Source organism: Pan troglodytes, chromosome 11 (genome assembly GCF_028858775.2).
Source record: "Pan troglodytes isolate AG18354 chromosome 11, NHGRI_mPanTro3-v2.0_pri, whole genome shotgun sequence".
Classification (NCBI taxonomy): Eukaryota; Metazoa; Chordata; class Mammalia; order Primates; family Hominidae; genus Pan; species Pan troglodytes.
In genome coordinates, this window is record NC_072409.2 from 47,816,452 (window position 1) to 47,888,540 (window position 72,089).

General features: G+C 40.3%; 1 protein-coding gene across 2 annotated transcripts; it reads left to right on the plus strand.

The window, feature by feature from the left end:
* The first annotated feature begins 15,724 nt into the window (after positions 1-15,724).
* On the plus strand, positions 15,725-48,948 carry DIRAS2 (DIRAS family GTPase 2). Of its 2 annotated transcripts, XM_003951472.5 has the most exons (3): positions 15,725-16,080; positions 32,634-32,751; positions 44,921-48,948. In XM_003951472.5, the coding sequence occupies exon 3, from the start codon at positions 44,957-44,959 to the stop codon at positions 45,554-45,556; it is 600 nt and encodes a 199-aa protein (XP_003951521.1). In that variant the 5' UTR covers positions 15,725-16,080; positions 32,634-32,751; positions 44,921-44,956; the 3' UTR covers positions 45,557-48,948. The 2 variants fall into 2 exon arrangements, with proteins under 2 accessions (XP_003951521.1, XP_001142598.1); XM_001142598.5 differs by lacking the exon at positions 32,634-32,751 and having other exon boundaries at positions 15,727-16,080.
* Positions 48,949-72,089: the final 23,141 nt, after the last annotated feature.

The following is a 72,089-nucleotide window of genomic DNA, read 5'->3' on the forward strand; positions in this document are numbered from 1 at the left end:
TACATATTTGTCTCAAGAGCAAATATAAAATATGCCCTAGGATAGACCATGTGTTAGGTCACAAAACAAGCCTTATTAATTAAAAAAATTGTAAATATACAAAGCATCTTTTCTGATAAAAATGGAATGAAACTGTAAAACAATAATAGAAGTAAAACTGAAAAATCCATGAATTTGTAAGAACTACACACTCTTAAATTGTATCAAAGAAATCAAAAGGTACATTAGAGGGGATTAGGGAAGAAAATGGTAGATAGAAGACAGGACTAATATGCAGCTTCCATTTGGACAGACAGACAGCATGTGGAGACTCACATTGTAAACTTTTGCTCCAAGAACCATCATGGGAACATACCAGGAAGGCTGTAAGAATTCACAGATCCTTTGAAAGAAGCAGCTTGCTGCTGCAAACTCTGTGAGATAGCCAAAAAACTTCGAATTCCCTAAGTGTGAGAGGGGGAAATGTCTGCCTCTGAACAATATCCATCCTGTGGAATCTGACAATCCAGATTACAGGAGAATGATTTAACCTTACCTAGAGCTGAAACAGAGTTCAGGCATTCAAGACCAGCCTGGCCAACGTGGTGAAACCCTGTCTCTACTAAAAATACAAAATTAGCTGTGCGTGGTGGCGTGTGCCTGTAATCCCAGCTACTCGGGAGGCTGAGGCAGGATAGTCACTTGAACCCAGGATGGGGAGGTTGCAGTGAGCCAAGATCACACCATTGCACTCCAGCCTGGGCTTTAAAAAGAGCAAAATGCCATATAAAAACAAAAACAAAAACAAACACAAACAAAACAAAACAAAACTCATAGGAGAAAACATAGAAATAAATCCTTGTAATCTTGAATTAGGCAATGATCTCTTAGGTACACCACCAAAACAGGCAACAAAAATGTAGATAAATTGAATTTCATAAAAATGAAAACCTTTTGTTTCTCAAAGGCCAGTATCAACAGAGTAAAAAGACAACACACAGAATGAGAAAACATTTGCAAATCATGCATTTGATAAAGGATAAAAGATGATAACCAGATTATACAAAGAAATCCTACAACTCAATGACAAGAAAATTGTTTATAAATGGGCAAAGAACTTCAACAGACACTTCTACAAGTAAGATATATAAATGGCCATTAAGCACATGAAAAGATGTTTGACATCACTAATAATTAGGGAAATACAAACCAAAACAGCAATGAGATATCACATTTGTTAGGATGGCTAATATAAAAAACAAAACAGAAAATAATAAGAGATGTCAATGATGTAGAGAACTGTTGGTAGGAATGTCAAACGGTGCAGCTACTGTGGAAAATAATATGGCAGTTCCTCAAAAAATCAAACAGAATTTCCATATAATCCAGCAATTCCACTTTCGAATATCTACCCAGAATTGAAAGCAGGGAATTAAAAAAGATACTCATACACCAATGTTCATAAAAGCATGCCTATGAACACAATAGCTAAATGTGGAAACAACCCAAATGTTCATTGACAGGTAACTGGGTAAGGGAATGGGTTGTATACATATGATGGAGTGTTACTCAGATGTAAATAATTTTTTTTTTTTTTGAGATGGAGTGTCACTCTGTTACCCAGGCTGGAGTGCAGTGGTGCAATCTCAGCTTACTGCAACCTCCACCTCCCTGGTTCATGCAATTCCCCTGCCTCAGCCTCCCAAGTAGCTGGGATTACATGCTCACGCCACCATGCCTGGCTAATTTTTTTTGTATTTTTAGTAGAGATAGGATTTCACCATGTTGGCCGGACTGGTCTCAAATTCCTGACCTCAGGCAATCTGCCCGCCTCAGCCTCCCGAAGTGCTGGAATTACAGGCGTGAGCCACCGCGTCCAGACAAATAATTCTTACTCATACTATAATACGGATAAACCTTAAAAATGCCTAGCTAATTTTTTATATTTTTTTGTAGAGGTGGAGTCTCCTTATGTTGCCCAGGCTGGTCTTAAACTCCTGGACTCAAGAAATCGGCCTGCTTCTGCTTCACAAAGTGCTAGGATTACAGTAATTAGATTTTTTTTTTAAGAAGATTCCTTAATGTTAAAAAATTATACAGTAGAGAGTGAACATCTAGAGTAACCAAATCCTTCTAACTAGTTTTAATTGTACCAGGATCTATCCAGCAAGGCATGAACTTGAGAATACATTTGTGCTCTCCCATCTCTGGCCATCAAACCTTGGACAGTCTACTTCCTTAAGTATCAATTCTGTCTGACTTCTGTGTTCTGTCGCTGCCTCAGTTCAGCCCTTCATCTCTCCCTTCTGCGATTCCTGATGTCTCACCTACTTGTCTCTCTGTCTCTAGTCTCTTCCCTTCCTAATCCACTTCAGAGTTCCAGCAAGCCCAGAAAACAATCAGTCCAAATTAGATCAAGTTGCCAGCAGCCTTCCGAAAAGAGATCTTTGAAAAAAATATATATTTCCATAGCAAGAACGAATAAAAAATGGATAAGCTATGTTAAAGAAATGTTTCCTTTCACAAAGAGAGAGATGGGAAAAAAGGGCCAACGTAATTAGAATATCTGGGTGGGGTGGAAGCAGGGGTGGAGAGACAGTATTAACAAGGTCATGGTGCAAAACAGAGACAAATTATACCAAATGCAAGAAAACATCAAATGGCACTCTCCTCAATTTCTAGTCTCCCTTTGCTTTGGGTCCAAATTCACCTTGATGTCCCTCGGACTGTGGGAAGCATATGTTTTCTCTTCTGCTCCTCCCCACTGAGAGTTTTACAGGGCCAGGTCCCTAGCGGGACACAGCTGGCAGGAGTTCCAAGCAGCCTGTGGTTGGGCAGGCAAGTCTCTAAACTCAAGAGTTCAGTAGTATAACAGTAAGCTCACTTGTCTGAAGATATGAGACATATTTGGTAATACCAGCCTTAAATGATGATAGTGCTATTTTGTTGTCTGCTTCACTTCTGTATATGCTTTTAAAAGAATTGTAAAATACACATAAAATTCACTACTTTAACTATGTTTAAATGTACAGTTCAGTGGCATTAAGTACATTAATATTGTTGCACAGCTATTGCCACCATTAGTTTCTAGAACTCGTCATCTTGCAAAACTGATACTCTGTCTCCATCAACCTATAACTTTTTGCTCCCCCTTCGCCCAACCCCTGGCGACCACAATTCTATTTTCTGTCTTTATGAATTTGACTATTCTAGACACTTCATGCAAGTGGAATCACACAGTATTTGTGTGTTGGCTTTTGTGATTGGCTTGTTTCACTTACCTTAATGTTCTCAAGGCTCATCCATGTTGTAGCATGTGGCAGAATTTCCTCTTTTTGGAAAGATTAGTAATAGTTCATTATATATGTATACTACATTTTGTTTATCCATTTGTCTGTCAATGGACATTTGAATTTTTTTCCACATTTTGGCTATTGTGAATAATGCTGCTATGGACATTGGTGTACAAATATATCAAATATATGCTCAAGTTGCTGCTTTCAATTTTTTTAGTATATATCCAGAAGTGGAACTGCAAGATCATATGACAAATCTACATTGAAGTTTTTGAGGAACCATCATACTGTTTTCCAGAGTGGCTGCATCATTTTGCATTTCCAGCAACAGCTCCCCACATCCTCACTAATAATTGTTATTTTCTGTTTACTTTCTTTTTCTTTTCCTTTTTTTTTTTTTTTGAGACAGAGTCTTGCTCTGTCACCCAGGCTGAAGTGCAGTGGTGCAATCTTGGCTCACTGCAACCTCCGCCTCCCAGGTTCAAGCTATTCTTCTGCCTCAGCCTCCCGACTAGCTAGGATTACAGGCACCCGCCACCACGCCCAGCGAGTTTTTGTATTTTTAGTAGAGACGGGGTTTCGCCATGTTGGCTAGCCTGGTCTTGAACTCCTGACCTCAAGTGATCTGCCTGCCTCGGCTTCCCAAAGTGCTGGGATTACAGGCATGAGCCACTGCGCCCGGCCCCTTTGTTTTTGTTTGTTTGTTTGTTTTTAAATTAGCCATCCTAATTTATTAATCCTAATTTAAATATATAACAATTAATCATTTAAATTAATTTAAATGATTTTCATTTCATTTTGATTTGCTTTTCCTTAATGATGAGTGATGTAGAGCATCTTTTCATGTGCTTATTGGCCACTTATATATCTTCCTTGGAGAAATGTCTATTCAAGTTCTTGCACATTTCTCCATCATTTGTTGTTATTGTTCAGGTGTAGAAGTTCTTTAGATTTTGGATATTAACCCCTTATCAGATGTATGATTTGCAAATATTCTCTCCCATTCTGTGTGTTGCCTTTTTACTCTGTTGATTGTGTCCTGATGCATGGAGGTTTTAGTTCTAATGCAATCCATTTATCTATTTTTCATTTTGTTGCCTGTTCTGTTGATGTCATATATTTTGGTGTCATTGCTAAATTTAATGTCATAACACTTTTCCCTAATTTTTTCAAATATTTCTTCTGTGACTTTCTCTCTTTCTTCTTCTGGTATTCCCATTATGCATAGAGTATTCTTTCTGTGTCGTCCTACTGTCCTTGGCTATTCAGTTTTGTTTATTTCAGGCTTTGTTTTCTTCACTTTTCAGTTTGGAAGCTTCTATCATCATATCTTCAAGTTCTGGTATTCTGTCCTCAACTGTGTCCTGTCTACTAATGAGCTCATGAATAGTACCCTTTGTTTCTGCTACAGTTTTTTTTTTTTAAATCTAGTATTGTTTTTTTTTTAGTTATGCCTTAGGATTTTCATTTCTCTGCTTATATTGCCTATCTGTTTTTGCATGTTGTCTACTTTGCCCATTAGAACCATTAGCATATTAATTATAGTTGTTTTAAGTTCCCTGTCTAATAGTTCCAACTGAGAAGAATTGGCTCTTATGTATTTGTTAAGTTTTTGCTTACTGATCAAATCTCCTCAGTAGTCATAGGTATATACAGATTTCCTATTTCTTCATGTTTTTGTCTTATTAGGCTGTGTTTCTAGGAATTCATTAATTTATCTTGGTTATCTGATTTCTTGGCATACAGTTGTCTATAGTACATTTTTATAATCCTTTGTATTTCTATAATATTAATAGTAATGTCTTTTCTTTCATTTCTGAATTTAGTAATATGAGTCTTCTCATTTTTAAAATTTATCAGTGTAGTTAAAGGTTTGTCAATTTTGTTTACCTTTTCAGAAAGTCAGCTCTTAGTTTTGTTAACTTTCTATTGTTTCTCTCTTCTCTATTTGGTTGATCTCTTCTCTAATTTTTATTACTCCCTTCATTCTGCTAGCTTTGGGTTTAGTGTGTTCTTCTTTTTCTAGTTCTTTAAGGCATGATATAGTTTGGCTTTGTCCCCACCCAAATCTCATCTTGAATTGTAGCTACCATAATTCCCACCTGTTGTGGGAGGGACCTGGTGGAGGTAATTGAATCATGGGGCGGGTGCTGTTCTTATGATAGTGAATAAGTCTCATGAGATCTGATGGTTTTATAAAGGGGACTTCCCCTACAAACGCTCTCTTGCTGCCACCAGGTAAGATGTGACTTTGCTCCTCATTTGCCTTCAGCCATGATTGTGAGGCCTCCTCAGCCATGTGGAACTGTGAGTCAGTTAAACCTCTTTTCTTTATAAATTACCCAGTTTGGGGCATGTCTTTATTAGCAGTGTGAGAACACACTAATACAAGGCATAAAGTTTAGGTTGTTAATTTGAGATCTTTCTTCGCTTTTGCTATAAGCATTTACAGCTATACATTTCTCTTAGCACTGTTTTTATTGCATCTCATAACTTTTGAGATGTTGTGATTTTATTTTCATTTATGTTAGCTATTTTATAATCTCTTGTGATTTTTTCTCTGATCCACTGGTTTTTATTTTGGGGGTTTTCCAGTTTTCCTTCTGCCATTGATTTGTAGTTTCATTCCTTTGTGAATATAAAAGATACTTTTATGGATTTCAATCAACCTTTTAAAAAAATATTGAAACTCATTTTGTGACCTAATGTATAATCTAGTGAGAAATTTACATGTATACTTTAAATTCTGCTCATGTTGGGTGGAGTGCTATGTATATGTTTGCTAGTTCCAATAGTTTTACAGTGTGTTCACTCTCTGCTTTTTTATTAATCTTTAATTTAGTTGTTCTATTTTTTATTTAAAATGGAATATTGAAGTAGTCTCCTACTATTATTGTAGAGTTGTCTATTTTTCCGTTAATGTTAATATTTGCTTTTTATATTTTGGAGCTCTGATGTTTGGTGCATATATTTTTATAATTGTTATATTTTCTTAATAAATTGAATTTTATCACTGTATCATATATTTATCTCTTATAACAGTCTTTGACTTGAAGTCTATTTTTCTAATTTTAGTATAGCCACCTCTGCTCTCTTGGTTACTATTTTCATGGAACATCTTTTTTCATTATTTCACTTTCAACTTGTGCATGTCCTTAGGCCAGAAGTGAATATTTTGTAGATAGCATATAGTTGTGTCTTATTTTTCTACATATTCTGCCAATCTATGCTTTTTGATTGGAGAGTTTAAAGTAGTTATTGATAATATAAAACTTACTATTACCACTTTATTTTTTTCTATATGTATGATAGGTTTTTGGGGGGCCCTCATTTTCTTCCTACTGCCCTCCTTTGTTTTCAGTTGATTTTTTGTAGCAGCATATTTTGATTTTTTTTCTCATTTTCTTTTGTGCATATTTTACAGATATTTTCTTTGTGCTTACCAGGGGATTACATATAACATCCTAAAGTTATAAAAATCTATTTCAAACTTGTAACAACTTAATTTCAATTGTGTACGACAAAAGAAGTCCTCTAGTCATTTACAGCTCTGCCCTCACTTTATATTATTAAATGTACTGAATTACATCTTTATGTATTTTGTATCCATTATATACAGTACTCATTAATATAGATTTGTAATTATTTTATGCTTTTGTCTTTTAAATTTTATAATAGTAAGGGGAGTCAAGAACTCCCTTACTTAAAAAAATTATTATTACAATTATTAAAACAATTAATTTTGTCTTTTAAATTAATAGTAAGGGGAGTCAAGAACCAAAATTACAATAATATTATTAATTTTTTTCCTTAGGTATTTAACTTTACCAAAGATTTCTAAATTTTTGTGTGGCTTCAAGTTACTGTCTCACATCCTTTGATTTCAACTTGAAGAATTTCCTTTAGGATTTCTTTTCAGGTAGGTCTAGTGATAATAGACTCATTCAATTTTTGTTTACCTTGGAATGTCTTAATTTCTCCCTCATTTTTGAAAGAGAGTTTTGGGAGATACAAAGTTTTTGTTGACAGTTGTTTTATGTTTAGGACTTTAAATACATCATCCTATTGCCTCCTGGCCTGCAAAGTTTCTGCTGAGAACTCTGCTGATAATCTTATTGGGGATCCATTGTACATGATGTGTTGCTTTTCTCTCACTACTTTCAACATTCTTTGTCTTCAACTTTCAACAGTTTAATTATAATGTGTATCAGTTAAGTCTCTTTGGATTTAGTCTACTTGGAGCTCATTGCCATTCTTGCATTTATATATCCATGTCTTTCTTCAAATTTGGGAAGTTAGGTCATTTTTTTTTTTTTTTGCTCCTTTTTTTCTTCTGAAGTTCCTTTAATGTATATATTGGTCTGCTTGATGGTGCTTCATTAATCCCTTAGGTTCTTTTCGCTTTTCTTTATTTGTTTTTCTTTTTGCTCCTGAGACTTGATATCTTAAAATGATCTGTCTTCAAGTTTGCTGAATCTTTTCTCTACTTGTTAAAATCTGCTGTTGAAGCCTTCTGGTAAATTTTTTAATTCAGTAATTGTATTTTTTAGCTCCCAAATTTTGATTTGGTTCTGTTTAATAATCTCTTTACTGACATTCTAATTTCATTCATATATCATTTTTTTTCTGATTTCCTTTAGTTCTTTGTCCAGGTTTTCTTTGGCTCTTTGAGCATATATAGAACAGTCTTTGTCTAGTAAGTTTTTGTCTAGTAAGTTTGAAGCCAGTGTTTCTTTAGAATCTGTTTTTATAGATTTATTTTGTTCCTCTGAATGGACCATATTTTCCTGTTTCATTGTATCCTTTGTGAATTTTTGTTGAAAATTGGGCATTTAAATAAAAACAGCCACACTGCAGACTTTGCAGACTGCCTCTGTGCAGGATAGATCCTTATTAATCAGCTTGGCATGGCGATGTAAGGTGTTCTGTGGCTCTTCTGGGGATGCATCTTCCCTAGGACTGTGTATGTACCGTTTTCCCAGTACCCCTATATACATGACTATTTTTACATGTCCTAATTTTCCTAGGGGTTTCACCCCTTCTTCTTCCCTGGCCTTAGTTGTCATATTGTGGTCCTCTGCCTGTAATATCTTCCTTCCAGATATCTATGGGCCTGAAGTTCCCCTGTAGTTTTCAGGCATTCCAACACACATCGCTGCTTTCAATATCCCCTGACCTACTATCCAAACTTCCATTATTCTTGTGTGATTGCTGAGTCAGGAAAGACAGAAACCCCTTCCTTGGACGGTCCCCAGACAAGCTAGAACACTGCAAACAAGTTCTATTCTTTTACTTCTTTCCGAAGAAAGATCCCAGGAATTGAGTGGCTTCCTTTGGCACTCTGCTAGGGAGGGAATGGGGCAAGGTGAGCACAAACACATTGCCATTTTCTACTATTTAGAGTTTGCTTTTTCTTGATTGGGCATTCACTTGGTTGCTACAGATCCTTGACTGGTTTCTAGAACTTTCACTGAGCTGTTCTCTCAGTCTGTTATTGCTTGATATTTCTACATGGAACAAGAAACTGGAGTTCCTAGTTTGCCATCTTGCTCAAGTATTTTGATTCCTGTATATTAGTGTGTATATTCTTTATTGCTTTAGAATCTAGGTAGTGAGGGAGGTAGCAGTTATGTACATCCTCCCTCAATTTTTTTTTTCAACCTGACATGCTGAAGAAATGATGAGAGAGACTCATGGTGTCTAACTTCATATAGCTTATAGAATAAAGGGGAAGACAAAAATAAGCATATAAATGATGAATATACAAAAATAAAGATATCATAACCTAGACTATAAAGGAAGCAGAAACTAGGGACTGCATGATCGAAAGTGTCCTGGGCAGTCCAGGCTGCTATAACAGAATACTATAGACTGTGGATTAAACAACAGAAATTTAAACCTCACATTTCTGGAAGCATGAAACTCCAAGATCAATGTGCCATGAGATCTGGTGTCTGGTGAGGGCTCTCTTCTAGGTTTGCACATAGCCACCTTCCTGCTGTGTCCTCATGTGGTTGAGAGAGAGTGTGCTGGTGTCTCTCCTCATATGAGGCTCTCCCATCATTGTCTAATTCCCTTCCAAAGTCCCTATCTCTAAATACTATCATATTGGGCAATTAGGCTTCAAATATATGAATTCGGGGGAGGGTTACAAATATTTAGTTCATATCAGGAAGTATATTAGTTTGCTAGGGCATCTGTAACAAAGTACCAAAACTGGATGGTTTAAAAAAGGTAGAGGTATTGTCTCACAGTTCTAGAAGGTTGAAGTCCAAAACCAAGGTTTCAGCCTTGTTCCTTTTAAAGCCTTGGGGAAAAATCCTTCCTCACTTCTCCCAGCTCCTGGTGTTTGCTGGCAATCTTTGGCATTCTTTGGCTTGTAGATGCATTGCTACAGCCTTTACCTCCATTGTCACATGATGGTTTTCTCTCTGTGTGTCTCTTTGTCTCTTCTCATAAGAACATCAGTCATGTGTTCTATAAGGTGCGTTCCCTGTAGCGGCACATCCTACTCCAGTATAACCTCTTCTTAACCTATTCTATCTGTAACAGCCCTGTTTCCAAATAATGTCACATTTTGGGTTACTGGGGGTTAGTATTTTATATATCTTTTTTTGGAGGACACAATTCAATCCAAAGCAGAAGGTGATGCAACTTTAAACAAGGTGATCAAAGAATGCCTCTCTGTGGACAAGATTTTTAGGGGTATATTGGAGGCAAGGAATCCAGTGAAACAGCCATGGCCATAACAGCACACAGAGCCAAGTAATGGTATGTGCAGCAGCCCCAGTAGGAGGAGGGGGCAGGGTGAATTTTGAGAATTGAAAGAAAGCCAGGCTCGTTGGCACCTGTGAGTAGGGGAGATGACCTGAGATAAAACTGGAGATGTAGCAAGCAACTGGATCATGAGAGCTTTATAAACCAGATGAAGGTTTGGGCTTGATTCTCAAAGCTCTAGAATGTCCTGCTCTGCTCATCCTGGCTGCTACGGGAACAGACTGGAGATCACATAGGTCGGGGAGACCACTTAGGAAACTGATACTTACCTGGTAATTCCTTCAATCTTTTTGATTTTTCAGAGGGGACAAATGAGTGAGAGAGACAGAAAATGTTTTTGCTACCTCTTATAAAAATGGAGAAGATCTAACAGTGAGAAGTGAGGGTGTGGAAGAGACAGACACTTAGAAAGAAGAGATCCTGAGCACAGGGGAGACATAGGCCTGCTGAAGAGGAGGCATAGCTATGTGACTGGACTGGAATTAGGATGCTTGAAACCCATATTCTATTGTGATGCCAGGGAGCAGGATATGACTATTGGTGGGACAGCGGGACTGTGGTGCAGGAAATGTCAATGAGGAAAAGGAGAACCATGACAATAGAGGCCAGACATGGGGCGAATCTTTCAGGCAGCCAGGTAGAGAGGAAGACCACCAGGCCAAAAGGATGGCAGATGCTGACAGGATGAAGGGAAGAGAATGACATCATCCAAAAAGATGCAAGATTTTGCAGCTGAGAGGGGAAGATATGGCCCAGAAAAGATCATGTATCCAGAGGAAGGAGAACTTCTGCTTGAGATGTGACCAGAAGCAGGGACCTGGAGAACAGTCCTTCCCCAAAGAAGTTTAAATTTCCAAGGAATTTGATGAATAGGACATAGGCATTCCAGAGGATATAGTGGAAGGTCTGGGGAGGAGGGAAGGAGAGGAGTGAGATGGGTTGGATCCAGGAATGCACAGAGCAATGTTAGTGCACAGAGTTACATTTTATGCATATAATCATCTGTTCGTGCTCACTAATATTTTGAGTAGGCCAAGAAAACTAGGTCAACCTCATATAAGGCAGGGATGAGAAACTCTCTGAGATTACAGAGAACAGATGTCAGCTTTAGCATCTGTGTAGCTTGGGTAAGCTGAAAAGATTAAGAACACATAGAAAGCATGGTGCCTCATTCTTAATGGGGCACACATGGTATCAAAGGAAGGAAGGAAGAAGAATGGTGAAACCTTGTCAAACTTAAGAGCACCTAGTACAGTTGGATGGTACAGCCTGAAGGGATGATTAAAAATAGAGAATCAGGATTGAAACCAATGGAATAACACTAGCTTTATCTGCTGCAAAGAAGACCTACCTCTGAGATTCTTTATTTGCAACAAAATGACACCATCCTCTAAAAGTCACTCTTGGGGACTCCGGGGGATGCCATAGGGCACCACCTTATCCATCACGCAGGACTGAAGCTTTTATTGCACCAGTGGCAATACAATAGAAATACACATTTCAGTCCCACTCCGGACCTACTGATTCAGAAACTCTGAAGGTGCAGCTCAGCACTCTGCTTTTTAGCAAACAATCCAGGTGATTCTGATGCACAGAAGAGTTTGAAACTCATTGCACTAAAATTAGTTGATAAATATATCACACATCTATAATTTTGGAATATCACTGCTGAAGGCTCTCAGGTAACTCCCTTCCTTGACATTACCTTCTACCAAAGACAGCCAACTTGCCCAAGATTACATTCCTAAGGAGTGAGGAGAGACAGCACACAAAAAATGACTGATCCAGAGTGGCTTTCTTGCCTCAATGTGGACTATCTTTGAAGGGCCACCCCAACTTCAGAGCTCTTATGTTTGGACCAGTAAACTCATGGACAAGAATGAAAGGAAAATTTTATTTTCTTCTTCCGTTTTGGGGGGAAGCCTTTATGTGCTTCCTTTCTCCACAATCTGCAGAGCATTTTGCACTTCAGGGCTGTGACCTTAGTTTCCAGGATTTGGCTCCTCCAGAGATTAGGATGGAGTGACCCTGTTGAGGAGGGCAGGGTGACTGGGGCTTGAAGTACAGAGAGACCTAGGCCAGTCCTGGAGGTGGACATCCTGGCTGGTGCCAAGACTGCTGGGAAATGGAGTGTCCTCTGGGCAGCAGAAGAGTGTGCCCCACCCTTGTATGGTAGAACTTTAGAAGGGACAGCTGGGAAGAAACCAATGTTGTGATGTCAGGAAAATCTGCTGAGTCTTCACTACCAGAAACATCACAGCGGATGGGGTGCACTGTTCCCTTGAGCACATTCTACCAGCATGGTAACTTTTCAAGAATTTTACAGGAGATATGTTGATAGGGCATTTGCTAAACGTATAATTAAAAAAAATTGTAGTGCAATGAGTTTCAAACTCTGCTGTGCACCAGAATCACCTGGAATGTTTGCTAAAAAGCAGATAGCTGGGCTCCACCTTCAGAGTTTCTGAATCAATAGGTCCAGGGTGGAGCTGACATGTGTATTTATAACAACTTACCAGAATTGCTGATACTTCTGGTCCCCAGAACCACTGTCTTAGGGAGAACAGGATAAAAGTAAGACAAAGAAACCAGGGAGAACATAGTCCAAAGGTGTGTATTTTCATTCACTGCATGCTTGCTTGCTCAGCACCTGATCAGTGCATCTGCTGCCTTCTCCCTTAGTTTGTGTCCCCGGTGTCAGAATTTGGCTCTTCCTCTTTGTTGGCAGTGTCTGGCACTCTGTGGACCAAGGTCATAAATGGAGCTATGAGGCATCACACAGACCATGCTGGCCTGGTAGGGGAGCAGAGCTGATGTGTACCTTGAGGGATGTGCAGTTTGTATAACATTCAAGGTGACCAGCAGAGGGTGAGAGTGGCCTGGGGCTCAGCAGGTGCATCCCTCACCCAGCTGGGTATCCAGAGTGTCTGCACCTGTCCAGGAAGTTCTTTGCACAAAGGGTCTTCTGCCCCTCAAGCCACGCACTGTCTGAGCAGAGGGAAGGGTTGTGTCCACCAAGAGAGGGGACATCTTCTCATTTGCACAAGGGCCAAGTGTAAGCTTGCAGAGTCCTAAGCTGTGAGAGCAAAGCAGGAACTCAGCTGAAGAGGCTCTTTTTACAGCCACCTAAAGACTCTGGGGAAAGTGCACCGTGAGACTGTGGAGAAGGATGGGGCTTCCCCAAAAGGAGTGACACTGGATTGATTTACTTTACAAAATGGAGGGCTGTTATGTTTCTTCCACCTGAGGATTGAATAGCCCACCACCATTTGCTGCTGGTCTCTGCATGACCTGAGTGGCATAGCTCATCTGGATTCCTGCTCTAAGCAGCATCAGCATTACCAGGGACCCCACCCCGGACCTACAGAATCAGAAAACCAGGCCATGGCCCAGCTGGAAGTGTTTTAACAAGCCCCCTCCTCCAAGGTGATTCTGATATATTGAAGCATTTGAGGTACTCTGGCTTGGAGCTTCTCCACTTCTAACAAACTTGGGAATCTCTTGGAGATTTTATTAAAGTCAGAATCTGAGATTGAAGTTCTGGAGTGGGGATTGAAAGTCTGTATTCTTAATAAGTTGCTTGGTAATGTGGATGCTGCAGATCCACGAATTCACGTTGAGTAACAAAGGTTTATATTAGATTAATGGTTCTTGACCTTAACCTCTGTTTTACTCTTGGCTGTTATTAAAAAACAAACAAACATAGACTGGGTAGCCTATAAAAAACCAAAATTTATAGCTTACAGTTCTGGAGGCTGGAAAGTCCAAGATCAAGGCAGATTTGGTGTCTAATGAGCGTCTGCTTCCTGGTTCATAGACGATGGCTTAGCTCTCTGGGCCCTCTTTTATAAGGGCACTAATCCCATTCATGAGAGCTCTGTGCAGAGGTCCCACCTCTTCAAGTTGGTAACTAGAATGTCAGCATATGAATTTTTGGGTGACACGAACAGCAACGTCGCATAAACACGTTGAAATATATGGATGTTTGCGTCCCATCCACGGAGGTCCTGTGCCAGTTGTGGCATGAGCTGGACTGGAAATTGGACCTTGTTTTAAAATGTATTTATAGCTCCCCTGCTGATTCTAATGTGCAGGCAGATATCAGGAGCCCCTAGCCTAGAAGCAAATGGGTCAGGCTCTTAGAAGGATGTATGTTAAGGGGAAGTTAAAGGAGGAATTTGGGAGCAATCTGCTCCTTCTGGCTGATGAAAGTCTAGGGATTGTGGGGAGTGCCAAAGGGGCCAGAGACATCATAGTAAGTGAGTTGCTCCTTGTTTAAATGAGGTCTTTGGGCCTCTGCTTCACATTCTCAGAACAAATAATGATGGCATGCGGCAAAAGGCAGGCTTCTTCTGCATTGTGGGATATTCAGCATAGAACTGGCTCTCTTTATCAGCTCCTGATTTGCTCTCCCTGCTTCCATGCTAGCACTGGATTTTTGCTTATTTAATCTTTTTACCCTCCTTTGTTTAGTTCTTAAATTCCATTTTGTCATTTAACCTGATAACCTACATTTTGGTTGTCATGGAAAACAACATCCTGACTTGTAAAATTGGAAGGTTGTTTCAGGACCCAGAAACTGCATCAGGCAGTGCTCAGAATCCACTGTCATCACATTTGGAGCCTCCTCTGGGATGGGTTTCTGAGTGGCCATATATTCCTTTGTAATGAAGAGGAGACTGTGGAGGACAGGGTGACCACTCTGCTTTTAGACATCATTAGTGTAGGGGCAGGTTTGTTGAAGTAGCCTTAAATGACTTTAGTAAAAAGAGTGTATTTTTATTTTTATATTCCAATGGCTGTAGGATCAAGGCCAGAATTAGGATGAACTGGGGAATAAAATAAGTTTTCTTGACTGTAAGTTGTAAAATGCGTAGTTTTTAAGTATGATTTTAAAAATGCATATTTCCTGTGAATAGCAGGGCAGAATTTTACTTTGGAAATGAACTTCAAAGGTTAACATGTTTTAGTTATTTAGAAAGTGAAGACGGGATTAAAACGGATAAATAGGATTCTACAACAAAAATCAAATGTAAAGCCAACTACAGAATATTAATTTTGCTCAAGTCTTTTAGCATATTTGGTATTACAAAAGAATGAGTAATATAACCAAGAGAAGAAATCTTCCTTCAGTCTGTAGTTTAAATTTAACATGGATCAGTGTTATACTCAAGCACTTTTAAAAATGCCTGCACAGAATTGTTAGCCATTAATCTTTTTTCTTGCTGATTCACCTGTTTTTTAATCAACGCATCTTTGACAAAATTGTTTATCAATGTCAGAAAATAAACGTGGTCATTTGCTTGAAATGCTAATGTGAAACCACTCAGTGAAAAAGCAATTCTAATCCAAGCTTGCCAATGGCGGTGTTGTCATAGGATCCTATTAAATTAGAATATATTAATCTACGCTGTGTGGTTGGCTATGGTATGGGGCAGGGCATTTCTTCTGCCTTTAAATGAGTCGGTTTTTAAAAGTTAAAATCTGGAAATGGAAAAAAAAGTCTATATGGTTAGTAGCGATTATAGTTGGCAATGCGAACAAAAGAATCTGGTTCCCTTTCAATGGAATTATTTTAATTCATTAAATTATCAGAAAATTCCAGTCCTCGCCATCTATTCCAAGAGCATGCAGTAGGTGGCACCTAAAAGCTCTTTGGAGGCGAGCAGGCGCCATTTAAGCAGGAGCAGCAGCCTCTGCAGCAGTTGGCACATCTGAGAAGGCAGAGATTGAAGAGAGTAGGAGGAGCGTGCAGCGGCGGTGACAGTGCCAGGCCGGCGCGGCTCAGGCCAGCGCAGGTGCAGGGGCTGCGAGCGGGTGGAGCGCGAGGGCGCTGGGCGCAGGGAGCACGGCCGGCGGGCGGTGCAGGGCGCACGGCGGGCGAGCAGCTGACAGCATCGTCACGGCGGCGGGAGGGAGTGCGCTGCGCCTGCCTCCGGGAGGAGCCGCATCCACACACCCTGCGCTGCCCTGTCCTGCGCGAGTGGAGCTCTGAAGAAGCTCTGAGCGGAGTTGTGTTCTTCCCCAGGTAACCGATTTCCCCCTTCTGCCGTGGCTTCGCTGCGTCCGCATTGGGGCACGGGCGGCTTTGGCATGATTGTTTGCCAGCCCCTGGAAAGGGATTACCGCTCTCAGGGAGGGCGAGTCAGCGTGTACTGGAGTTGGTAAGAGGGGAAGAAATCTGCATTTCTGTATCCTTGTTAGGGAGGGTGAGCATCATGCTGCCCTTGTCTAAAACATGTTCTTTTTAAAAAATCTGTATCTTACGTATTATTAGGGATTCCTTCCAAAACAGGATTTACCGTTTTGGAAAATTCTACTGTGCAGGTGTTTCTGTTAATGTTGGAAGTTTAATGGATTTAGGAAAAGAGTAAGAAGATGTGGTCTAAAGTGAGAAAAAAGCCAAGCACGCTAGAGACTGCCGTTTGGTTCGGCATGCTTTCATCCTCGACTGCTTCACTTCATGCGCTTGGCTGAGACCTGTCTAAATCTTTTGTTTGTCTTCTTAAAGAATGTGTTTCATGATATCTACATGTGCTCCTTTCCGCTTCCTTGTTGTAAGAGCAGAAGATGGGCAAGGGGCTGCATCCAGTCCTTAGTTGTAAGACTGTGGTTTCCCATCAGATGACAATGACTGCTGACAGCACCCAGGCTCGCCTGAAAAGCAGTGCTGGCTTCTGGCGGTGTGGGAACCTGCCTCTCTCCTTCTCTCTTGAAAAATGCTGTTTTTCCTCTTTAAAACTCCAATTCACATTCTATGTGGGTTTGGGAGACTTTTAAACTAGAAGCTCTGTGAATCATCTGTTACATCCATTGAATGCTGGAATACAACATTGTGGTGGAATTCAGTTTCTTCCTACTGTGCAGAGACACAGCTTGCCTTCCCTAGGAATTTATTTTACATATTTGCCCTTGTTATCTTTTAAATGGATCCCTTCAGATGTGAGAAGCTAGTCCAGCATATCAGAACTTTTCTGCTTCAAACTAAAAATTTTCAAAAATATTATTTTTGAGGAAGATTTTCTAGGTAACGCTAAAAGTCTGGAGCATTTTACATTTCAAATCAGTCACAATGCGCTCCATTTCCAGTGACATTTGGATTTGAGGAGGTGGAGGGGGAGGGAGAGAAAAGGGGAGGATAAAATTAGAATAAATTTAACAAATTTGTAGGGGAATCATACTTTTTTTTCTTCTTGGTTGTTGCCTGAAATTGAAAATTGTCCACAATTTTATCTATCTCTGGAAATGCAGGAGGCTTTGTGGGCTGGGGACAGGAAGACACATAGTTCATTTTATAGAAATAAAAGATACAGTGGCAAGGAAACATTTTCATCCCATTTAACATATGGCATTTAATTTGGTAATAGTCCCGGGCAGGCACAGGGAAAGGAAGGAGAAAGGAGGGGGTATTGCTGTCTATACCAAGGCACAGAACTGCTGCTCACACTTCAGTGATCCCTGCAGATGGGAAGTATGTGTTCGTGGTTATTGTAGAAACCTCCAGAATCTTTCTTTGTTACAGCTTTAATAGAATTGTTCCTAAGAGGCGACTCAGAAAACATACAGATTGAATGCCAAGTTGTGGAAGTCACTTTTCAGCTTGTGTCTAACAACCCAGCATTCTCAGCAAAGCAGTTTCCTCATGAGAAGAGTGGAGGAGACCTTTTTTTTAAAAAAATTATTTATTGTATGTTGTTCGTATCCTACACACCACACACGACTTTTACTGTATTGGAAATGTATTATTTCAGTGGTAAATACTGCATATCTTACTGAAAAATTAAAACCTTTTAAGAAACAACTGGGGTGCTTTTGTCAAAAAGAGAGTGTATCTGTGATAACAAAAAGTATTGTTCATTCTTCTTCTAATTTGGAGACCAGAGTTGATATGTTGAAAATTAACCTATTTATTTATGCAAAATCATCATTTCCCTATGACAAATGCCATACATTTTTCCACCAGAGAATTTCTTTGTGAGAGGAGCATTCGGTTGTCTGGGGTGGAGTGGTTGCCTGCCAGCTGTTTTAAGTAAAAAAAGTGTTTGGTGTTGATCTGCAACTTTCAATTCAGATAACAACCATCCCCAATTCTCACTCATATGGTGGATTGCCTCTATCTATCATCAGTCTATCTACCTGGTATAAGTATTGACAGTGGACAGATGTCTTTTTAAGAGCAGAACTGATTTGTAGGACACTGATTTTGGTTATGATTTTTCCAGGAAAACAGCTGCTCAATCAAAAGGGAATACGATGGTTCTTATGTTGTCAAAATTGCTGATGGCTTTTTAAGAGTTAAATTTACTAATTCATACATATTTAAACATGAACTGAAAGTTATTTAACTGGTGTCAAATAATGCTTTAGTTTTCATTATATGATATGGCTTGCAAGCCTCTCCTCACTGACGGGGAAAGGACTCTATGAAGTAATAAAAACAAATGCTCCCTCATTCTCTCCTTCTTTGCTCTCAGCCACTGGCAAATTTAGGAAAGAGATTCCTTATAGCTGTCTCCTAAATGCAGTGAAGTGTTTTCTTATAAATCAGTACTGTACAATAGAATTGAAATGTGTGAGTCATGTGCACAGTTTAAAATGTCCTAATGGTCATAATGGAAAAGTAAAGAGAAACAGCTGAAATTAATTTTAATGATATACTTAAGCCAGCATATAAAAAATGACCATTTAGATATAATCCATACAAAATACTAGTAAGATATTTTACCTTTTTAAATGCCTGCTGACGACTTACAAGACATCTCAATTTGGATTAGCTGTGCTTCCAGTGCTCAATAGCCCATGCGGCTGATGGCTACTGTATTGTCCAGCGCAGCTATAGATCATTACTCAATTGACGGTAATTTAAAAGCTAAAATGTTCGGCGCCATCACCAACTAAGCGCTATCAAAAATAAATATACAAATGATCTCAGATTGCTGTGAGTTATGTGTCCTTCTCTTTCCTGCCATTAACTGTGGTGCTGTCTTGAACATATTACTTAGTTCTTTATCAGAAAGACAAAAGGATTAGATCAAATAATTCCTGTGATTCTATGAAAAATAACCAGTGAGTAGATATGGGGGATCCAACTCACACGCAGCCTAGGGGTTTATTGTGGCAGAAACAAAGGAAACAGGTATGCCTGATGGGCATCATCATTTTGCACCGCTACTAACTTCTATCCCAAGAAGTACTGCACCCCCCGGTTTGCTTCAACCTTATTCTTGATTGCAGAGGTCAGCAACTTAGCCCGCAAGTCCCATTATGGGTCATTCAATTCTCATATAATTTCTTTTACTCAACAAGCAGCAGCAAACCCATTATAAAACTAATGAACAGCTAGTGGGCTATTCTGTACTATGCAATAAAATATATTTCACAGATCTTTTAGTATTATGCTTTACTGGTATGAGTATTTTCAATGTTTGTCTCTATTTGACACCATTAGATAAAGTTTAGGGTGAAATCTCATGCTTTATAATTGACCCATGAATACCGGATTCTTGAAACACAGAAATTAATGACCTTAATGAAAATATGTCCATTTCTTTATCTAGTCCCTGAACACCTCCATGATCAGTGAGTGCTCGTGGGGTGGGTACGATTTCCATCACATGGTTCTCTGTCTCAGAAATTATGATAGGAGACTTAAAGAGGGCAGCGTTTTGTATGAGAGGATCTGGGGCAATATTTTTCTAAAGCTAATTAATGTCTGCAAAGTGATTATTTTTCTGAGAAAATAAGAACGCAAGAACTTTCCATTAGGCCTTCCCATAATAAACACACATACGCCCTTCCTCCTTTACCATCTTTAGATAATCATCAGAGCTCAGACAAAGGAGCCTTTGAAGGAGGAAGATTTCCTTCCTCTGTCATCCTTACACTCTGTTTTATCGGAGCACTTTTGTGCCTTTTGAGTTTGGGAGTTTTTCTCTAGAAGATGCGGAACGAAAAGGAAAAGTGATCAGAATCCAGGTTTCTTCATCGAGGGCAAATCCAGGTGGAGTCCACTCAGCTCTCTATTTGCATAAAAAAATCCAGCTTAGTGCCATTTTTGAACAAACTTAGACTCATCTCCCCAGCCTTATCACCCAGCTACCTACCACCCCAATTACGTGCATACACACACACACACACACACATACACATGATCAATGGAGTATTTCATTGCCTCCTTGCCTATAAAACAATCATCTGACACTTAAAAAGGGATTGACTAAGCCTTTTGCTTCCTTCTCTTTACCTTTGTGCTTCTCTCTTGGGACCTCTTTGGCCTTCACTGGGTTCTTATTACAGAAGGAATGGTAGCAGACCACAAAATGTAAAACTGACATTAGCTTTTGAGTAAGGTCTGTGTCAATGTTTGCAAGCCAAGAAGAGATAGAACTACTGGATAATAGAAATGGCTGGGTAACCTAGATTTTGAAAAGAACTTAAATTTCTCTGAATATCATGAAAACCATGTGCTTATCTATTTTTTTAATTTTGCCAGATTTACATATAATGCTTTGTGCCTCTCTTTTTTGTTCTTCCATTCTTTAAATGCTAGTTTAAATTCCTCCACATACATAATAGTTTCAAGATGCAGAAATAAATCAAGTTGTTGTAACAAATATTTAAACATAAACAATGAAGAGGTAAATATGGGAGAATTTTTAGTGGTTTCAGGGTAGGGGAGGACTTTTTAAGGATGAACTCAAACTGAAATACTAAAAAGGAAAAGTTTGTTAAATTGGATATACAGAAATTTTAAATTTCTGTCCAGAAGACAATAAAAAATAGATAACATCAAAGGAAAGATATTTGCGACATATTTCAGATGAGGCCTAATTTTTTAAAATACAGTGGTTCTCAAATTTTGTAAGCATCAGAATCACCTGATGGCCTTGCTAAGCCTGAGATTGCTGACTTCAAACCCATGCGACTCTGATTCAGCTGATCTGACTCAACGGGGAACAGGCATTTCTAACAAGGTCCCAGTGAAGGGGACAGTGCTGCTCTTTCGAGCACAGCTGGAGAGCCACGGCCTTAATCTAAGATAATACCATCCCTGCAAACTACTAAAAACCGAGCAAAGAACAAGAACACACCGGTTTCAAAGATACAAATACCAATCACTTTTAACAGAAAAGATGCTCAATGTCACCCAAATTAAGTAAATGCAATTAATTCAGTAATGAGAAACAGACATCTTGTTTCAATGGAAGGGATCAAAGAGTTTGATAATACACCATATTATGCAAGCTTTGGGGAAATAGCACTCATACACCTTCATGGGACAGGTGATGGAGAACTTGATAGTAATTTTCAACAGCAACAGGCCATCTCTACCCAATTTGAAGTGTACCTACCGTTTGATTCTGCAGTTCCATTTACAGGAGTTTTCTCTACAGATAGGCTCAGAAACATGAAATATTTAAGTATAAGGTTTTCATTGAGCAAAAGACTGAAAATAGCAAGAAAGTGGTTAATAAATGATAGCTTATCCCTCAGCAGAGTCTTCTGAAGCTGTTAAAAAACACAATCTGGCTCTATATATACTAATATGAACAAATCTGTAGATGGCTCCTAACTTGCAATGCTTCAATGTATGATGTTTTGACTTTACAATGGTGGGACTACTACATACATTCAGTAGAAACTGTACTTCAATTTTTGATATTTTCCTGGGCTGGTGATATGCAGTGATATATTTTATGATATTCTCTCACTATGCTGGGCAGTGGCAGTGAGCCATAGCTGTTAGTTATCCCCATGATCACCAAGGGAAACAACTGATACTCTATAATTGACTATGATGCCAGAAGACTTTGCCCAACTGTAGGCTAACGAAGGTGTTCTGTGCACGTTTAAGGCAGGCAAGGCTAAGCTATGGTATACAGTAGGTTAGTTGGATTAAATGCATTTTTGACATGATATTTTCAACTTATGAGGGGTTTATCAGAATGTAGCCACATGGTAAGTTGAGGAGCAACTGTACATGAAACACTGTGTATACCATGCTTCCATGTATTTGTCTATCTCTCTGACTAAATAGCTATCAATTGATATCTGTCTCTCTTTGACTATGTACCATTTTGTTAACACTTGATCACAATGCTGCTCCCTTAGCAATGACCACTCAAATCATTTAGTCACATGCTAAATGTTCCACTACCATTCAGTTTATGCTTTTGACAAGAGACCATTTCTGGTGACTGAGAAAAAAATCATGTTGAGTAAGTTGCCATTGTGAGTTAATGTGAAACAATGAGCCAATGAAGTTACCACATTGTAGAAATATTCAAGTTTGTCATATTTTGTTGCATTTCAAACAAAATATTGTTGATTTTTGCGTGGTAACTTTTTGGTGATATGTTTATTCTTACAGAGGCATTCTGTAAGAATATTCAGGGCCGGGCACCATAATTGCAAACCATCTTATCCACACACTTGGCTTCCATCCCTACCTCAATGCAGGTAGCTCACGCCTATAATCCCAGCACTTTGGGAGGCCGAGGCGGGTGGATCACGAGGTCAGGAGATCGAGACCATCCTGGCTAACACCGTGAAACCCCATCTCTACTAAAAAATACAGAAAATTAGCCGGGTGTGGTGGCGGGCGCCTGTAGTCCCAGCTACTCAGTAGGCTGAGGCAGGAGAATGGCGTGAACCCGGGAGGCGGAGCTTGCAGTGAGCCAAGATCGCACCACTGCACTCCAGCCTGGGTGACGGAGCGAGACTCCGTCTCAAAAAAAAAAAAGAATATTCAGTTGTATTCTCTATCCTTTAGGACAATTCCAGATTCCACTGAATTGTTCCACTTCCATTATGTAAACAGAAGCTATGTTCGGGGCAGAAGGGTCTTGCCCTGGAATCCTGAGGCTGCAGATGGAACCCAGACCTCTTGGTTGTAGCACTCGTACTAAATAGGAAACTTATACTAATTAGAAACTGTGAGTCTTTTACCCCAGCATTGAAAGACATGTAAATACTAAATATTATCTTGTCTTCCATTACCTTCTCTTAAGACCGGCAAAGACTGACAAATGAGACTCCTTATTCTGACTCTAGTCTCCCATGGCCTGGGCCTTCTCTGATCAGGCTTATGAGGACACTTTTGCTCCTAGTGTTAAGGCTACATCCAAATCATGAGTTAAATATCCCATGATGTAAGTATAACCCATGTTTTCCTCCAAACATGTGTTTTCTTGACCTCGTGGTGTAGTTGTTCAGAGTTCAGCTTTTGGTGTGGACCTTACATGAAGCATGTAGAGCATTTCTGATGTGTCAGAAAACATACACAGTTATCCATTATAAGCTGCCTAACATTATCATTGCATTTTTAAATGAATATTTTATGAGTTTCAAAGTTGCTTCGCAATATTTTAGGTTAGTCTGAAAGGCTTCCTTCTGCAACAGTTTAGAATCCAGCGCTCCTTGTTCAGTTCTTACTAATTTGGGTTGGTTTGAGTGCTTTCCCAGATTAGCTATGATTACTATGCTTAGGTGCACTAAAACATTAATGAAGATTCTGTCCCCAGATACCTGCATGGCGTGAAATGTTCATCCAGAGCTTCCTTGTTTTAACCGAAGCCTAGACCACGTTTCTGGTCCCCTAGGCTCTTGTGATTGTCTGCTCCTCTTCCAAGTGTGTTTGGACTTACCTAAACTTGAGTTCAAATGTGGATTCTGTCACTAGTTGTGCAACAATTCTCTGTGACTTTAACCATCCAGAGCCTCAGTTCTCTTATCTGTAAAACGGGGCTACTAAGAGCTAAGTAAGTCAAAAGGTGTCTTAAAGATGAAACTTGCCTAGAACCTCTGGATTCTAGCTAGGTAATAAGGATTCAGGCTGTTTGGGTCGTTGCTATCTGATGAATATTTGAGTGTTTCTTCTTTCTCAGTGTCTCAGGTTTATTCCTCTCTTTCACAAGTTGGCACGAAGCCCATTGTCTTAGAGTTGTACTTTATTTCTGGATGGAATTCTGGCTTCAGCTTCAGCCCTTTCTAATTTACCAGAGCTCACACTCTCAAATGAATGTTAAAATGTTCCCTTTTCTCCTATACATCTTTCTGTTTTCATTGGACCAACTGGGACTCTATTTTTTATCTGGTTAAATCCACTTTCCTCCTTTTGCCAATGTTCCTTTCCTCTGTTGACTAGACCCATCTCCCCATAGGAGTTCCTGACTCTGAATTCATATGGTTTTGGATATGAAAGAACATGTCTTGGTTGATATTCTTGTTTTTCTAGCCTTGAGATGTTCATCTGTGTAAAGCTCCTGGGCATCCTGGCCTTGACTGGAAGCCTGCCAAGAGCTCCTCAGGTATTAGGACTGTATGAGGTTATTGATCATTGGATTCTAGACACATTGGTAACTATTCCCTCCTATTGCTAACCTGCCTGGTCACCATGGAGCAGACACAAATAAATTTTCATTGATTAATGGCTCCTAGGTCCTTACTGTATGCCGTTGCTCTCTTCTGACCTCCTGGAAATTGTTCTTCACTCAGCAAGGGTGTGGGCCCCTGGTTCATTGTCTTCCTTCTGACCTCATGTTCAGATATCATCCAAGGTCACTTCACTCTTTTTCCATCACTCTTCTTATGCTCCACAGGCACAGGAGGACCTTTTCAGGACTGGACACCCTTGCATTTCTAGGGGGACCAGAGGGAGCCTCCCCACTCTGACCATAGCACTTCCTTTTGACCCTCAGCAGGAACTTACATTTGATCTTGCTAGTAAATTCAGCTGTTACCTTCTCTTTAAAATGTATACACGTCTATATATCTGTATTTGAAAATTAATTTTTAAAAACTTAACAAATCAAAACTGTGTACCATGTAGCCACCAATTCAAATCTTTCCTTTGATTCACAACCAAAGTCTCAGGAAGTGTTTCTGAGCTGCCTATCTCAGTTTCTACGTTTTACGCTTACTTCTCAATCCACTGCAATCTTCTTCTACCCTGTGGTGCCATTGAAGCGCCTCTTGCCAGGCTCACCAGTGACTTGCATTGCTTTGCATCCAGTGGGCACTCGCCAGTTCTCATTTGACTTCACTTCTTAGTGCCATTTCACAAAAGCAGATCCACTGCTTTTACCAAACATCAAATTATGGAGTCTCTTGAGGCTGTGTCCAAGTCATCCACTCCTTTCTCTTTGTTCTTGCAAACGATCTCATCCACACACTTGGCTTCCATCCCTACCTCAATGCAGGTAGCTCCCAAATGTGCATTCCTATCCCAGATGCTATAGCTAGCCCTGGACATGTATCCACCTGTCTACCTGATGTGAGCCCCTGACTGTCCCAAAGGCACTTGGAGGGCTGCATCCTGAAAATTAAGCCAATGATTCCTCCCATAAAACCTGTCTTTTGTCCAGGATTCTCTCAGCAAATCATCTCATCCTAGCTATGCAGTTCTGTAAGTTGGAAACCTTAGGAATTTTCTCTGATGCTTCCTTCTCCTCCAGTCTACCTCAACCCCTTTTCCCACCGACCCATCACTAGTTGCTGTTGATGTCACCATAATTGTTTTCTGCCTCCTCTGCTCTCACCTTAGCCCAAGCTGCCTTTGTTTTTGACCAAATTGTCCACTTGACAGGGAAGCCAGGGCCCCTTCAGTGGCTGCCCTCTGCCCTCTACAAGCCGCATGTGATGTCAGCATGGCCTCTTTTCCAGACTCGCCTCACATGGCTTTCCCCTGGCAACCCACGGTGGCACTCTCCTTCCAGGATGTGAAAGGGTCCGTGCTGTCTCCTTCCCTAGGGCCTGCCTGGGGCACGTGGTCTTGGTCTGGCTTTATTAATCCGTCTACAACAGAGAGCCATGGATATCACCAAGTAGCAGCACTGCCCTGTCAGTGAAATAGCCGCATGTTCTGCACTAGTGTTCTGTGGTTGCAGCCTGGAAGCCCCATCTGAGATCCTGCCCAGCCCACAGAAACACATGTTACAGCAAAGTAGAGGTGAAGCCAGAGATCTTTGCTTACGTTGTTCTGGCCTAAGGCAAGTCGCTTAGCCTGCCCTTCCCAGTGTGCTCATTAGAAGCAAAACACAGATTCATGCATGGACTGAACAAATGCTTCTTGCACACTTCTTATGGGCCAGGCAGTGTTCAAGTACTGGGAGACAGGAATGAATGGAACAGACAAAAAGCCCTTAAGGAGTTTTTAATATAGTGGAATTAAACACAAATTTTTTAAAAAAGGAAATTGCATACTATGTTCTAAAGCAAATGTATGCTGGAGAAAATAAAGTGGGAAGATGCCACAGACTACTGGGTTGAAGATAGGGTTGAAAATTGAGATAGGGTGGTCAGGGAAATTCTCACTGAGCCAGTGATATTTTAACACAGGCCTGTGGGAGGCAAGAGAGTGAGGCCTTTGATTACCTGGGGGAAGAGGGTCTGGGTAGTGGAAGCAGCCAGGGCAAAGGTCCTGAGGCAGAAGCATGCCAGGTGAGTCCAGGAGCAAGGATAAAGTGTGGCTGGAATTGAGTGAGCTGGGGCATAATGGTGGGAATGAGGGTAAGGTGTGGAGCAGAGCCCCTTAGCTGTTACTGTCAGGGAGACAGGGCCAATGATGGAGGGTTTTGAGCATAGGAATGACGTGTCCTGCAGCCTGAGTAGAGGATTGACTGGAGTGGCTCAGGGCCTGAGGCAAACTGATCACCCGGCAGGCTGCTGCAGTCATGCAGGTAAGTGATGATAATGCCTGGAGAGCCTGCTAACAATGGAGAAAGTGATTCATGGTGGAGTCTGGAAGAGTTTGGAAGATATCACTGACAAATGTTGCTGATGGAGTGGACTTGAAGTATAAGAGAACAAGAGGAGGTAAGGAGGACTTCAAGGTTCTTGGCCTGGGTGACTGGAGGGATAATGTTGCTACTGACTGAGGCAAAGAAAACTATAGGGGAGCAGTTTCGGGTGTTACAGGGTGTTTAGACTTGCACATGTCCTATTTGGGATGTGTGCATGGCACCCAGGGGGAGATGTTGAGACAGGAGAGGGGTATATGAGCCGGCAGTTTTAGGGAGAGGTCCTGGCCATGGGTTTGCAGTTGAGGGTGCAGGTATATGAATGATATGGCATCTCAGATGCCCCCACTGACTGAGTGAGTTGAGTAGCAGCGAAGGAAGAGTAGCAAAGCTAGGGTGTGGGCTCTCTCACGGGCGAGCTAGTTGCAGTGATGGTGCTGATCTACCTCTCCTGCTGCCTCTACCCTGGTACAAGCCACCCTTGGCATGTATCAAGATTGTTGCTGGAGACTTCTGACTGGAATCCTGCCTCCGCTCCCGACCCTTGGCCTGCAGGCCCTCAAAGGGGTACTTTTACAATGGAGGTCCCACCCTATCACTTCTCTGCTCAAAACCCTCCAGCTGTCTCCTGTTCTTCTTAGAATAAAAGTTGACCTTTTCCCTGTGCTTACAAAGCTCTACATGACCTGCCTGTCCCGGCCCCTTTACTTTGCTGACCTCATCTGCTTTTCTCTCTCCATTCAAGAATTTATCCGTGTGTCTTGAGCATGTTGGACAAGCGTCTGTGTTTGCACCTGCTGCTGTCTCTGCCAGAAGAACCCCACCACCCACACACAGGTTTCCACAGAGTTCATGCCATTACCTCTCTCAAATTTTTACTAACATAACAACTTTTCAGGGAGTCCTTCCCTGGTCTCTCATCAACTTTGATGCTCACTACATATTTTTGATATGTAATAAAAATATATTTTATTCATGTATTTTTGTCAAATGGTTCCACACTCAAGGAAATCCTGCATTTGGACAGCCTTTAAAATTAATTTATAAATTTGATTTTCAGGTTCTTAATTGTGCTGATTGGAGAGTTAATTTTAAGAACACATTTACATTGCTGTGGGCTATCTCATGTAAGGGTGGAATCATTTTTATATGTCCCTTTCCAAAATGCTGTCTCTATAGGATGATTAGGTTTCCAAAGCAGGTACTGTGTCTCTCACCTTTAAATTACGGGGATGAAGAAAGTATGCATATTTTTGGAAAATACCTGCTCTGCTATATAGTATGCTACTGAAGACCTACCTAGCAGAAAACATCAATAAACTTAAAACAGCGCTTTTTGTATAAAAGAAAAATACTCACCTTGATACTAGTTCTGCAACTTTTTTTTTTTTTGCTACAGAGTAACTAGCAAACCATTGTGTGATAGAAAATACTTTCATGGTTGCTGCACATCTCCATGTAAAGTATTGGAAAGACTCTATTGTATTTTAAAAGTCTGATTTTTATAAATGAAAAATAACATATCCAAGTGCATGCTATCCAGTAGCTCCTGCCTACTTTTGGCTTCAAGATCTTTTCTGCAATAGTGTAGTGATAAATGATGCAGTAAACTCACCTCTATCATGTTATCACATATCTTTGTGTAAGTTTTTATTTCAATTGCCGTTGCCAACCTTTGAGTGGTTTTAAGCAGAGTTTTTCAAAACACTTTATTTACTTTTTTATAGTTGAATTCTCTTCGCTGCTACAACTTTCCTTTGTTGGATCACACACACAAAAATGTATTTCCACAGCAAATAGTCAATATGTGCTGAGTGTTTCTGACGTACCTGACATTGGGCTAGAGGCATGGAAGTGCTGGAGAATGAACCAAAAGTCCCTGCCTTCCTGTTGCTATTGACTGAGACAAAGATATTGATATTCGAGTAGGGAGTAGGAGAGAGAGAGAAAAAAAGAACAGAGATAAGCGCATAAATAAGCACTGAAAGAAGAATATATGTATCAAAGTATCTTATTGTTGAAAGAGAATCATTCTAGCAAATAATAAATGAGCTGAGGTTTATTGGGAACATTTGTACTTTTGCCTAACTATTTAGCAAAGCTCTGTGTGTAACTTCTAATAGGGTTGGCCCCTCTGTATCTGTGGCATCCGCATCTGCAGATTCAATCAGTTGAAAAAAAAAATGGGAATAAAAGATGGTTGTGCCCGTACTGAAGATGTAGACTTTCTTTCTCATGTCATTATTTCCTAAATGATGCAGCATAACAGCTATTTACATAGCATTTAAGTTGTATTAGGTATGATAAGTAACCTAGAAATGGTTTAAAGTATCCAAGAGGATGTGCATAGGTTATAGGCAAGTACTACTCCATTACATATAAGAGACTTGAGTGTCACAAAGTTTGGTATTCACAGGTGTCCTGGAAACGATCCCTCACAGATACAAAGGAACAACTGTATTGCTTTTTTTCACACCGTCAGCAGTTTTTTTTTTTTTTCTATATGTCTTCCCATAAGATTTTGAGAAAGAAGTGAATTTCAGTTTGTACCATACATTCCGGTGGATTATTGTATATATTTTACCACAGCGGGAAAATGTTTTTCCAGTGGCTCGTGGATTTTTGCCTTTCACTATTAATAGAAAACCTCAAAAGAGGATTCTAAGCATTTTTTTAAAAATCAAGCTTATTTAAATTTTGTAACACATTGGATTAAGCATTATGTGTTATTAAACTGTGCTGGAAAAAGTGTAGAGATTTGTTTTTATGTTCTCCAGCAGTACCGATCGTGTGAACCACATATGTAATTTTGTATTTGTAGTAACCACATTTTAAAAAGTAAAAAGGTGAAATTAATTTTAAGTAATATGTTTTTGGCCAGGCGTGGTGGCTCACGCCTGTAATCCTAGCACTTTGCGAGGCTGAGGCGGGCAGATCACGAGGTCAGGAGATCCAGACCATCCTGGCTTACAGGGTGAAACCCCGTCTCTACTAAAAATACAAAAATTAGCCGGGCGTGGTGGCAGGAGCCCGTAGTCCCAGCTACTCGGGAGGCTGAAGCAGGAGAATGGCGTGAACCCGGGAGGCGGAGCTTGCAGTGAGCCGAGATCGCGCCACTGCACTCCAGCCTGGGCGACAGAGCGAGACTCCGTCTCAAAAAAAAAAAAAAAGTAATATATTTTTAGGCTGGGCAAGGTGGCTCACACTTGTAATCTCACTACTTTGGGAGGCCGAGGGAAGTGGATTGCTTGAGCCCAGCATTTCGAGACCAGACTGGACAACATGATGAAACCCTGTCTCTACAAAAAATACAAAAAGTTAGCCAGGTGTGGTGGCATGAGCCTGTAGTCCCAGCTACTGTGGATGCTAAGGTGGGAGGATCACCTGAGCCCGGGAGATTGAGGCTATAGTGAGCCATGAGTGAGGCACTGCACTCCAGCCTAGGCAACAGAGTGAGACCTTGTCTCAAAAAAAATACGTGTGTGTGTGTGTGTATAAATTTTGTTTTATTTTGCATTTCATATATTATCCAGTTTTACATTCTCACAGGATCAGCAATGACAATGGCCACCTAGTCTCCCCAGTCTGAAATGGCAAGATGATCACAGCTGTGGGTGGCAGTAAAGTACTGATATACTCACAAATCTATGAAAGATGATCATTTCAACTTGTAATCAATATCAGAATTTATGAATGAGGTTAAAAACAATTTTTTATTCTAAGTTTTCAAAATCCAGGGCAGCACATTTCAGTTCAGCCAGCTGCATTTCAAGGGGCCAGTGGCACTGTGTGGGCAGCACAGGTCTAGGGGCTGAGTGTTAGATGCCGTGGCTAATAGTGATGGCTTCACACAGTCAGTAATACAGTAGGAACTTAAGGCCAGCATGAAGGTGTGCATTTTAATTGGTCTTCTCAAGACATTAGTTTTGTTTTGTTCATCTTGTTGGATTAGATGAGACCTTTGCTATTTTTTTTTCTTTTTCTTTTTTTTAAATTTTACTTTAAATTCTGGGTTACTTATGCAGAATGTGCAGGTTTGCTACATAGGTATACACGTGCCATGGTGGTTTGCTGCACCTATCAACCTGCCATCCAGGTGTTAAGCCCGGCATGCATTAGATATTTGTCCTAATGCTCTCCCTCCCCTTGCCCCACAACCCCTGACCCTTGCTGTTTTTACTGTATAGTGTGGATGAATAAGGAGGAGCTGTCTGCCTAGCTAATACTGCCAATTATGTTCGTTATGGACATTATCTTTAATTCATGGTTCGGTTATTGCTAAAAATGTTTATACATACAGTCATATCTTTTTATTATGGTAAAATATATATAACATACAATTTTCCGTTTAAATCATTTTCAAGCACGTAATTAATTCAGTGGCAGTAAGTAAATTCACATTGTTATGCAACCATCACCACCATCCATCTCTAAGAATCTTTTCATCTCACAAAACCCAAACTCCATACTCATGAAACAACAACTCTCCTTCTTCCATTCCCTTAGCCCCTGGCAACTCCCATTCTTATTTCTCTCTGTGAATTTGACTGCTATATGTACCCGCTATAAGTGAAGTCATACAGTATTTGTCTTTTTTGACTGGCTTATTTCACTTAGCATAATGTCCTCAAGGTTCATCCGTGTTGTAGCATGTGCTAGAGTTTCCTTCCCATTTAAGGCTGAATAATATTTCTGTTGCCATAGTCCATTCTTGCATTGCTATAAAGAAATCCCGGAGACTTCATAATTTATAAGAAAAGAGGCTTAGTTGGCTCATGGTTCTGCAGGCTGTACAGGAATCATAGCGGTGTCTGCTTCTGGGGAGGCCTCAGGAGGCGTACAATCATGGCAGAAGACAAAAAGGGAGCAGGCACTTCACATGGTGAAAGCAGAAGAAATAGAGAGTTGCAGGTTGGGGGTGTGGGGAGAAGGAATGCCACACAATTTTAAATGACCAGATCTTGCGAGAACTTACTCACCTTTGCAAAGACAGCACCAAGCCGTAAGGGATCTGCCCCCATGATCCAAACACCTCCCACCGGGCCCCACCTCCAGCATTGGGGCTTACAATTCAACACAAAATGTGGGCAGGGACAAATATCCAAACTATATCACCTGTCTATGTATACTGCATTTTGTTTATTCATTCATCTTTTCTATGGACATTTGGGTTGCTTCCACCTTCGGGCTATTGTGAGTAATACTGCTGTGTGAACACGGGCACACAAATATCTATTAGAGTCCCCGCTTTCGTTTCTTTTCCAGCAAAAATGGAATTGCTGGATCATACAGTAATTCTATCTTTGATTTCTTCCTCAGATTTTCTACCATTTTAGATTACCACCAGCAATGCACAAGGGTTTCCGTTTCTCTCTATCTTTGCTAACACTTTTTATTTTCTGTTTTTTAAAAACAGCCATTCTAGTGGGTGTGAAGCAGTACTTCATTGTGGTACTTCATTGATTTACATTTCCCTAATAACTAATGATGTTGACATCTTTTTATGTGCTCGTTGGCCATTTGTATGTATTCTATAGAGAAATATCTATTCAAGTTTCTTGTCTTTTTTTTTTTTTTAAGAAATGGGGTCTTGCTATGGTGCCCAGGCTGGACACGAACTCCTGGCCCAAACCATCTTCCTGCCTCAGTCTCTCTGGTAGTTTGGACTATAGGCATGTGCCACTGCACCCAACTTCTTTGTTTGTTTTTTAGTTGGCTTGTTTGTATTTTTGTTGTTCAGTTGTAAGCTTTTCTTTATATATTCTGTATACTACATCCTTTTCAGATATATGTTTCCTCCCATTCCATAGGATCTCTCTATTTTTTTTTTTTTTTTTGACAGAGTCTCCTGCTGTCACCCAGGCTGGAGTATAGTGGCACAATCTCGGCTCACTGCAACCTCTGCCTCCTGGGTTCAAGCGATTCTCCTGCCTCAGCCTCCTGAGTAGCTGGGATTACAGGCACGTACCACCACGCCTGGCTACTTTTTTGTATTTTTAGTAGAGATGGGGTTTCACCATTTTAGCCAGGATGGTCTCGATCTCCTGACCTCATGATCCATCCACCCCAGTCTTCCAAAGTGCTGGGATTACAGACGTGAGTCCCCGCACCCGGCCAAGAAGGATCTCTTTTAATTTTCTTGGTAATGCCCTTTCCTGTACAAATTTTTAAAATTTTGATGAAGCCTAATTTATCTATTTGTATGGAATTACAAGGGGCCTCATATAGATAAAAGATCTTGAAAAAGAAGTACGAAGTTGAAGACTCATACTTCTCAATTTCAAAATCTACTACAAAGTTACAGTAAACAAAATTGGGTGGTGCTGGCATATGCACAGACATATAGAGCAATGGGATAGAATTGAAAGTCCAGAAATAAACTCACCTTTATAGTTGACTGATTTTTGACAAGGGGACTTAGACCATTCAATGGGGGAAGAATTATCTCTTCAACAAATGGTGGTGGGATAAATGGATATCTACATGTAAAATAATGAAGTTGGACACCTACCTCACACCATATATAAGAATTAACTCAAATAGATCAATGACCTAAACATAAGAACTGAAACCATAAAACTGTTAAGAGAAACATAGGAGTAAATCTTCATGACCTTAGATTCAGTAATGGATTCTCAAATGACACCAAAAGCATGAGAAACAAAATAATTCATGATTGTTTGAAAGAATCATTTTTTGTACCTTGCCAATATTGTAAACTTTTAGGTGGCTAACGCTAGAAATTCACCTAACCAAGAATACATAGGTAGCCCACGGGCTGACAGTGAATTAAATAGTCTGAGCTGCACACAGTAGTGCATCAAGCCCTCATAACTGGCATCAAATACTTTATTTTCCATACACGCAGATTCGTGTGCTCCAGTTGACTTTATCTTTGTGTAACTATTTCCCTGCAGAGGTTAGCATGCTGCATTGGTCATTGGTCACCAGTCCCTTGACCAAGACAACAATCTTGTTTGTTATTCACATGATTTTCCTTTTTGTTTTCCTTACTCACATAGAAAATGAATAGATCAGAAAATGCCCAAAATGTAGTTAGGCTTTGGGCAGTCTTAAAAGTGTCATTAAGCGGCCAGGCGTGGGGGCTCACGCCTATAATCCCAACACTTTGGGAGGCCAAGGCAGGTGGTGTTGCCTGCCTGTAGTCCCAGCTACAGGAGGCCGAAGAGGTTGCAGGGAGCCGAGATCGCGCCATTGCACTCCAACCTGGTGACAGAGTGAGACTCCATCTCAAAAAAAAAAAATGTGTCATTAAGTATGTTTTATTTGGCTCTTTGGAGTTTTTGGCCATCATATGTTCCCCAAATGAAATTGTTCTAGACAAATATAAGTGAAACTTATTTGTATACTTAAGCTGTGGGCTTATTGGCCTCTTGGATATGAAACCTTAAAAATAATTTATGCTATCCCCACCATTCCAAGAAGTGCCCCATTTATCTCCACTGACTTCATTCTTGCAGGTAGTATGCATCTTGAAATGAGCAGCTGAGACCCTCTGGATTTGTCTCTTGCTTCCGTACCTGCCCCACTGCCAGGGAAGATGTCTTTATAACACTACAATACAAGATTCCTGGAAAAGCATTCTGCTTTTCTGGATAAAGTTGAGCCATGGATGTTTAAGTCTCTTTTATGATCAAACATTTCCCACTAACAAATCTATCATTTTTTAGATTCAGCTAAGAAGGAATATAAAGTAAACATTTATTTAAATCAAGATTCTAAAAATATATAAAAGTACACTTTCCTACCTAAAGAATTTACATTTTGTCGATTGTTGTTTCTTAATGACCATTATTCACCTTGTATTATTAAGAGTTTTAAGGGGCTCCCATGTACCAACTTCAAATATAAGATTTGTTTAAAGCTAATAACATTTCACAGAAACCAAGTCAGTAATTGAGCAGAGACAATCTGTATAAACCTTTTAGCTTCGTAAACCTTTTAGCTTTGTAAACCTTTTAGCTTAGGCTGTAGATAGAACATTTAGGGCAGAATAGTACACTAAATTGTCAACCTTTTCCAAACATTTACTCTTAAAGATCCGAATTCTTCCAATCTATAATTTTCCCTCTAGTTTTGACTGTTTGTTTAGACAGGGTCTCATTGTATCACCCAAGTTGGTCTTGAGCAGCTGGGTTGAAGCGATCCTCCTGCCTCAGCCTCCCAAGTAGCTGGAGTTACAGGTGTGTGTCACCATGCCCAGCTCCATAACTGTGTTTTCAAGCAGGATTAATTTAGCGTATAATACAGATAAAGGCTGTGGGTTTGTTTTGCCTGAGATCATGCTTCTATCTCATTCACAAGAATTCAAGTTTCTTCTAAAATATTATTGAATGGGAAACTTGTGTCACTCAGCAAATCAAAATGCATTTTCCCTGAATCTAGGCCCAATAGGCCTAATACTGATTTTCACTGCCTAGGAGGTCTCATTTTGAATTCTTGACATATATTTTTGTATTTTATGCACTTTGGGATGGATTTTTTTTTATTTTCTTAATCCTTTCCTTCCTCTGTCTATGTATAAGCTTTTTTGGAGTATAAGGGAGTGTTGAGACAGTTTAGCTCAACCAAGTTCAAGAAAAGGAAAATAACAGGGGTGTGTATCAAGTCATCCCAGACTTCCCATTCAGGGGATGGCCTGTCGATAAACAGAACTGCACATCTTCAAGAGTACTCACACTCCAGCTACCTCTCCCAGCCAATGTGATGATTCTTTCATAAATCAAATGGAAAACCACAGACCAGCAGACATTTGGGGAAACGAGCAGATGAAAAAAAAGGATTAAAATGAGCAAACAGAGACACAGAGAGCTCAGATAAGCGAGGAGAACAGCCACAACCAATGACAATGAGCATTCTTGTTGAAATTCAGCATGGTATCAGAGTTCCTAAGATAAGAAACTACTTCTATGAAAAAGGGAAAATCAGAGTACAAGAAAGGTTATTAAAAATAGAAGATGCTGGAGAAATCGAGAATAGGTACAATCAATCCATCATCTAATAGAAGTTTCAGAAAGAGAAAAGATATAGGGGTTGGAATGTTGTAATTTTTTAAAATAGAAGAAAGTGTCCCCAGGCTTTGGGAAAAATTGGGTTTTTATCCCATCTCTCCCCGCCCAGCCCTCAAAAAGCAATTTCGAATGGATCCTTGTGAATCTTCATAAATCCAAGGTTAGATAGAAAACTCTAACTCTTCCAAAGAGAAAGGAAAAACACAAATTTCTTACAAAGGAAAGATAATCATACTGGCTTTGGATTTTACATTAACAAGCCTGGATGCTAAACTTAAAAATGAAATAACATCTGAAGAAGAAAGAATTTGAACTTGGGCTGCATTCAGGACTCTATCAATCAAGTGAGAGGCCATGAATTCAGAAATTTTAATACCATCTAAAATAATTTATTAGTATTGTTTATACCAGCACATGAAATGGCTGAAAGGAGACAAATTGAAATATCAAAATTGGCAGCTAAGAGTTAGAGGAAAAAAAAAAACTCCAGAAAAAAGTAAGATCCAAATGTTACTGACAGAAAATTATTCTTCAATTAGCAAAGTTTGATGAAAGAAGATTATCCTTCTCTCAGTGGGTCCAGTCCTACTACCTACTCCTGCAGTGAAAAATAGTTACAGAATCCTATTAATGTTCTTTATTGATAGGGTATGTATGTATGTATGTATGAATGTATGTATGTACGTATTTATTTATTTATTTATTTGAGACAGGGTTTTGCTCTGCTGCCCAGGCTGGAGTGCAGTGGTGTGATCACAGCTCACTGCAACCTCACATTCCTGGGCTGAAGAGATCCTCCTGCCTCAACCTCCTGAGTAGCTACTATCACAAGTGTGTGCTATCACGCCTAGCTTACTTTTGTATTTTTTGTACATATGGTGTCTTGTTATGTTTCCCAGGCTGATCTCGAACTCCTGACCTCAAGCAATCCTCCTGCCTCAGCCTCCTAAATGCTGGAATTACAGGCATGAGCCACTGCACCCGGCCTTTTGGTAGGATTTAGAAACAGGCTGTGGCAAAGCACAGAACACATATATATTTTGAACAAACTATAAATAACATAGCTGGAAATCTTAAATGCTGATGCAAACTTTATTTTTCTTATAACAAAAATCAGGGTAGTGGAGGAAGGAATGTCATTGTGTTAATTTTGTAGATAGATATGGTCCAAAGTCAGTAAGTCAAGATGCAAAGATCTGTTATTCAAACAATAAGTGCCTGATTTAAAATTATAGTTGTGGACATCAGAAGATGATGACTAAGTTCTCATTCTTTTAAACCGTTGTTATTTCTGAAAGGAGAAACTGGGGGGCTCCTGAATGAAGGGTACTGACTATGCATAAAAGAACATTTTATAATCTCCTTACATTTTTTAACCAAATACATACATTGTGTCAATTTTTTTTTTGTTTTAAAGTGTACTTTTATAAAAAATTATTAAAATGCAATCAGGCTTTCTCGTGCTCTCTTTGTGAGTTGAGTGATTTGGCTTGGTCTGGGCAGCTTTAATTTGCGCTTCTGAACTAACACCTGCCCTCTCTTCTCTCTTTCCTCCCCTCCTTGAAGACGGACCTGCTATTTGCATCCTAGACCCCGGTGACTCCTGCTTCCTTAAGATTTGCTCTATCAGTTATCCATCACCAGATCTATACAGAATCTTTCCTACCTCTCTAACCCTGCATTACCTTATACTAGTCATTCTTTCTCCTTTCCTTAATCTCCACATTTATTTCAAGAGAAATCTACATTTCTTGTCTTTCTAGCCATCTCTTCCATTTCCATCATTCCCAGGCCTGTTGTAACATAACTTCTACTCCCTTCACACCCCCCAATGTCAGTTAACTAAAATTTTCTCAGTCTTTATTTAACCTCTGCTTTGTGAAATCAAAGATTTACTTTCTATTTCTATCATACTTGATCTCACAACACTCTTATTCCTCTAACTGGGATCTGAAAATGTATCCTATTGGATTTTTGAGTTTTCAAAGATTCTTTAAATTTGAAATTTTATTTTCATGATAATTTTAAATGAATAAGATAGGATAATCTAGATAATGGTCATATAACAACAATGTTAACATCTGTGTAACCACCACCCACATCAAGATATGTAATATTTCCAGCACCCAGCAGGCCACCGTCAGGTTCAAAGAGGTTGTTGCATGTATCATTTTTTGTATTGTTTTCTCTTTTTTTCTTTCCTTTCTTTTTTTTTTTTTTTTTTTGAGACAGCAGAGTCTTACTCTGTCACAGAGGCTGGAGTGCAGTGGCGTGATCTCTGCTCCTGGGTTCAAGCAATTCTCATGCCTCAGTCACCCGAATAACTGGGATTACAGGCACACACCACAAGGCCTGGGTAATTTTTTGTATTTTTACTAGAGACGGGTTTCACCATGTTGTGCAGGCTGTTCTCGAACTCCTGGTCTCAAGTGATCCACCTGCCTCAGCCTCCCAAAATGTTGGGATTACAGGCATGAGCCACCGTGCCCAGCCTGTATTGCTTTTTCTTAAGGTATTAATATGTTAATTTAGGGTACTGCTTTTCATGGTATGAATATTTCAGGGTTTGTTCATCTTCTACTGTGAATATTTGGGATATTTCAATTACTTGCCTAGTAGGAATAAAGCTGAGGTCTGTTACCTTTAACAGGTTATTTCTCATACTGGGGTCTGTGACCTGATGCTCTATATGTGTGAATCATTTTCAGTAGATAATGGACTATATGCAGTGGATTACTGGCCCTCCTCATGTCTGTTTTTAAGTAAAAGCTTTACTGAGATATAATTCCCGCATTAAAGTGTACATTTCAGCGGTTTTTAGTACATTCGCAGGGTTTTACAGTACAGCCATTACCACTGTTTTAGAACACTTCATTTCCCCCAAAGAAACCTTGTACCTATTATCAGTTACTTCTTGTTTCCCCCCAGTCCCTACCCCACCCCATCCCTAGGCAACCACAAATACCCTTTCTGTATATTTGCAATTCTGAATGTTTCATATAATGGAACCATACAGTATGTGTGGTCTTTTGCTACTGGCTTCTTTTACTTGCCATAATATTTTCAGGATTTATCCATGTTGCAGTACGTACCAGTTCCTTTTTCTTGATGAATAATATTTCATGGAATGGATAGATCGCATTTTACTTATCCATTCATTAGTTACAAACATTTGTGCTGTTTCCACTTTTTGGCTATTATGCTTAATATTGCTATGAGTATCATTGTATAAATTTTTGTATGGCTATGTGTTTTTATTTATCATGGGTATATACAAAGGAGGGGAATTGCTGGGTCATATTATAATTCTGTTTAACCTTTTGAGGAACTGCTAGAATTTTTTCCAAAACAGCAATATCATTTTACATTTTTGCCAGCAATGCACAATGCACAAGGGTTCAAATGTTCCTACAGCCTTGTCAACATTTGTTATTTTCTGGGTTTGTTTTTTGTTGTTGTTGATTATAACCATCCAAGTGGGTATGAAGCAGTACTTTATAGTTTTGTTTTGTTTTGTTTTGTTTTTGAGATGGAGTTTCACTCTTGTTACCCAGGCTGTAGTGAAATGGCGCGATCTTGGCACACTGCAACCTCTGCCTCCTGGGTTCAAGCGATTCTCCTGCCTCAGCCTCCCGAGTAACTGGGATTACAGGTGCCTGCCACCATACCTGGCTAATTTTTTTTGTATTTTCAGTAGAGACGGGGTTTCACCATGTTGGCCAGGCTGGTCTTGAACTCCTGACCTCAGGTGATCCACCTGCTTCGATCTCCCAATATGCTGGGATTACTGGCATGAGCCACCGCCCCCAGCCTTTGTTTTGTTTTTTGAGACGAGTCAGAGTCTCACTCTGTTGCTAGGCTGGAGTGCAGTGGTGCGATCTTGGCTCACTGCAACCTCTGCCCCCCAGGTTCAAGCAATTCTCCTGCCTCAGCCTCCTGAGTAGCTGGGACTATAAGCATGCGCCACCATGCCCAGCTAATTTTTGTATTTTTAGAGACAAGATTTCATCTTGTTGGCTAGGATGGTCTTGATCTCTTGATCTTGTGATCTGCCTGCCTTGGCCTCCCAAGTGATGGGATTACAGACTTGTTATAGTTTTGATTTGCACTTCCCTGGTGACTATTACGTTGAGTATCTTTTCATGTTATTGACTTATTATTGACTATTTGTATATCTTCTTATTGGCTATTAAATATAGTCAATAAATTCATATATCTTCTTTTGAGAAATGTCTTTTTAAGTCTTTTGCCCATTTCTAATTGAGTTGTTTTGTTGTTGTTGAATTGTAGAAGTTCTTTGTATATACTAGAACTAGTCCCTTATCAGATATATGATTTATAACAATACTCACTTATTCTGTGGGTTACTTCTTTCTTGATTATGTCCTTTAGTTTTGATGAAGTCAGATTTACCTAGTTTTAATCTTGTTGCTCATACTTTTGGTGTCACATCTAAGAAAACACTGTTTACTCCAAGGTCATCAAGGTTTATACCTATGTTTTCTTCTAAGAGTTTTATAGTTTTAGCTCTTATATTTAGGTATTTGATCTATTTTGAGTCAGTTTTGTGTATGGTGTGAGAGAGAGGTGCTCCCCTTATTCTTTTACCAGTTTCAGCATCATTTGTTGAAAAGACTATTCCTTCTGCCTTTTGAATTGAATTTTATTGGCACCCTTGTCAAAAAACAATTGACTGTAAATATGAGGGTTTATTTCTGGACTCTGAATTCTATTCTGTTCATCTATCTGTGTATCCTGTGTCAGTACCACAATTTCTTGATGTATTATATCCTTGTCGTGAGTTTGAAATCAGGAAGTATGGTCTGCCAGCTTTTTCACTTTTAATTTTTCAACATTGTTTTGACTATTCTGGGTCTCTTGAATTTTTATATAAATTTTGGGATCGGTTTGTCAGTTTCTGCAGAGTCGCTAGTGGGATGCTTTTAAGAATTGCATTGAATCTGTAGGTGATTCCTGGAAATACTGCTATCTTAGCAGTAAAATTCCTCTGATACATGACATGGGGTGTTTTTCCATTTATTCGTGTCTTCAATTTCTTTCAACCATGTCTGTAATTTCCAGATATGTTTTGCATCTTTTGTTAAATTTATTCCTAAGTATCTTACTCTTTTGGATGCTATTATAAATTGAGTTATTTTCTTAAATTTCATTTTCAGATTGTTCATTGCAAGTGTATAGAAATACAGTTGGTGCTTTATATGAATGTTGTATTCTGAAATCTTATTGAATGAGTTTAATAGCTAGTTGCCCTCCTGTGAGTTTTTCTCCTTGTCCATCATACTGCTCCTTTATGAACCCCTCATCTGCATGGTCCTTCTTGAATGTAGCCAAAAAACCATGTGCTGAGAGCTGTTCAAGTGCTTGATTGCATTGTGTTACTCCCCACATTAGTCTCATAAACAACGTGGCATTATTATATCCATTTCCTAGCTAAGGCAACTCAAATGCAGAAAGTTTAAGTAACTTGCCAAGTTCTCTCAATAGCATATAACAGATTGGGCATGTGGTATTCTCCTTTCATTCTACCTGCTCTCTCCCTGGAGAATTTTTGTTTATTATAGTGCTGTTTGTGTATGAATGGTATCCATATATTTATCACTAGATGAGTCCTCTCTGCTGAGCTTTCACACTAAATCCCAATCACCTACCAGACATCTCCCCCATTTGTCCCATAAACCTGACCCAGTCACAGCTCCTTTCTCCTTGTTGTTTACTGTCATTTCTCTAAAGCTGCTTCTCTCTTCTGCCTTTTATCTTGATTGATGGTGAGTGCCACCACTCACTTGCTCCCCCAAATTCACTCCTGGATGCCAGTTTACACAAGCTGTCTACCATGGCATGAGCATTAGCTCTATTTCCTCCATTTATTCCTTCTTATGAAGTTCTTTCTTCTGACTAACACGCCTTTCATCACTTCGCCATCTGGCAAGTTCCAGCCCTCTGTGAAATGCTTCCTGAGGGCTCCAGGCAGAGCTAGATTCCCCACTAGGTTCTTATCCTGCCTTTGTTGATAACTAGATCACAGCATCTGCGAAGTGGGGCGTAATGTATACTTTCCTATGCTTGTCCCCCCTCTAATGCTATGAGTGCTGTTGGGTAAGCACTGAGTTTGCACAGTATCTAGAAGACATTTTATAAATGCTTGTGAAATAAATGAATGGTTCTGACATGGAAGAAAATAGTTTACAATTTTTTTTTTTTTTTGAGATGGAGTCTTGCTCTGTCACCCAGGCTGGAGTGCGGTGGCATGATCTCAGCTCACTGCCACCTCCACCTCCCAGGTTCAAGTGATTCTCTACAGTCTGGGTTTTTGTTAGTGAGTTGAAGATCACTATGGAGTTATTGCCCCAGGCCTATCTCATAAATGCACATTGAACTTTATACCCCTTCAACTTTCTGACTCCTGTTCATCTTTCAGATTCATGCTTCCATGCCACCTCCTTAGTGAAATTCTTCCTGATATCTCAAATTTCATGAAATTCCTTCAGACCTCTCTTTTGCAGCACTTGCTATGATATAATTTATTAAATATTTATGAAGTTATCTTTTGGATTGATGTCTGCTTTACTTGATTCTGAGTTTCATGAGAATAGAGATCCTTCCTTAAGTCTGTCCTCTGCACAGTTGTTTTCTGGCCGCTTGTCCACAGCCTGGTTTAGTGGAAGCTCAGTGGATATTTCTCTGGGTAAATGAATAATTGTAGCCATGAATACTTTATTTTATGTTTAGCATTTACTTCCTATGTGTTCGTTGCCAGTTTAATAATGGAGACACCTTAACATAGCTGACCACATATTCAGCAAACTCATAAAGAGTGTATGTGCTGTGAACCAAGAGATCTTTGAGATACATTGGGATGCAGAACTTGTTAAGATATGTTCTCTTCCAGCTAGATGCTTATGCTCCAGTCTGGAGCTACATAACCATAATACAAGGCAAAAGGAGTGAGGAAACTCCCTTCTAAGCAAAAAGAGAGCTTCATTCTGAGGATGTAGAAAGAAGCTGAAGTTTAGATTCCATCGGCCATTTTCTATGGTTTAAATGTGTTCCCTAAAAGTGCATGTGTTAGAAATGTAATCCTCAAATGTGTATGTTCATGGTATTTGGAAGTGGGGCTTTTAGGAATAGATGAGGTCATGAGGAGGCTGGGCAATGCCTGTCATGGCATCAGTGGCTTTATAAGACAAGGAGAGAGACCCTAGCTGACATGCTTGCTCTGTCTTATCATGCCATGCCCTCCAGTATGTTATGAGGCAACAAAAGGCTCTCACCAGATCCAGCTTCTTCATATTGGACTTACCATCCTCCAGAACTGTAAGAAATAGATTGCTTTTAAAATTATTTCATCTGAGGTATTCTGTTATAGCGACAGAAAACAAACTAAGACACGATTGAGTTTTTTTTTAAAAATTGTGGAAAAATTTATCACAATGCTTCACCCTTGAATTAATCATAATTATCTCATAAGCATTGAATAAACTTCATCAAACTCCAAAGCAGACTCTTCTACCATCTTTTGGTGTTAATGAACTTCCTAACAGTCTTTTATATTTTCTGTTAGCACTGATGTTTCCTTAGCTTCTTGGAGGGTTTGGGATTCCAAAGTGCATGCAAGAACAGCTGAGTATTGAATCGAGCAGATTTGTAGGCAGACGCACGAGGCAAAATGAGAAGGTGGAATACCTCAGTCCAGGGCTTTGACCTGATGTTCTGTCTGCCAGGAGAACATGTTCACTGCACAAATGCATTTCCTTCCATTGGTAGTTATGTTTAATATTTTTACTGGACTCTAAAACTCATTTTCTTCAGTAAAGCTTTTTATTGTTTTTCCAAAGTTGCCCTAAAACTAGAAAGGTGAAAAGTCAGCACAATGCCTGCTTGCTGAGAAGAATGAATTCCATGCTTCACATTACCATGTTACTTATCAACTTCAGTTTTAAAAATGTATCCAAATTGTGTAATTCTCTATTTTATTTGGTGTTATATGTCCTTCCTTACCAAAGAAGGTACAGAATGAACAAATTTTGATAGGTTGTAAATTAAGAAGGCACATCTACACATCCCTGAATAAAAATAAATATTAAACTAGGGGCGAAGTTTGTGATGAAGAGTTGCTGCGTTCTCCTCATTTTTAATGACCCTTAAAAGGTAGTTTATGCTACTATCCTGGTAATATCTGATTCCTTATGTTTCTTAAAAATAAAGCTTATATAATCATCTTAATTTTGATGAATGAAATGACTATCCACACTTATTAGTTAACTCTTCATGCTTAATGGAGACAATCTATACTATGGCCTGAGTAACGCCCAAGTCACTGGGACCAGCTCTGTCTACAGACAGCCTTTGGGATGGGCATTGACATCCACAATGCTTTGGTTGTATCCTAGCCCTCCCTCTTATTGCTGTGTAACATCAGAGACATTCCATTCCCGATCTCTTCCTTGTTTCCAGTTTCATCATTGTACAACAGAGCTAATGGCACCAACTTCTGCAGAGTGGTGAGGATTTCATGAGTTAATATAAACACTGAATAAATATTAGAACATCCTTTTCCCTCACTCATCTCCCTCTCCCAGTATTTGTTCACACACACACACACACACACACACACACACACACACACACACACATTATGATGACCAGTATATTGGGTACTCAGTACTTCAGGTAAAACAGCAAAGATATGCTGCTGTTGATGATGGTGATGTGTGTGTGCATATGTGTGTCTGTGTTTTTTTGGGGGTAGTTAATTTATCTTCTCATTGCCTTTCCTTGGTGCTGCCTCTCGGGCTCACTTTGCATCTTTTCCCTGGGCTTAGGGCCTATGTGGGAGCAAAGATGCTCATTGTCATGGTCCAATAAAGAGAAACAGGTGGGCTCCAGTGAGCCCCTGAGTAGATCGTCTGTCCTTTTGAAAACGGCGGATTGACCAAATTTATTGGATTTAGAATTGTCGCTATTTTAAATGTTATCACCTCCCATTTTTAAGCTATCAAAAGAGGGTAGAGTTATCCTTATTAATGTTTTTATATTTTAATTATTAATTCTCTCAAACATCTGGTTCCTTTGCTAGGTGCGTCCTGGCTGAGAGTTGGAGCTCTCCAGCAACATGCCTGAGCAGAGTAACGATTACCGGGTGGCCGTGTTTGGGGCTGGTGGTGTTGGCAAGAGCTCCCTGGTGTTGAGGTTTGTGAAAGGCACATTCCGGGAGAGCTACATCCCGACGGTGGAAGACACCTACCGGCAAGTGATCAGCTGCGACAAGAGCATATGCACATTGCAGATCACTGACACGACGGGGAGCCACCAGTTCCCGGCCATGCAGCGGCTGTCCATCTCCAAAGGGCACGCCTTCATCCTGGTGTACTCCATTACCAGCCGGCAGTCCTTGGAGGAGCTCAAGCCCATCTACGAACAAATCTGCGAGATCAAAGGGGACGTGGAGAGCATCCCCATCATGCTGGTGGGGAACAAGTGTGACGAGAGCCCCAGCCGCGAGGTGCAGAGCAGCGAGGCGGAGGCCTTGGCCCGCACATGGAAGTGTGCCTTCATGGAGACCTCAGCCAAGCTCAACCATAACGTGAAGGAGCTTTTCCAGGAGCTGCTCAACCTGGAGAAGCGCAGGACCGTGAGTCTCCAGATCGACGGGAAAAAGAGCAAGCAGCAGAAAAGGAAAGAGAAGCTCAAAGGCAAGTGCGTGATCATGTGAAGGCCCTTCCTGCGGGAGGAGCAGCTGTGTGTCCCCAGCACCTCACTCCCCCGAAATGACACCCACCGTCGTCAGGGTAGCATGTATAATGCCCACGTGTTAAACATTGCATTTAATCGAGATGCGTCCTATTGTCCTTAAGAGGGCGTTTCACACCACCAACAGTAAGCCACCCACTCTGGAGTCACAGAATCTGCCAGGCGGTTCAAGTGAAAACCAACACGCTCAGCATCCCCGGGAACTGAGAGGTGCCAGCAATTGCTGAAGGTGGCGATGAACACCCGAAGGTGGGAGGGAGGACTGGTACCCACAAAGCAACATGTACCGAGAGTACTAAACGTCATCTACGTGCATGTGAGAGCGTGTTAACCTAGAGTTACCTGCACCAACCCCAGACAGAAGCCAATCACATCTTTGGGGGAGGGGAGGGGCAGGAAGAGGTGAGAAGATCAGATGGTCCAAAGTGGACCACACTTGGTCCATTTTACACTTTTTTAAAGGGGATTAAAAAACACAGCCTCTGCCCCAAAGGGTGTCCGTTCTTAATTCCCACCTGGCCTGTTAGGAGCCTTGCTACCCTGAGAGGATGTGTTCACCTTACCTAGACCTAGTTAGGAAGTATCATTTTAAGTTATTAGAGTATTTATCTTCATGTGCAGGGATAAGTGCACTAATAGTGTGCTGCTCTGTCGGAAGTTCTTCAGTTTTTAAGTGAGGATATCGTGACAGTGTTAAAACATCGCAATAATGTTCCTGTGTGTTATACATCGAGGGTTTTAGAAATGTGATTTTCTTCTTTTGACCTGTGAGGAGTATAACTTCTTTCAGCCCTCAGATTTTAAATACAAGCAAATAAACTCACTATTTTTAGACTTTTTTTCCTCCAAGGTGGTTTTCTTCTCTTAAATAACTCGATCTGTACCCAGCTGGGTAGAAGCCAGCAAAGGCCATCAGACAACCAAAAGCACATCCGTTTTTGTAGTGTCACAAACATGTATATGCCACACTTTGCACCTTAATGAAATACTTTGAAACAGAAGTTATTCACTGTGTTTTTGATGATCTATCTGTATTGGAAATATGTTCCTGGAAAATGCATTTAAATAATAGTAAATTCTCTTGCATGTTCCATTATACGTGTCTTCTAAGAGCTGTTCAATACAGTATTCACTCTAGAAACAATTATCTTTTTCTCTTAATGATTTTGTGTGCATCTTTAATCTTTCAAGCCAAATTACAGCTATTTCAGGTTTCCTGTGTTAGCTTGGGGATAGGATGGTGGCTGGAGACAGGCAGGCTTCTCTGCCCTGGGAAGAGCCCACTCAGCTTAATTGCTCTGCCATCGTAGAGCCTGGTTGTACTTGGCTTCCTGAAAACTCCCACTGATAGTGCCTGTTAGATCTCCTGTTTGTTTCAGTTGGCAGAACATTTACTGGCCCCAACTGTGGCATCATCCTCTCAGCAATCTTCCTGTCACCCGCCTGGCAGGCAGAAGAAGCTGCAGTCCCACGTGGGCCTGCCTGGGGTGGGGGGGGGGGTGCTGCATGGCTGTTGGGTGGCAGTGTCAGCACAGGGAGGGCTTAAGTTGGGGATGTTTGACCAGGCCACCTCCTGCAACTGCTGTTTCTCCTGTCCCTCCTATGCAGGGCTTGCAGCAGCAGCAGTGTGGCCATCTCCATCCCCCAAAGCACACTTGCTCTCTCAATATGTCCTAGTTTTCTTCAGCCTTTTCTGGTTCAGTTCCCTTGTCCTGATCTCATCCTCTCTGGTCTCCCAATAACTCACCCTTGGGATGTGTTTAGAGCGTGGGAGGTGCCTTTGAGAACTGCTTGACTCCATGATCTCCTAGAACAAAACCGCCCTGACTTTACAGGGGGAACACTCATGCTGAGCTGAGAAAGCAGAGAAGTGGCGTGGGAGCCAGCTGGGGGTGCAGAGCATTTGGGCCAGTCCCGTGGCCCCCTTCAGATTCCTCAAGCAGGATTGTTCTGTTCTAGAAAGCTGTTGCACAGCATTCGCAATGAGATCTTTAGTTGGCGGATTTTCTGGAACGTTTGTTTTTCAACTCGTCCCGACATTTTTTTTCTGTTTCTATTCTGAGAGAGAGATGATCAAGTTTTAATTTGGGTATAGGTTAAATGGAAGAAGAAACAGAACTTCATGGCCAAAGTAGTCCTATAGATTTTGATTGGGTTCTTTGTTAACAGTAGAATGTGATCTTTGCCACTGACTGTAGTATTAATAAGGTTTTAATGTGAGATATTCCTGCAAACCATCCCATTGCTACTGATTGTAAGTCAGAATTTCTTTTATCCCTTTCAAATCAGTTTCTACATGTTTAAGTGTTTAGGGCTTCATCAGCATGAGAAGTTTGTAATTACTGAAAGTCTGATTTCATTCAGGACACATTTTTTTCCTTCATATTTTTTTCTGTGAATTTATAGGCTAGCAAGGCTATGGAAGCCTCAATTATGGGTCTTCATTTTGAGATCGTTTTCTATGAGCTGAACTGAGGATATCAATGGTTATCTCAAAATCGTCTTTTAGGAGATCCCCAATTGACTCAGAGTTTGAGGAGTTAGTATCACAGAATCAGATTTTTTTAAAGCATTTGTATGTTTCCATTCCCAAATATGTAGCTGTGGTTCTTGAAAACACATCCTACATTGCATATGGGCACAGCAGTTTTTGACCCAGGCAGAATAGGTTAATATTTAATTAAATATTGCTTTGAAGATGGCGCTCTGGGCATGAGCATGGGGCTCCATGACTTCCCTTCTATCCCCATGAGCCCCTCCTCCATCCAGCGACAAGCCATGGGCATGCATACAATGCAGCAAGACCAACACAAGAGCAATATTGAATTGTTCATTCTATCTAAAATTACATGTATATAAAATATATAATTTATCTTCCTGCATTTTTGAAGTATAAAGTCATAAATTGTACATATCTGTAAGCTAGTATATTTGTTTCACTGTTTGTAATATTTAAGAAATGCTCATTCTTTGTAGAACAAAAATGTATTAAATATTTTAAAAATTGCTCTGTGATACTTAATTTTTTTCCCCAAAATTTGTAATGTGTTGCTTCTACGTAAGTTCTCTGGAAATATCTACAACTAATAGGACACATGTAAATCCTTGAAGACACATCCTGGAATTCATACCCCACAAGGACAGTGTGTATATATTTGCAGAGCATGACTTTTATATGTGTGGGATATCAATGTGTATATTTATATTTAAAGTGTATTTATTGTTACAAGTCTATTCTCTATTATATTTTATTTACTCTGCGGTTATAAAAATCACCCTTGCATACAAGTTTCTAGTTGCCAGTGATGTTCTGGAAATAATGGGAGATATTACAATAAAGCTACAGTTATGACACCCTGGCTGGAAGGTGGTGCTATTTCTTAAGGGGTTAGCTGGTCTAGGATGACCTTGACTTGGTGACCCCTCAGCGGCTGTTATGTGCTTATGACCACAATAGGAGGATATCAGGCTCTGTGCAGAACTAGCAATAGGCAACAATAACTCACCCTGGGGTGTCCCGTGAAACTTTCCCATTGCTCCCTGTCTTTGGGTGGAAATGAAGCAGAAGATCCAGACAGCTTAAGGTGAGAGAGGGAAGGAGTAGGGCAGAGCCTTATTTGTGTCAAAATAGAAGAAGTGAAGACAAACTCCATTCTCTTTTTTTTTAATCCTGCTTTCCTCCACAACCCCAGGCTATTAAATTGTAAACCAAATATAAAATTCTAAGTCCCCCAACTGACTGATGGATGCTTCCCTTGGCCAAGGGCATTTCAAAGTTAACTCAAAAACTAGTTCAGGCCATGATGAGAAGTGGGGATCAGACATGCCTCATTATATCCTACTCCTGTTGGAATTCAGGCACAACTGACCAGCATTAACATTAAAACATCTGAAGAATGATAGACTGTTTGGGTCTGGTAGGAGGAATTTCCTACTATTGATTCTTTCTGCATAATAGGAACCTTGGTTTCCATAAGCCCTTATCTTAATCCAGACATTCCCTTCTACTGATTCCAGTCTTTAGATAATAATCTAACTCTTTCAACCAATTGCCAATTAGAAAATTCTTGAATCTACCTATGACCTGGAAGCCCCCACTTTGAGTTATCCCACCTTTCTGGACCAAACCAGTGTACATCTTACATGTATTGATTGATGTCTTATGTCTTGCTAAAATGTAGAAAATGAAGCTGTAGCCAGATCACCTTGGGCACATGTTCTCAGGATCTCCTGGGGTTGTGTCTAGGGTCATCAGTCACTCATATTAGGCTCAGAATAAATGTCTTCAAAAATTTTATAGAGTGATTCTTTTCATTGACAAAATGATGGTGTTAAGTCTGGGACAAGCCAATGCCTGAGACATGGGGTTGCAGCAGAGCAAGAGGTTTAATTGTAGGGTCACCCAATGAGGAGATAGGAGGAAACCTCAAATCCATCTCCCAGAGGGCTGTGGGGCTAGTGATTTTAAGGGTTTTGGAGTGGGCCACAGCATGAAGTGTGGAAATCATTGATTGGTCAAAGAGTTTGGGGTGAAGTCGTGGGATGAGGATGAAGAAGCTGCAATCTCATGCTGATTCCGTCCTTCTGTGGGGTCTTCAAATTGGGTGCTGGAATTTAGGGGCTGAAAAAATCTTAAGTGATCCTTAAACAAAAACCTTATGATTCTAATGTCAGAGGTCCTGTCTATGGGAACAACAGGGATGCAGATCAATTCTTAAACCATCTTATAACCTTAATGCCAGAAATCTTATCTACAGGAACAAAGAGATACAAATGGTCAGGATCTAGTGCTACGTGACTTTTAGCAACAAGGAGGTGGGCCAAAGTGCAGCCTGATTAATGTTTCTATTTCTATCCAGAACCTGGCATGCCATTCTTGTCAACCCTGTGGGGACAGTTTCTGCCCTAGCATTGTTGCTGAGTACTGCTTCTGTTTGGTCTTTATTTCTCTTTTTCCACACTAATTGTGAAATAAAGCTTAATTTTGATGATGCAGGGAAAATCCATCAAACACTAAAAACGAAATCCTCACTCTGCCACGGAATGGCTAAGTGACACTGGGGAGGTTCTTGCCCTCTTAGTGCTTCTGCAAAGTGGGAATGATTAACGTCTGCAGGGTGGTGGCCCTGAGGGTTAATTTAATGATAAGCACAAAGCACAGAGCTGGCTTGTCATATATTGAGCTTTCAGAGGAAATATACAAAAATCTGCTGACTACGTAGCATTGTATCTGGAAGGTTGGCGGCAAAGTGAAAATCAAACTACCCAAGTACAAAAACCACCAGAAACTTCCGCTTCTTCCAGCCTCTTTATCAACAGCTTTCCAGGTCTTGCTGTCTGCATGCCCCTCCCTACTCCAACCCTCCGCCCAGCTTCAGGTCATTATTGCAACATTAGTCAGGGCTCCAATTTACGGAGATAATGACAATCAGCCGACCCTATTAGGTACCATTAAAGGGTATTCTGGTGCTTATCAAACTTTAATGTGCAAATGAAGTACTTCAGGGTCTTGTGATTCCATAGCCTCTGAGGCAGCAGGGCCGAGTGGGGCCCGGGAGTCTGCATTTCTATCCGGCTCCTAGGTGATGTCCCTGCTTCTGGTCCGAGACCACACTTTGACATGCAAGGCTGTAATCTACTTGCTCTTTAGTTTTGTTGCACATGAGAATCGCTTGGTAAAGGAGTTTTGCAAACTATTGATAACCAGACCGCCTACCCCTCACAGAAACTGTGTGTTAGTAGGTAATTTTGATATGGAATTGAATTTAAGAATCACTGCTGTTAGCCAAGTTTAATTGGGAATGCCTGCCAGCTCCCTAAGTCTTGGGGCGGGATGGAGATGGGAGTAGGCTTTGTTAAATCAAGTTCCCCTTTAGTGACTTTCTTCAGTCAGTGGTATTGAGGGTCTCGGCTTTCTCTGTGTAGAACATTTTCCAAGGTTAGCATTGAGAGAAAATTGTAATTCAGGTATAGAGCATCTGCCCACATGCTCTACCCTGGGGAGTTCCATCAGGGCTACGTGGGCAGTGATGTCCCTGGTTGTGGGTCTGAGCCCCAGCAGCCATCTGGAGCACCCCTCCTTGCCCTCCTGATCTAAGCATGGCACACTCTCTATTCTTAACAACTCCTCAATCTTCTTCAATGCCTGCAAATACTGAAGACAGGTGCCCCTAAAACCATCTTTGCAAAAATTATGACAGTGAGAAAAATCTGACATAGGAAAATTATGAGCGAAAGAAATCTGACCTAAGAGACTCCATCTTGCTTCTAACCTCCAAGCTGCCCTTATTTATTCCTGGGCTTAGGCCAAACTAACTTTGGGATGAATTTATAGTTTAACTTTGAAACATAGATAATAATAGCTCCTCCTTGAGCAAACTTCTCCTTGCCTGGAGACCAGACTTTTGCAAAACTAACAAATTAACCACAAGATTAGAAATGATTATCATTATTATTATTATTATTTGAGACAGAGTCTCGCTCTATTGCCCAGGCTGGAGTGCAATGGCATCATCTTGGCTCACTGCAACCTCTGCCTCCCAGGTTCAAGCAATTCTCCTAACTCAGCCTACTGATTAGCTGGGATTATAGGCATGCACCACCACACCTGGATAATTTTTTTATTTTTAGTAGAGTCAGGGTTTCACCATGTTGGCCAGGCTGGTCTCAAACTCCTGACCTCAGGTGATCCACCCACCTCAGCCTCCCAAAGTGCCAGAAGATTAGAAATTATTATGGCTCAGAAATCATGCAGCCAAAGGCCACAAGATTTCTAACCTCTCCAATTTTTCCTATATATAATAATTATACTGTAAAACCTAAGATTGATGTTCAAGATATTTTTCAGACCCTGCATTCCCATGGACCAGCTGGTGCCACCCAGACTGGTAAACTGGCTCATCTGGTCTTGTGGACCAGCGCAAGAGGACAGCCTTGACTCCCTGTAATGCCATTCCTAACCCAACCCATGAGTACTTCCCATTCTCCAGCACCCTGTCCACCAAACTACCTTTTAAAAACCATACCCTCTGAATTTTCAGGGAGGCTCATTTGAGGAATAATAAAACCTCCAGTCTACCGCTTAGCCATCTCTATGTGTATTAAGCTCTTTCTCTATTGCAACTGCCCTCCCTTGATAAATCGGCTGTCCCTGGGCAGAGGGCAAGATGAACCTGTCAGGAGGTTATGCCCCCATCAATTCTGCCTTGGCTTGGCCGGCTTGCTGTTGCCCCAGATACTTTGAATGTGGGGTCCGTGGCCGCAGTTCCTTGCATTCAGCACTCCATGGCTGCTGCTGCAGCCACATCCACAGGATTCCTTTAACCCACGGCACTGGCTCTGCCCTGCCAAGGTTGCTGCTTCAGATCTGGGCATGAACTCTCATGCCTTCATTTTTTCACATCTCTGGATTGTCCTCATTCACTTTTCCATTTCCATTTACCTTTCTTAACTACAAGGGGTCTTTGCCTATCCTAGTCTATCACAAGTCACTGAGGGGCCCAAAGAGGCAGGCATCTGCCGAAGACATTTTAACATAAATTCTATTGTCACAATGATAATAATTATCATTATTGTTGCTATTATTTGTTTGCTCTTCTAACTCCTCACAGTCTGCCTCAAACAACATGGAGTTAGCTTAGGTGAGGGAAAACAAAGGAAACCACCATACTCCAACTTAACTTCTATAAGGAGAGATGGGGAGCTCAGAAAAAAAACCTAGTGGAGATAGAGCTGTTTGTCATGAATGTAAGATGAAAGTTACGCAGTTTCTTTGTTAGGGGGCAACACAGTAGATTGAAATGTGTTTTTTGCCCTTGCCAAAAATCAAGACTATATCTTTTGCAGTCCTTTTAATAAAAAGTACACATTAGCTTTCAAGAAGTACCTCTCCAAATGTTCTTGTGCGCACACGCGCACACACACACGACATGCACACACCCCAACAGAAATAAAACAGCCCCCAAAGTTAGATACTACAAAATATCTCAAATATCCCCATTTCAATCTTAGCATAAGGATAAGGAACTCAGAGTGGGCTGGAGAATGGGCTTTAAGATATCATTGTCACTGTAAAACTGGCAACACGTAATTACAGAGTGAATGTGTCAAAATGTACTGCTTTGATTATGTTATTTCCTCTGCTTGGAAATCCCTTCTTTCTGTCTCCCTGTCCATCCCTGCATGTGAACATCTTTCCTATACTAAGGCTGCCCTCAAATGGCCCCCTCTATGCTTTTCCCAGTCATTTAAGTAAAAAAAAAGGATTTTCTCTCTCTTTGAAATGTTTCTTCGGTCTTGCTTTCTTGACCTTTCTGGCTTGTAGGACGTTTTGTTATACAGAAATGATTTCTTCATAATTCTGAGTTGTTTGAAATTTAACCCAAGTTCATTTTTTTTTTTTTTTTTTTTTTTTGAGATGGAGTCTCACTCTGTCGCCCAGGCTGGAGTGCAGTGGCGCAATCTCGGCTCACTGCAAGCTCCGCCTCCCGGGTTCATGCCATTCTCCTGCCTCAGCCTCCCGAGTAGCTGGGACTACAGGTGCCCACCACCACGCCCGGCTAATTTTTTGTATTTTTAGTGGAGATGGGGTTTCACTGTGTTAGCCAGGATGGTCTCAATCTCCTGACCTCGTGATCCGCCTGCCTCGGCCTCCCAAAGTGCTGGGATTACAGGCGTGAGCCATAGTGCCCGGCTCCCAAGTTCATTACTGAACCCTCTCAACAACCTGAACTATGCTTTGGACCAATAAGTATCCCATGCACATTTGCTAGATTGAGCAGCAAAACCCACCTGACTGCTCGCGGTGAGAATCACCTGTGCAGTTCTCTGGGTCTTCCCATTCTTCCCCATTCTGGGCACAGAGTAAGATTGCACTTCCTGGCCCTCTTCTTGGTGAGATTTGACCATTTCTGCCATGGAGTTGTGAGTGAAGGAGGCCCCTGATTTTTGGCTGGAGCATTTCATTGCCCTCTCCCCAAGGAACAGGCAGTGTTCCAGAGAGGGGCTGCTCTCCTGACTTGCTTTTCAGAGTGAGGGCAAAGCTGAGATGGGAGCAGAGGTCCCTGCTAACCTGCGATAGATTTAAAGTCTATGGGAGAAATAAACCTTTGTTGTTTTAAGCCTTCAAGATTCTGGAGTTGTTTGTTACTGGGGCATAACCCAACCCATCTTGACTAATGTGTTACCTCTGTTTATAGTCTCAGAGATTAGCATTTCCTTCTTGTCAACTTTTTCCTTCTAAGATTCAAATAAGAAGTTGCTAAAATCTGTACAATGTAAATAAATACAGTACAATGGAGGTTGAAGTTCTTAAGAAATTTAAGAAATGCCAGAAACTCATAAAGTGTTTTTTTTTTCCCATTCCTTTTAGCAGGTTATAAAAAAAGAATATTGTCAAATTTAGGCTGACTAGTGTTAGCAAGAAATAAATTAGACTACAGAAATTATGCAACAAAGTCAATTGGATAAAAAGTACTCAGGTATTCTACACTTTTTTGTCTTTGCCTGGTAAGTCTGTATTGTTCAAGATATTCGGCAATTGAGTAGTCTGTAAGGATTTACATAGTTTCCAAGGAAAATGTAGTGAAGTTTGTTTCTTCCTATAAATTTAAAGATGTGAAATATAAAACTAATTGACATTTATCAAAATTCCATTGAGTCCCTAACAGTAGTGTTGACAACAGCATTTGCAGAGACAGTGGGACCTTTTTCATGTCATTGAGGCAGATACTGTATTAACATTGTGCATTTCATCTTGGCTAGTATATGGCAGGCTTACCTGACAGAAATAATTTTTTTTTCTTTTTATTTTTCCTTTTTTTTTTTTTTTTTGAGATAGAGTCTCACTCTGTCTCCCGGGTTGGAGTGCAGTGGCACAATCTTGGCTCACTGCAGCCTCCATCTCCCAGGTTCAAGCTATTTTCCTGCCTCAGTCTCCCAAGTAGCTGGGTTTACAGGCGTGTGCCACTATACCTGGCCATTTTTTTTGTATTTTTAGTAGAGACAGGGTTTCACCATATTGGCCAGGCTGATATTGAACTCCTGACCTCAAATAATCCACCCGCCTCAGTCTCCCAAAGTGCTGGAATTATAGGCGTGAGCCACTGCGCCCAGCCTGACAGCAGTAATTTAAGAAATGAAGGTTGTCATATGGAGGTTGCTGAGGAAAGGTGCCCAGTGAGGGCGCTCAATCAACTGCATGCTTTTTGCCAGTGATTGTGGTTCTCCTGTTCAGCCCACCACCACCGGACTGTCCCTGTATTTAAAATTCCCCCAAAAATACCCTATGTCTCATTTGCTGGCTCTAGGTCTCTTTGGTCTCTTGAACCTGGTGCCATCCCTACTGAAGTGAGCAGGGTTTTGACATGACAGCTAGTGTATTTTCATGTTTGTTGCATGTACTTTCTTATGTTTGTTAAACTGCATTTTTCCTTTATATTCCTAACTCTTGGTTCAGTGAATCATGAAGGTCGAGATAAAATAGTAGCAAAATACTAAACTTATAATGTCATAAAGCACCGTGAAGCTTTCTGTGCCTACAGTCCATCTGTCAGTCTGCAAGTATGATAATTTTCTAAGTCAAAAAAATGTAAACTAGTACACGACCACAGTGGAAAACAGTGTGGAGATTCCCTAAAGAACAAAAAGTAGATCTACCATTTGATCCAGCAATCCCACTTCTGGGTATCTACCCAGAGGAAAAGAAGTCATTATACAAAAAAGATACCTGCACATGCATATTTATAGCAGCACAATTTGCAATTGCAAAAATATGGAACCAGCCCAAATGCTTATCAATCAATTAGTCGATAAAGAAAATGTGGTATGTGTGTGTGTGTGTGTGTATACGTATATATGTATATGTGTATATATATATATGTATATATATACACCATGAAATACTACTCAGTCATAAAAAGGAACAAAATAATGGCATTTGCAGCAACCCGGATAGAATTGGAGACCATTATGCTATGTGAAGTAACTTAAGAATGGAAAACCAGACATTTTATATTCTCACTCTTAAGTGGGAGCTAAGCTATGAGGACCCAAAAGCATAAGAATGACACAGTAGACTTTGGGGACTCGGGGGATAGGGTGGAAGGGGGTTAAAGGATAAAAGACTACACATTGGGTACAGTGGATACTGCTTAGGGTGATGGGTATACCAAAATTTCAGAAATTACCACTAAAGAACTTATTCTTCTAACCAAACACCATCTGTTCCCCCAAAACCTATTGAAATAAAAATTTAGAAAAATTTTAAATGTCCCCCATGCCAAAAAAAAAGTGTGTATAGGAGATAAGACACAAATATCTGAAGATTTGATATTTTGGGTCTGGATTCCTCATGACAATGCATTGATCTTTATGAAAGTTTATCAATTCATTAAACTTCTACCACTACTGGTACACCAATCAAGATCTTATTTTTTAACAGAACAAATGCAAAGTAATACTGTGCAAAATTTGAAATAAATGAGTTTTTAAAAGAAGATAAATAACCCAAGTTATACATTTTGTAGCAGTGTGAAATAAATGAGTTTTTAAAAGAGAAAAATAACCCAAAGTTATATATTTTGTAGCAGAAAGAGACATAAGTAATATAACAGAGACCTATGAAACCAAACTCAAAGTTTCTTGCAAAATTTCTCAGAGAGAAAGAACAATTGGTCTTTGGTTAAAATTCCTTTCCTTATTGTTGGATATCATGTAATATTAAAAGCACACAATGTGGAAGAGCACAGCAATAGGGTGTTAGCTGATTCTGTTTCATGCTTGGATCAGCTCATCATATGCTGGTGGACATATGCGGTCAACAGAGAATCCACGCCGTATAAGAAGATGTTCCGTTATTGTTATTTGTTTAATTAGTGTTTTTTTTTAATAGAGGATATGGGCTGAGAAAGTACACTGGGGTCAAGTCCAGTGGGGACTCATGATGACTGGCATGAAAAGGGAGGATTTTACTTAAATGCCAGATCACATGCTGCTTTATTTTGCAGAGCAATTGCTGATTAACAATATGCCTCCTGCCCTTGATGTATTATTTCTTGTTCAAGGAAATAGTGAAAGTTGTGAACATAACTAAATCATGTCCACCAACATGTTGTGGTCTGCTATTTTTAGCAAAACAGGTGGAGGGGCAGAGGATTGATTGAGCACCCTGATTTTCAGCACTGAGCATGATGACCCTTGAAGGGAAAGGCACTTACCATGGTTTTGATGTTACAGATGGGTAAAACTGTTTTCTTTTAGTTATTGATAATATCAGTAGCATGATCAAATGACATATTTTTGAGACACAATGAGTACCTTGACAGACAGGTATTATGGTTTTTCTTCTGTTAAGGATAGTGCATTATCTGTGATGAAGTCTAGCTGAGTACAACAGAAAAACATCAAATAATAGTTACTTAAAAAACAGATTTTCATTATTTGTTCCATGAAAGGAGTCCATGGTTCCACGAAATCATGAGCTATCCGGATTATTTAGATAATTCATCTTCCCCATGCTAGATAGTTCTAGGATGTGAGTGTGGGCTGCATCCTAATAGCCCATGATGACTGCTGGAACCCCAGCCATCAAATCCTCTGCAGCTAGAGGAGGCACTCAGAAGAAAGCATGCATCCTCCACAGCACTTCGGAGAGCACTGTAAGCAAGCAGCTGACCTGATTCACGTGGCCACTGCTAATAGCCAGGGAGAATCAGCAAAGGCTCGGTCTTTTTTTTATCTTGGAGGCCATACGCTTATCTAGAAGTTGGGGATTTTTTATTAAGAAGAGAAATATGGGTATTGAGAGCAACTGGATGTTTTAAAATGTAGGTTTTAGTATTATTCAGGTATGGTGAAACCAACAGATCAGGAGAGGGCTACCTTTGAAAAGTTAGCTGTTACAGTTCCTAATAGGAGGAGGCATGCAATGCCAGGTGGGGCCACCCGGGGAAGTACAAGTCTCAGTGAGGAGGCTGAGAGAGGAGGGGAGAAACCTGCACAAGAGCCTTTATCATGTGGCTTCTGCAGGAAAGGCAAGGCAAGTCAGGGCAAGCAGGTTTAGGATTGGCTAGCTTGGATAATTTCAGCAGGCTCTGGGACAGGAGGGCTATCTCTGGACATCTGGTGCCTGGCCCTGGAATGATTAGGGAAGGAAGATGGTGGCCTAGATGGTGAGAACCTGAGAGAGAAGGTGGGGGAGGAGGTGGGCGCTAGGATGGTGGTTTGCATACACGAGGTGTGCTCACAGGGAGTCATTTACTGCTTTTAAAAGTAGGCTAATCTGCATAGGATGCCTCCAGGGTCATCCAGATATCAAAGCATCAGAAATACAGAAAATAAAAAAGCATGATTAGTAAACTGCCAATCTCTGTCTTAGATAGGACATCAAGATTTCATGAGAAGGTAAAATGGTTCAATCATCAGCATTTCCCTAATATTTTACGATTTTTCTAAATTTGTTAGAGAAATAAAACAATGCCATATTGTGAATAATTTAAGAGTGTATCCAAACGCTGAAAAAAAGAGCATGAGGAGACACTTTCTAAAGCCAAATGAAATAAGTGACTAGAGTAAGAATCCATTTGCTGCCATCTTTTCATTGCAATTTTAACCTCTGGCTTTTGGGTATGTCATGCTCTTTGGCTACCATTAGGTAAACACTGAAAATAGGGTCCACTGAGAAGTCTTTCCCCCTCTCTGGGTCCATTTTTAATCATAGTGCCCAGAACTGCCTGCCAAAATAATCAACCACTGACTGTCACTCATAATGAGCCATTCTTCCTTTGACTTAGGAGCTTCTAATTTGGTAGGCATATATTAATAGGACCAATAAAAGACTGTGACTAGGCAATGAGATGTGACAACCTTATGAAAAGATGAGAGCACATGCTAGTGTCTGGGGACACTGCTACCCCCAAGCATATGACATTTTCCCGTGGGGTCAGTTCAATTGTCCCATGGTTGAGAGACCACAAGGGCATCCAGGTCCCGAGACCTCTGTTTAGGGGGCCTTTAAGTGTCCAGACTGTTGCATGGTACGAGTGGAGGAAGGCAGCACACCACATCCAAGGATGCGTATTTCACTGTCCCTCCCAGTGGTACCCTGGTCCCTTGCAGTCAGTATGTTCTAGAGGACAGTTCCTACTGGGTCACAAACCCAAAGGTGCGCAGTTTTTCAACTGCATCCTGTGACTTGAAGTGGGGTATAGCAGGACTATTTCCACCTTGGCCAATGCTACAAATCAGGGTTCTCCTTTTCTTCTCTGGAGAACTGGTTGTTAAGATTTCACCAGCACACCGTTGCTTGCAACGCACAAAGCATGTAACTCCTCCCCTTTGAGATGCCGTCATTCTTCATATCCTTCCTCTCCTGGTTCGGTGCTATCCATCTTCATCGTCCTCTCACAAGAACCTTCCTTGCAGATCTCCCAGCTTCTCAGTTACCAGCTGATTATTAAATTCATCCTTAGGAATTATATTTGAAGAGTTTTAAAGAATTATAACCTGGAAACAATGTGGTAAAAATTTGTGCTGCATTTTGGGAACATTTTTGGAAGCATTAAAAAAAAATTATAACCCTGTTGGCCCAGCATCCACTTTAGGCATATCTGAAACTAATGTGAAATATAAAAGAAATAATCTTACACTCAGGGATGCTCTTTGTAGCCTTAATTAGTAGAAGAGCGGAAAAAACCTAACAGTCGGATACAGCACAGAGTGGTGAGAAGCGATTGTCAGTGTAGCCACCCTGAGGCACTGTCAGTGACTTAATTATCAAAAAAGTTTAAATCAGGTTCACTAAGTCAAGAAAGTGCGTGTTTTATATACTTCAAAAAATGCATTTTAATGGGAATTTTTTTTTCCGGTTAGTGCTCAATTAAGCCAGGAAATTAGATTACTCAGATCCCTCAATTAATTGAAGACTCCTCTAATTGAGATTTTTACAATCACATTTAAAACAAAAAGCCTTGTAGTGTCTTTAGAGTAGGGCTGTTTGTTTCTGCTGCAGGCGATGCAGCTTTTTTAGGTAGATAGAAAATAGCAATGTCAAAAGTCATCGAGAGCTATGATTGGGGGCAGATCCACACCCCAGTTTCCTCAACTGTCACCGGGAATTATGGTAATATCTCTTAAGGTTAAATGAAACCACACACAGGTAAAAGACTTGGCACAGTGTTGTCAATGGTAAACACTCACGTGTAACAGACATGATTATATTCACTCAGTGAGAGCTGCTCCCAGGCAGGATGCACAAGATAGTATCCAGCACCTTGCCTGATTCTAACCTGAGCACTATTTCTTTATGTCTTTATTTATTTTTCTGATTGTAACATCATGCTTTCTAATAATCAACGAGAATTGAAATATGTAGTTTAGAACGACTTTGCTATAGTTTTTCTTCCTTAGGTTACGTTTTCACTGTTTCTGTTCACATTCTCTTTTAAAATCTGCTGTTACTTTCTTTCACCCAGAACTCAAACTGGTGCTAAATACAGGTAATTTGAAATAGCTATTTTTACCCTTTCCTTTAAGGTTCCCTTTCCTTCTGAGTTCTTTGAAAAGAGGTGTGCGGTTGGCTCCTGCTCACTCTTCCTGATGGAGACCAGGTGGCCCCTCCTGAGGTCAACAGACCTCCTTCCTCCTCCTCCGCTGCGGGACTGGCCAGGGGCTCCTGGTCACCTTGCTGTGGGCCAAGGTCTTCATGATAGGCCCTGTCCTCCCCATGACGCGGCACCTGATGGGTGTGATGCAAGACAAGCAGGGGTGCCCTTCTCCTGAAGGCTTGTGCTCAGTTGCATCTGAAAGAAACCCCCAATGACAGTGGCTTGAGCACAGTTTTCCTCTTGAGTCATAAGGAAGTCTGCAGGAAGCATCCAGGGGTCCTCAGGATTTCTCTAGGCTTCTCCATCCTGGTTACTTGCAAATGGCTGCAGCAGCACCAATTGCTATGCCATATTCTAGGTGGCCAGCGGGAGGAAAGGCAAAGGGGAAAAGAGATCCTGCCAGCCAAGTCAAACTCCTCTGCTTTCTGGAGCTTTCTGGAAGCCCCACCTAACAACCTCCACTCATCCTTCACTGCCCAGCACTGTCTCACAGGGCCACCCACCTACCGGTCTATTTATAAGACTATAAATAATCTTATACTCAGAGATACTCTTTGTAGCCTTAATTTGTAGAGGAATGGGAAGGGAGAGGGTCAGCTGTGAGCTGAGCACATTGCCACAGCTTGTGAAATTGGTATTCTGGCAGGAAAGGGGAAGGGGCCACCACTGCCTTGTCCCTTCATTGTTGACATAATCCCTGACACAACTGTGTGTTTTGATTCCATATCAGACATTATTGAACAATTGGGGCAACTAAAGGAGATTGTTTCATAGAAAGCGTCCTCATTTCCTAGCCTGGCTTGGTTGCTGCCTTTGTCAGAATGTCTCCGTCAACTCTTCATGAAACCCCACCCCATCCACAGAAGGAGGCTTGCCTCTGGACTTCACCCCCTTATTCCCTTACCCTCAGCAGCTGCCCAGTATCTGAAATATTTCCTCCCAAACAGCACTTCTCTACTTTGAGTAATGAACTGGTAACTTTGGAAAAAAAAAAAAAGATCGTGAACCTTGGGTGGAGATCTATATTACGTGTACTTAATGTTACTTAGTATGTCCAAATGCAGCGCTTGCTGAACTTCTTCAGCTTATAGTTTTATGCAACTTTAACACAAAAACAAAATTCCACAGAAGCTTCAAGTAAAACCGTTCAATCAATTAATATAAAATTAACATAATTAGTCTAGTGGGAAATAGATATTTTTCCCTCCATGGCTGCTCTTGGTCAAATACAGCACCAATGGGTCTGATTCTGCAATTGTGCGGTGGCTACAGCAGATTATGCTATGTGCTAGCTCAATTATTCCAGCATATTTCTGTCTGCAAGTCACTGCAAAAAGCATTATTGCAAAGTGTATCAGATGCCATTTGGGCCCCATCTCTTTCTCACTCATGATAAAGAAAGTTAGTTTTCCTTGGTTCAAAGGGTATCATAGCTACAAGGAAGCTTCAAGGTGGGATGCCACATTAGGTGATCCTCCAGTCCTGGCCAACTGTGCTCAACTCCTTCTGTCTTCCCTCCATTTCCCCACCAAAATTTCCCCTAGGCACTACCCAACATTAGAAACTTCCTAAGTACATGAAAACCTGGGAAAATTTAACTCTTGGTTTGATTAGGCTCTCAGTTAAGACCATCATCTACCAAGAATGGGGATGAAGTAGAGAAGCAGGGGAGTGGGGGAGGCCTTAGAGATTAGCAGCTACATGTCACTCATATTTTTGAGAATGAGACAACTCAATTGGGATATCCCAGTGCCTTGGGCCTTGGACATTAATTTAGCATCTGTGATGGTTAATACTGAGAGTCAACTTCATTGGATTGAAAGATACAAAGTATTGGTCCTGGGTGTGTCTCTGAGGGTGTTGCCAAAAGAGATTAACATTTGAGTTAGTGGGCTGGGAAAGGCAGACCCACCCTTAATCTGAGTGGGCACCATCTAATCAGCTGCCAGCAAGGCTAGAATATAAGTGGGCAGAAAAACTTGAAAAGAGAGACTGACCTAACCTTCCAGCCTGCATCTTTCTCCTGTGCTGGGTGCTTCCTGCACTTGAACATTGGACTTCAAGTTCTTTGGTTTTGGAACACAGACTGGCTCTCCTTGCTCCTCAGCCTGCAGATAGCCTATTGTGGGATCTTGAGATCATGTGACTTAATAATTAATAAACTCCCCTTTATATTATATATATATATATATATATATATTCCATTTGTTCTGTCCCTGTATAAACCCTAACTGATTCATCATCTTAATTGTGTATGAAGTATGAGCAAAGCATGGCATAAGTGATCTGAGAAGGAAAAAAAGCCTATTCACTTATCAAGAGTGAAGTCTCAGGAGAGTTTAAGAGAGTTTAGCACACTGGAAAATCTGACCCTATGTATGGCAGTAAGGAACTTATCAGTCTCTTAGTAGAAGTACATTTTTACTATTTTGCTATATAATTTAACACCAAAATTTATTGACTCAAGTGGAGAAAATAATGGCCACACAGCATCCCAGCATTCTATCTGGGTTTATAGTCTCCATTAAGCAGCAACAGGGGACAGCAGGGGAAATGTTGTAGGTGTTGTTTCAGAATTATCTGTGCCATTTTTTGGTCAAATTGAATAGATTCCATTTGAATTCTGATAGGAATCAAACTTCTCTCATCCTCCAGGAAGAAATGAGACTCTAGCTGAGGATCACTGGACCCATGAGTGCCATGAGCCACAAGGCACTGTTTAGGCCTTGGCTGCCCCACTTCATGTAACTGTAATGTGGAGTTGTTCTTGCCTTTAAATGTGACTTGGATGAATTCCTTCTCCTGGCCTCTCCTCTGCTCATTAAATGTAACTAACTCTACCTAGTGTCAGAAAACAATTCTGGAAGTAAGTCTGAAAATAGTTCTGAAGAACTGAACTTCTTTATCATACCAGTCAGCATAGGCTATGTTATATGGTGATAACAAACAGCCCCAAATATCAGTGCCTAAAAACAACAAAATTTCATTTCTTGTCCTGCTGCTTTTCCTCTGTTCCTTAGCTGGGGCACTCCTCCAACAGGATCTAAGATGCTAATGTAGCCTCTATTCTCTGGAATGAAATGACACACATTGTTTCTGTCCGTAAGTAATTGGCCAGAATTAGTCACATGTCTTTGCACAAGCTCAAAGGAGCCAGAAAATACAGTCCCGCCATGTTCCTAGAGGGAGGAAGCCAGTGAAGAAGGAAATAGCTATGATTAGCACTAATGATCACCCAAACATCCAGCATTCTAGCTGGATACAGGGTCTCCATTGAAAGTCAGTGAAAATACAATGGGAAACTGGAATTAATCCTTCTATTGGTGGATTCCATCCTCATAGAATTTGTAGTTTTTACTGAGAATATGCACTTTCAAAGGAGGACAAAAAACCCTCTCTACTGAGAGTAGAAAATGAGACCATGTACCATTTGGGTAAGATGCTGTCTGCATAGCCAATCACCCCTGCCATTTTGGTCTACATTCACCAGTTATTTTGTTCAATTATGTTCAATTTCATGCAGCATCCAACTGGCTGTGTATTTAGATAAGATCATAATCAAAGTCTCATCAGAAGAGCTTGCTGAAGGAAGTCCCATTGCATAAGATTTTGGAGGCAGAAATATCCCTATATGAGTTAGATAGAGGAAAGATATTTTAATTTCCTGTTAATAAAAGCACCAGCTAAGGTGGGAAAGGTGAGGCAAGGGTAGGTGGTTTTAATGAGGTCCCAGGGTGCATCCAAGGCTGGAGCAGCATCCAGGCGGAGAGTGAATTCTAGATATTGGAACTTGTTGCCATGGTGATTGGTTGGAGGAAGGGGGGACCATTTTTAAGAAAAAGAATTCTAGATCATCTGAATGAAAAGAGACTTACTTAGCCTCCACATTGTCTAACTCTATGGGGAAACATAATTAGATGACATTTGAAATTATGTACATCATATCTACTTTATTATGCAGTATCAAGAAAAAAACATGAATGCAGTTAGCAGCCATGGAAACCCTGGCAAAATTTGACAATACTTGTATTTCTACCTCTTGCAACCTCCAAAACAAACAAACAAAAAAATAAAAAGTGGGAAATGGAAACCAGTCAGAAATCAAGTACAGAAAAAAGAAACTTGATTTAAAAATAGAATGGTACTAGTGATACATTGTATTGCATACAGTCATCCTCTGCAAGCTGCAAAAACACACTCAACCATGGCAATAGTACCCACACTTCTTCATAAATGCAAGTTCCACCTATGTGGAAAAAACAGGTAGATAGGTGCAACAAAATACAAAATAATCCGCCCAGTTTGAAAGATATTAATAACATGGTGGACTGATAGCACCATGAATATCTGACTGGAAATTCCTTATTAATATTAGTTTCTTATAGAATGTAGTCAATAAATGTGATAGGAATTGGTGAGCTCCTTGAGAAATATGATATGGCTGCAAAGGTGAAAAGCAAGCTTCAGCTATAGTAGTTAGGAAGTTTCAATGGCAAGTGAAAACCACCTTTGAGTTTTATAGAAAATGAATTTTTCTTTTTACATCACTCAAAATGAGTATCTTCTCTTTCTATTTCAAAGAAGTTGTAGTAAATACAAATAATAATAATAATAAGGGAATGACAACAGGTAGGCAACAGAGGAACCTAGAGAAAATAGAGAGGAGTTGTTTGTGAACTTTGAATCTTCGCTTCACCAAATTCTGTGGATCTAGTTAAGAAATGGATCTATGGGCATCTGTCCCATTCTACACACAGTTTAGGTGGAGGAACCCCCAGGGTTAGAGTGGATGATGCCCGTGTTATGAATGAAAGGCAAGAAGATTGAGTCTTGGTTGGGCATGGCAACTCATCCCTGTAATCCCAACACTGAGAGGCAGAGGCAGGTGGATAGCTTGAGCTCTGGAGTTTGAGATAAGTCTGGGCAACATAGTCACACTCCATCTCTACAAAAAATGCAAAACTTAGCTGGGCGTGGTGATGCATGCCTGTAGTGTCAGCTACTCAGGGGGCTGAGGTGGGAGGATTGCTTGAGCCAGGGAGGTTGAGGCTGCGGTGAGCTGTGTTCATGCCACTGCACTATAGTCTGGGTGACAAAGTGAGACCCTGTCTCAAAAAAAATAAAAATATAAATAAAAAATAGAAGACTGAATCTGGGTTCCTGTGGTCAGAAGGGATGAAGGAGGGTGCTGGGGGAGGTGGTGGCACTGAGGCATAACCAGGATGTAAAGGCTAAGAATTACCGTAGTTTCTGGTCCTATAAACAGGGTCCCCGCATGAGCACCGGTGAAGCCCAGCTTAAAAAGGTTGGTGCCATCCAGACTTTGTTTCCAGCCATTTTAAAAAAAATAAGAGCAAAAAGATAAGTCTCATTTATTTCCCCAGGAGAAACCCATCAGACTGAACCTGATGGAGTCAGGATGCATTGAGTAATGAGACCCTCCACAGACCTGAGGCCACCTGCAGGAAAGAAGGCTTACAGTCTCACAAAATATGAGAGCATCTTCTTTGTGTCAAGCGGAGACTGATGGGCTTTTCAGCCTTATTTCTGAAAGCATATATGCAACAATCCCTATTTCAACAAGGAGAAAACTCTTCCCTCTCTTTGTTTCTTTCCCTGTCCTCCCACCAACACCAAACACCTTGTTAGAAGGGAGGGGAAGACCCTCTCTGTAAAGTCTATGGATGCGGATAAAAACTTCATACCTTATGGAGAGGTGCCAACGTGCATCCTAAAACAAAGATATTTCTTTATTGCATCTTTTTGAGTTTACCTTGTGAAGACCTGGTGCCAGCAACATATATGAAATTTTTTATATGCTAAAGAATATGAAATAGACTTCCCCTAAGACCCAGCAATTGCACTTTTGGGAATTATCACAGCGAACTGAAAACTTACTTTTATGCAGACACTTGTACACAAATAAACAGAACAGCTCTATTTGTAATAGCCCCACACCGAAAATTACTCAAATGTCCTCCAGGGGATAAATGGTTAAACAAAATGTTCTACTGAGTTGCTGCAAAAGTAATTGCTTTTTTCCTGACTTGCAGTGGCAGAAATTGCAATTACTTTTGCACCAACCTAATACATCCATACCATGAAATACTACCCGGCAATAGAAAGAAACAGGTGAATGATACAATAGCTGAGATGGACCTCAAGGAAATTATGCTGAGTGATGAAAGCCAATCTCAAAAGGATATACAGAGGTGATTCCTTTTAGATAACATTCATAACATAACCATGGACATTGAGAATAGGTTAGTGGCAGCCCAATATTAGAGATAGGGAGGAGGGGTTGTTGTGACTATCAGATTGAGTAGGTTTTTTGTGGCGGTAGTTACGTTAATCTACACATGTTGATAACATTGCACAAAGCTACACACACACCCAGACTCATGTGCGTGGTGCATATATACTTTGTGAAATCTGAATAAATCCCAAGGATTGTACCAATGTCAACAAGTTTTAGTATTGTATTATAATTGCAAAAGATGGGGGAGCCTGGGTGAAGAGTGTTCAGAATGTCTTGGCATATTTCTTTGCAACTTCCCTTATATCTATAATTATGTTTTTAAAAAATGTTAAAGGCAGTGTGAAGTTAACTAATCCAATTGCTGCTGCTCATTTGGTGCTATTTTTCTGTGAAGATGTCTGAGGAGCCTCAAATTCCTGTCATTTTAAAACGTAATAGCGATAATATTTTAGAACACCATGTGAATACAGCTATCCCATGTAAATAACATTAAAAGTTACAATAGAAAATTTAACAGATATCCAAATGTTAAACAATCACTATTATTGAAACTATTGGTGAACCACTAGCCCTTGTCCAACAGACTCAGCTTCAAAATGAAATAAAAATTGTGCCCAGTGTACATTAAAATAAGAACATCTATGATTCAAATAATTACAAATACTTTAGGACGTGATGTGATGTATTGTAAACCTTCTGAAATGTTTCCAACCTTAATTCTTTAAGAACAGTAGTCATAACACTCCGGTGAACTTGACAATACAACTTGGTCCAAAAGTGCAGACTGTGCTGTGGGGGGCAATGGGGGGCAGGTGCAGTTTCATGTTTAAGGTTTTTCTGAGGATGTTGGTACCATCTCATTCAATACCAGAGCACAGTGTACGTCCATGAAATATTCTGGGTGTTAATCTACTGAAGAGAGAGAAATGAGTTCAATAACTTTTTAAGAATGCTAGAGACAGAAGCAAAATTTCCCAAGAACCACCGTATATCCCAGATACAAAAGAGAAATGAGAATAAAAGTATTATTCCTGCAAAGATAAAACATTACTATTTATCTTTAGTGTTGAAGAACAGAAAGAAGGAAATATAATAATTTACATTTGACTTTGGAAAATGGCAAATTCTTTTTTTACATTCTATTTTTATAGTCTTGCATATTTGACATCTTTAATGGAAATTAATATATTTTACTAATTAAAATGATATGTTTCATTATATAACAGAATTTTATTGATATGCTTGTCTCAGAAAGAAGTTAAAATTTGTTTTGTATTCTGAACTTGTTCCCAAATGATCTACTCTATTTCAGCATTAAAAACTCTTACTTTCCAGAATGATGGAATTCATTAAATTAAGAATTATGCCTCTAGCATGATATAAGCAATTTAGAAAGCTGTAACAAATCAGGAAAAGGCACAAGAGACTGTACGTTATTTTAGATAAAAATTTTCTTTTTGTCTTAGGACTACACTTTGAATCCATGTTCATGAATATTTATTGGTTGATATCTTGATGTGCCACACTGTTCGCATGAGTTTCTGCACCATCGTTCCCTTCCCACTGTAACTCAGCCTCCTGCCACATCATTATTCTCTTCCTACCAGTGCCTCTTTCTACCAGACATTTTCCTTCCTTCATTCTGCTTTGCACATCACAGTGGGCAAAACTTTATTTCATATTGGGTAGGTTTTTGAGGAACTGTTCAATTTTGACTAAGTTTAATTTACATCCGTAGGGTTGTTGATGGTGTTCCTTTATTATTCTTTTAATGTCTGTGGGGTCTGTAGTGATATCCACTCACTCCTTCTTGTGTTGGTAATTTGTGTCTTCTCTCTCTCTTTCTCATCAGCTCTTCCAGAGATTTACCAGTTTTATAGTTGCAAAGATCACTGTTTGGTTCAATTAATTTTCCCTATATCTGATTTTGATTTTCATTGATTTCTGCTTTGATCTTTATTAATTCCTTCCTTCTTCTTCACTGGGGTATTTGGGTTTATTTCTCTCTTACTTTTCTGTTTCATAAGGTGGAAGCTTATTATTGACTTGATGCCTTTCTTCTTCTGTAATATAAGCCTTATGTTTATAAATGTCTTTCTAAACACTACTCTTGTTACATCTCACAAATGTTGATGTTGTATTTTCACATGCATTTTATTCAAAACATTATCTTATTTCTCCCTTTAAACATTTTCATAAGGATTGGAAAACTCACTTGGCACCCATGGTAGGCTGAATAATGGCCCCCAAAGATGTCCACATCCTAATCCCTGGAATCTGTGAATGCTAGTTTACATGGTAAAAGGGACTTTGCAGTTGTGCTTAAGATGCGGAGGTTATTCTGGATTATCCAGTAGGGCCCAGCGTAAACACAGGGTTATTAGAAGAGAGAGACAAACAGGAAATGTGATGAGGAAGGGGTGACAAGCAAGGAGAAGCAGGAAACTGCGAGAAGATGGATCTCTCCTTGAGCCTCCAGAAGGAGGGCAGCTCTGCCAACACCTTAGTCTTAGCCCATAAAACCCATTTTGAACTTCTGATCTCCAGAACTGTAAGATAATGAATGTATTGTTTTAAGCCACTTAGTTTGTGGTAGTGTGTTACAGTAGTCATAGGAAATGAATACACCAACTTTTATTTTGAAAAATGTCAGGTCTCCTGATTAGCTGCAAGAATAGTATAATGCACACCCATGGGCCCTTCCCCTGCATTAACGTCCTGCTGGGTTTGAAACCCTCCATACACATGTTCTGCTGGATTATTTGGACATGAGTTGTACACATCATCATGTTGACCCTGACTATTTCAGCTTGAATTGAAGACAATCACCTCTCCTTTATAAACAGTAAACTGATGACATTCAGGTGATTTAAAGTTGCCGCATACTTTACCTAACACAGAGTTCATGTCCACATTTCCCCTTTTATGCCAACAATGTCTCTTACTACTGGGCTTTTCCCCAATACAAGACCCATCAAGCATCCCACGTTGCATGCAGTGTCGTGTCTCCATATTTAGTCTCCTAAATCGGAGTAGTTCTCAGCCTTTTTGCTTATTTCCCTCCAATGGTATTGACGATTTTGCAGAATCTGGACTGGTTGTTTTGTAGAATGTCTTGCAATATGAGCTGTTTCCTCATGACTAGATTCCTGTTCAACATTTTTTGGAAGGTTTATTACATAACGATATTATGAACTTTTCAGGGTCTTACTTCAGGAGACATTGATACTTTTTTTTATGTATGTGACTTTACATTTTATTTTTCAAAATGTATCATGTAGTGACATTTTTTGGCATATAGTTCTATGAATTTGAACACATGCATAGATTCCTGTAATCCCCATAACAATTGGGACACAGAATAGTTCCATCCCCACAAAATCTCCCAGGCCCAACTCTGCAGCTACTTTGCCAGAATCTGCACCTTAACAGGATCCCCAGGGGATCCTCAAGCACAGTAAGTCTGAGAAGCACTGGTTTAGAGGACTTGAGATAGTGTTTGCAAGTTTCATGGCACATAGCAGACTACCACATAGCAGACTATCAATTAATTATGGCTATTTTAAATTATTCTCTTTTATGATTAGAAGGCTTCCAAGCTCATACATTCATGTTCCATTATGTGAGAAAGATCAACAAATTTACGGTTTCAATAAAGAAAATTATACTGTGGTCAAAGCCAGGCACAGTCTTACTGTAATCACAGTACTATATCACTTTAGTGGTCATTAAATAGTCTCCTCTTCACTGTGGTAACTTCAGAAAACTTTCATGAGTTGAGATTGTTGACACCTGCTCCCTATGTGCATGTGGTTGTGCACTAGACCCACAACCCCGTGCACACACACAGACATTCACACCTTAACTAAGGTTACTAGAAATAGCCTTTTGCTTTTCCTTATGGAAGATACTGCTATAAAAGTTAATTCTCCACTTGAGCCTTTTACTGAGAAGAACATTCTGCTGAAACTGAGAAGGTTGCGTGGAATGTCCTGGGTCCTCTGCCCATCGTCACTTCTCCTGTAGGTGATTTTAAAAGGATGGTGTAAAATGGCCTGCTGAGGGTGGGCTGGGCAGGGCTAGGTCATGGTTCATGTCACTAGCCTTTGCATAATTATCTAGAGCCCAGTGTCCTTGACTTACTCTTTCCTAAATCTTGCTCAATTAGGGACTAAGACTCCCACATCTTGAGAGGGCCTGAAAAACATAGGGCATATAGGATTCATGGTCCCTCTAATGTCATATTAATGACCAATTTCAAGATCATTTTAATACGTCAGTCCATTAAACCAAAGTGAGTATTCACATATTTGTGTGCTGTCATATTAATGGTAGGGTTCACAGTCCTCAAATGTCAGCTGTCCAGTCCCCAAAACAGACCACTCTCAAAATTCCTGTTGATCAAGCAAAGCTAATTTTGTTAGATTTATTGCAGTATGGGAAACCACCACCCCGAGAGTCACAGTGTCTCCAAAGGGGGAAGTAAGGGCAAGAGGTTTATTGAGTTTTACAGACTAGGCTGGGTGACTTAAAGGCAGTATTTCAGAAGAGGAACTGGTTGGGGTTGGACAGAGGTTATGACCAATAAGTTGGATTGGTGTGCATAGCCAGGTAAGGGTCCAGAAGAAAGTATT

Coding starts and splice junctions, on each gene's coding strand:
- DIRAS2 (XM_003951472.5), top strand. CDS start 44,957: ATGCCTGAGCAGAGTAACGATTACCGGGTGGCCGTGTTTGGGGCTGGT.